This window comes from Lepisma saccharinum, chromosome 1 (genome assembly GCF_977018435.1).
Source record: "Lepisma saccharinum chromosome 1, izLepSacc3.1, whole genome shotgun sequence".
NCBI lineage: Eukaryota > Metazoa > Arthropoda > Insecta > Zygentoma > Lepismatidae > Lepisma > Lepisma saccharinum.
Genome location: NC_139229.1, coordinates 97908897 through 97980985, shown reverse-complemented (window position 1 = coordinate 97980985; position 72089 = coordinate 97908897). Strand labels below are relative to the sequence as shown.

The 72089-nt window shown below is 37.9% G+C and overlaps 1 protein-coding gene and 1 non-coding gene across 3 annotated transcripts; both read left to right on the top strand.

Moving 5' to 3' along the window:
- The first annotated feature begins 16184 nt into the window (after positions 1–16184).
- On the top strand, positions 16185–65962 carry flr (actin-interacting protein 1 flr). 2 transcript variants are annotated; one of them, XM_083134951.1, is made up of 15 exons: positions 16185–16342; positions 20505–20626; positions 21064–21154; positions 26249–26396; positions 28365–28545; positions 30835–30990; positions 32255–32383; positions 36398–36502; positions 44420–44522; positions 45302–45516; positions 46742–46861; positions 47829–47987; positions 57212–57362; positions 61295–61404; positions 64634–65962. In XM_083134951.1, the coding sequence occupies exons 1-14, from the start codon at positions 16327–16329 to the stop codon at positions 61402–61404; spliced, it is 1806 nt and encodes a 601-aa protein (XP_082991077.1). In that variant the 5' UTR covers positions 16185–16326; the 3' UTR covers positions 64634–65962. The 2 variants fall into 2 exon arrangements, with proteins under 2 accessions (XP_082991077.1, XP_082991070.1); XM_083134944.1 differs by having other exon boundaries at positions 64579–65962.
- TRNAI-AAU (transfer RNA isoleucine (anticodon AAU)) lies at positions 53534–53604 on the top strand. The gene has a single exon. It is a non-coding gene; the product is annotated as a tRNA-Ile (tRNA).
- Positions 65963–72089: the final 6127 nt, after the last annotated feature.

Genomic DNA, 72089 nt, shown 5'->3' with positions numbered 1-72089 from the left:
GAAAGGTACCGGGCCGGGGAATACCCAAGCTAATTCATTTCAGAAGTTATCGTTACTGATCGACTCTCTGGCGTCTCGTAGACGCCGCGCGAGCAACGGAGGGTTAAGGGCCCAGTTATATAATATGAAAGCATTAAGTTCTGACTAGCTTCCAATATTCTGCTTTTCGAGTTAACTTATTTTATTTCGCGCATTCTGATGGATTACTAACGTTATCTGAAATAAGAAAAAGTAAAGGTAAAGTGCTCCCCTGTGCTTTGCACCACGCCATGAAGGCGTTACCTGAAATATATCTATTTAGTGTCAAATATCATAAAAACCTTTATCCACAATCAAATTAACGAATGCTGGTCTCTGAATGCACATGGAGATGCATGTTGTTACAATTTATGCCCCCGCCCCATGTTTTTTCCGAATATTTATGAGATTAATTCCAATGTTTTTAGACTTTCAAAATACATAACGCTCGATGGACATCCAATTTGTCAGATATGCTCACACAAATTATAAAAATTGAAAAAAATTGAACCAGGGTGCTAGCACGCCAAGGGTCCCAGCCTGAGCATGGATGTTCTTTGCGAGTATCCCTTCATTAGCCAAAAGTGGCAGAAAAGCGAGGTAAAATAATCCAAATTAATGAATCAATCAAAACTGAACCAACAATTCTCTAAACACTAAAGCAGAAATCAAATTTTGCAAGTTGAAATTTCACTTGACCATAGAATTCATTCAGAAACACTGACAATTTATAACAATTGAAATTAAGAAGTTAGTGTAACTACAGTAATGTTTCGTTATTGTTTGGCAATAATTGAACTCATGTGTGACTGTTGATACATTATTTTTAAGTTGTTGCTTGTCAACGGTTTGTTTATATGTCTGAAGAAAAAATAATATAAATACAAAATATTCAAAATGGTAGTTGTCCATTCACGGCATACCTCTGAACAGTAAAGACTAGTGTTGTATTGGCACATACCGAAACAAGACATTTTTTAAAATCATTGTTCTCACCACGCATCCACGACACGTCATGTTTCTAACTTTCGTTGCAAACACAGACAGTTCGAAACACTGGATACCCAATGAACATGAACAAAACACAATCACGACGCGTGATGATATACGAAGGTGTACGCGCCAAAGACTATTGTCCGTCGGGGAATTAATTTTCAACATAGAACATGAATTTCCGCTATGAAACATTCCCACATCACACAAAACACCTTCCAGATGTTAGACAATGCTACAGGAACTTATTACCGTAAGTAGTTTCTTCTGGAAAAATGAAGAAATCTGTCCGGGGAATATCAGGTTAGTACCGGGTTAAGCATTACACAAATATAGTAATGTAAAATTTTTGCATATTTTCTTAGTGCATGAGGACAGTAATCTTGCTTTTTTACAAAGTTTTTTTTGCGATAGTTTGTATTTCTCAAGTGTAGAATTGTTAGCATAATGAAGCAGACGTTGTTTACATTTCATAAAACCCAGTAAATTAACAAAGAAATGTACAATGAAATGGCGCGTTACTGTCATTACAATCACGTTACTTCCAAGATTTATATCTAGTTAATGAGCTATTTTGCGATATCGTGAAACTGAGCTTTCAAATCCATGTTAAATTCTCACCCAGATTTTAAGTCAGTATTGCCATCCAATTCTGGTTAATTCAACTTGAATTTGGCTTCAAATTTGTCTAACTAACGCTCTTGGGTGGGTTTGTGGTGGGGAGTGTTACAAGGGTGGGGAGGGTAGGGCTATTGCTCGTACGTACAGTCGCGGACACTCCTGTAATGATCTCATTGAAAGTCAATGAAATTGTCACGAAGTGTCCGAGACTGTATATGGAATTTGAAATTCTTGTAATGGTTAAGAACATGGGGGATGGTTGGCAGGGGGGGAAGGGCTGGAGTCCAGCAATAATCGATAGTAACACTCTGTGTGTATGTACATGTAGGTACATATAGCTTAACGCTATATGTATTAATATGCAACTATGTATGTACATGTATATGCACACACACAGTGGTACCAATCCCAATAACTTTTTGGGTTCAACACCTTAAAAACATATAAACTTTGTGTTGAGGTACCCAACTTTGTGTTGAGGTATCTTTGGGGTGCGTTGCACCCACAGTTGGTGCCATTGTGTTTCTTTGAGGCCTAGAGAGCCATGATTGGGTAGGGTGGGTGGGCCAATAAATCACATAAAAATAAGAATCTGGTATATTCTGTGATTTGATTCTGTGAAGTTTTAGGAAACTTCCTCAAGCAGTCTATCACTTTTGTAAATTTTTTTAGGGCAAGGAATTGTCAAGTTACATCTCATTGGTTGGAAAATAGTCACTCGAGTGTGGAGGAAGATTGGTTAGCCTGAACTTCGGCATTGGGAATACAGTACAGGGTGTTCCAAAAGTAAGCGGCGCAACTTCAGAAATATGTTCCTCATATGAAAACAATGAAAATAGTTTATATAAACATAGGTCCGGAAATGCTTGCTTTCCGAGACTTTCACAACACGTGTTCATCGGAATGCCTTTATCTCCCACCAGTGCCTTTATCTTCCACCAGCCATGTCAAACTTGCGGCCCGCAGTGTTCCTTGAAGCGGCCCGGCTTGGCCGTACGTACAGGACGATTTGTCAGTCCACTTTTCCTTATTTCATAAAACAATCCTCAACTCATTCGAACTTCACCAGCTATTCTTGCATTCATTATGGGGAAGTTAATGTTTAGCAAACTGATTGACAGGTTAGCAGTGGCGTAGCGTTATAGTACGCCCATACGCCCGGCGTTCCCTGATTTAAAATTTCAAAAAAGCGTAAATGCTGTAAATATAATGCAAAACTTGACTAATTTCATATATGTTTGACCTTCATTACATTATAATAGCTCTTTTTCGCGATCCGCTTGCAACGCTCCACCAGAGCGTATAGAAGAGATAGTGTGCGCACTCCCTGAGTTGCCGTGGTCCACCGCCTAGATGGCAGTGGTGACGTTCGAGGGGGCGCGGAAGATGCTCGCGTTGCTTACATAACTAACTACATAAGAAACAAAAATGCATGTTACTTACGTTTGGAGAAAAGCTCAGCAGCTGGATAGTTTGGAGAATTTCCGATATGATTTTGCTGTCTTCGAGGCACTTAATTTCTTTCTTATCTCCTTGGTGCGGAAGAAAAATCGACATTTCAGATAGTGAAATACGAGTTTAGGTAGCGTACGCAGCACATGATCTTCACAGCGTCCTAATTGCGAAGTTTTTACAGCAATTATATTTAAATTGTCCAAACACTCAAAAAATATATCACCCTATAAACTATTAGCACATGATATTTTTTCTGCAACAAATTCTTCCACTCGTAACAGCACATCATAAACACTTTTCGATGCATAGGTAAGGTATTTACAGCCGTCGCCCGAACCATAGTCTTGGATTAACGTAAGTGAGGCAGGTACATTAGTTGGTTCCCCGTGCAGAAAAGTTGTACACAGTTTACAATCCGTCACTTTGGAAATATCCTGCCAAATGATACACCAAGTATTCTTTACCAACACTTTGTTCATTTAAGTTCGGTATGTTGTTTCACCAGTCCGGTATTTGAATTTCGTCTTCAACAATGGAAATTTTTTCCCTTATTTTATTTTCAGCTTCCTTCTTCACCGAAATATTTTTATTTTCGGTTGCTCTTGCCAGAGTTCGCATTTGATTAACAAAAGACGTCGGAGGAGATTCAGTCCTGTATTCACAGTTTCCGCCCGAAAATAAAGCAAGTTTTGCTGGTACGTAAATTGATTGCAGCATATGTAAGTGCAGAAAATCCACAGTGGAGGGATGATCATCACAAGTGAACGACCGCAATATACCAAAATGGCGTTCTAGGGGATCTTGATTAAATTTTCCTGTCAAAACGTACTTGTAATTGTTCTTCCACAAATATTCGGACACTTCTAAAGTACTTTCTATAGCCACTCTTAAGGACTCTAGAGTTTTTTCTGAAGCAAAGGAATTTCGATTATCTCTCAAGACAACATTCCATTTTATTAAAGTTGTATGTGCTTCTGATCCTTTATATAGTGCCTGTGCAGCAGTGAATGAATTTAATGTGTCAACCAGGCAGTTTAGGTCCCTTGTGAAATTTTCCGTTGTTTCACTGCCTTCTAACCCCTCTGCATTAATACTCCGATAAAATTTTATTCCATTAGCCACAGATCTGCTGAACAGCTGCATTGCGAGTCTTACATTCATTCGTTGGAATGAATTAGGATCCAAATGAGCAGAGGTCACTTTGTAGCAAGCTTTCATACCGGAAAGTTCAGTAGATGAATCATGTTCATACACTTTTCTGTAAAATGAATAATCAACAATATCACCATTATAGTACACCTGCACTTTATCATGGAAGTTATTCCTTATGCATTTAAATATATGTGGTGCGTCTGAAAATGCCCAAAGCTTTCTACTAGAGTCAGCTGGATTGGATATAGAGCACTTAAGATTGTTTCTTTTTCCGGAAATTCCTAAGCATTTCCATAACTTTTTGTTAGATTGGCCCCCTGCTTTTTCCAAATGTATGATTACCTGGATAAGTATTTTTGTGAGAATGTCACCAGGGGTGGCATTCCTGCTAGCATATACTGCTCTGGGTTGAATCCAATTATACAGAAAAGGAACAAACATAAAAACTAGAGCATGATTTGCTAATTGATTCTTGCTTTCGTCTGGAGTAAGATTTCCCAAATCAACAAAGCCGTCTATTTTTAAGGAATTCGAGTTAAACTGAATTGCTTCCCTAAGTTTAACTTCATCAAAAATCAGCATTCCGCTACGCTCATTCTCATTCTTTTCACTAAAAAAATGTGTTACAGCGTCGATGGCATGGGAATTTATGCCGTAAGGACATTTAAGACCCTTCACCAATTTTCTCAAGTGAGCTTCAGAAGGCAAAGGTAGCAAATCGTGATGCAAACAGTGTCTATACCCCTTGGGGGACTTAATTTTTGATAGAAGAGAATCCAGTATAAACTCAGAACTGTATCTCATTCCTGTCTTACTTTTCAGTTGCCATTTCTTTAAGATTGTATCAATTACAATTTTTTGATTTTTTCTAAGAGACGCGAACTGTTTTGACTGTATGACCGTTGTCTTTAATTTAGCATCTTTAACGCCTTTTTCAAGCAGATTTATTTTAGCCTGTGCGACCTTTAGTTTATTCTGCGTTCTAATTAAATTGCGTTTCTGATTCTTAAGTTTTTTCTTTAGCAATGCTATTGTATTGCTAGCATCCGCAGTGTGAAGCAAATCATCCTCTACTGATAAGCTTAATGATACATTGCGACGAGTACTTACTTTATTATCATCTCTCAGCAAGAATTGCCTTTTCATGGGAGATTTTCGCTTCTTAACTGTCTTAGAGAGGTATTTGGGCAGATTAGGAAATATATGAGGAACTGCTTCTGGTTTTAATTTCCACCTTTGTCGTGGAATTTCTACTGTATCGCCATCCACTATGAACGAATCCACTTTCACTAAAAGGTCAGTGGAAAATGAATATCACACACATAGCAATTATGACTTAGTTTTTTATCTTTTCTAGGGATGGCAGTCTCCCATTTTGAGAGACCATTACTGTCTTTAGGTGGCCTAAAAAATGTCTACTGCCTGAAGAACAGCGGTCATATCCAGATCTCCACCCGGGTACAAAACACGTAGGCATCTTGTAGTTTTCGCTCGCTGCTGTCTCAAACACAATAATAATGCGTTGAACACAACACAAACTAGTCACAACGGATCAATCACAAATCTAACGACACTAAACTCAATAACGTAACAACGTTGTCATTAATAAAAGTACACAATGTTATTCTAGCACAACAAAACACAACGCTCTACGTAAAGCGCGGCCGCATTGCAAGCAGAAGACGCTCGCAAGCGAAGGTGCTGCCAGTGTTTCGCCAGGGCACCGCTCTATTCACTTGGCTTACGGGAAGAAAACGAAGTGCACACACTTTCTCTTCTATACGCTCTGGCTCCACTAGAGTACGCGTCAAATCTCCTGCATATGACGATAGCCAATAGCAGTGCACTGCAGCGGTGCCATGTCGTAATCTCACACGGAAAAGAGACAGCGTGGTTGAGCGAAACGCATTGTCAAGGAGAGCACGGCAACGCCGCACATCTGTGATTCGCTGGTGCTGTTCAGCCGTTCAAGGCCATATGCAGGAGATTTGACGCGCACTCTAACAACAATCTTCTAGCATTTTTTCAATGCCTTTCCTGGCCGGACGCCGGGCAGGTTTGGCGTAAAGGACTCTATATTCCTTGCTGCCTTTCTGGAGGGAAAGCTTGGATCTCTACAGCACGCGCACAATGCTCTCTTGAACGCCGGCGTAAGGAGCAGAGAGCTACGTGATTGGTTCTAGGGCTCATGTGACCCTTCCTAGGACGCAGACGACAGAAGCAGAATTCCTACTCGTTTCTCGCTCGTGCTGTGTGATGCTACAATACGCAATATTGACTGACATAACTTTACCAAACTCAAATATACCACTTCTTAATGGCCACAGCATTGTATAATTTGTCGCACAAACAGCGATGTGCATTAAAAACTAAGAGATCAACACAGTTTCTGTCAAATAAGTTGGTGAAGTCCTCGTGATAGAAGTTCAGTCTGTGGCTGTTATACCACTTAACCCGCAAAACTATTATTTATTATTATTATTATTTCATTAGTATCTAACTGCTTAATATTGCCCTTCCTTCGGACTTGGCGATCCCACCCGAAATGCCAACGCTACGCCACTGCAGGCTAGTCCTTAAGTATTTACTGGTTAGGGGAGGGGAACATGCTTACTTTCTGTCGCCAGCCAGTGAGTTGTTTCTTCATTGTGAATGGTTTGCTTTGAAGAAAAGTCAGTTTCCGGAAACCCTGTCGCTTACTGTTTGGCACACACAGGAGATGTACTATAGACTAAGCCTTGTGGAAGTAGAAAAGGACTATAAAAGAGGAATGTATATTTTTCAAGTGAAATTGGAGATTGCCTATTTTTGTTAAGTGAACAATGAATAGTATAAATTTTGTGCCATGATAATGTTAATGCATTCAGAAACATTTCTTTATCACGAAATACAGTTGCCGACTTCCGTGGCACAGAGAGGTTAGCTCGACGGGTCCCATGTTCGACTCCCGATTTAGCATGGGTGTTATTTGTGTCCCTTCATCAATTGCATCACATCATTACTCATCGTCATTGTTGCGATTAGCCAAAAGTGGAGAGAAATTATGACTTAGCAGGTGGTAAGCGAACTGAAAGCGAAAATTGGTGGTTTTGTTGCATTTTCATTCGCAATAGATGAAAGTATGGGAGTAGCTCAGGTATTATCATTCATGTGGATGAATGTGACAGAGGAACTGCTTGACGTGATTCCTCTCCTCGTGGGCGCGCCGAAAGGGGGGTTATGGGGGTCAGACACCACCCTTGGGACATCATGTTATAAAAGAACAATTTTTCCCCACAAATTTTACAATGAAAAATTTATCATCCTTGTATCATTTTCAAATAAGAGGAAACACTATAGAACGGCACAGCAGCAATTATCAATTGTTGCACTCTTCTTTACGACTTTCAATTCATGCTTGAGAATAAGAACCACACTTTTATCTTCTTCATAGTTCTCATTTGATCAGTGACGTGCGGTGACGTCTACACTTGGGGTAGCAGTCAGTGGCGTGCTCAAGGGGGGGGTCACACCCCTCCTCCCTTTAGGGCCAGTATTCCTACAAAAAAGAAGAATGTCAGTAACAGGAAAAGATTGCAAAATTATGAATGAGTACTAGAAAAAAGTACACGTAACCCCCACCCACATTCGAAAATAAAAAAAACTGTTTGATTTGACTCTAAGCCAGAGATCCTGGGTTCGAATCTCGGATTGACCATTTGTGTTCTTTGTGTGTGTCCCTTCATCAATTTTGTCGTACCAAAGGTGGCGGAAAAGCGAAGTAAAATAAACCAAATTGAGCAATCAATCAATGATTTGATTTCATTTTTGTTACTTAGCGTCGCTTTTTTGTCACATTTGGTTAATTGCGAAGACGATACGATGAAATTGATGAAGGGACAAGCACAGGGAACGCCCATGCCCGGGTCGGGGTTCGAACCCGGAACTCCTGGTGTCGTAGCGCGCTGTGATAACCACTCCCCCACGCTTGGTTGATTTGGTGACAGGTAACAAAACACAACACACTTTTTTGTAGTTTCTTCAATGATATTCATTTGACTTTTTGAGTTCTGCGATACATTTTTCATTCCAAATTATTTCATTATTCACTGCAACACATAGGACAAGAATGCGCACTCATCACGGGTTCGAATCCTGGCCTGGATTGTTCATATGAGGTCCCTTCACCAATTTCATCATATCATCACTCAATCCTCATTTTCGCGATAACCAAATGTGGCAGAAACGCGAAGTAAAATAAACCAAACCAACAACAATATGAACACGCGTTCTCTTGCCCAAATAAATACATCCGTATTTATGACTGTTAGAGACCAAGAGTAGTATATTTAAATAAAACACTACTAAAACGAGAGTCAGAGAGAGCCTGAGCACATATTTGTAATTTAATCACTATATATTCCATATTTGAAAAAGAAAAAAAGAAAGAAAGCATAACATTATTGTCTGCACATAACACGTTCCCATACATACATACACACATATTGTACAACGTGTAAAAGGTTGTGTAAATACAGAGAATATAAGTACTGCAGAAAATTTTACCCTGTGTTCCTTAGAGGATTTACAAAAAAAATATGAGAAACCAATCCCCTATCTGCCCTATAGGAGATAGACTGGAGGACCTGAAAGCCTGGGCTTTCAACCATTGCAGCGGGGGGCGAGGGGACAAGAAAGGTAGAGGTAGAATTCTTCCTTTTCCTTGGGCCGGCCGTTTCTACCTGGAAACTGGTCAGGCGGAAGAAGAGCGAGCTAGGGTATCATGCCAGCTTTGCCCACGGAGAACACCGATGGACGAGAAGAGCGTGGAAAAGAAAGTGTTGCGTATGAGCTGTGGTGGCTTTAACAAGACAATAAATATTGTGATTTGAATATAATTCGAGATGTGAGATTGATTGATCTATCTCTGCTAGACTAGCTACTCCTCAGTGCACGTCACTGCATTTGATTGAACCCCTCACCAATAGAAAATTCTTCGGTGCGCCTATATCTTTCCGTGACACAACAACAGAAAAAGTTATTTTAAGTAAGTGGGGGCAATTTTACAAGAGTGCAGTCTATCTTTATCTAAGTTAGTCATATATATATATATATATATATATATATATATATATATATAATTTATACATGTAAGTCAGTGGCGGCTGGCCAAGTGCAACAAGTGCAGATGTTTTCACCTAATTTTCAAATTAATATTGTCATTTTTCATTTGCTTGTTAAATTAAACTATTTCTCAGCAGAACGTACGCGATAATACTCAAATTACGCCGCTCTGCGCTACGCACGTGAGTTCGTCGAAGAGCAAACCTCGCCAGGGTGCGGAAGACTTAGCCGGTTGTCATGGCAACGGTGACGTCACCTAGCGTTGGCCTTGAACATGGTGTCGCCCTCTACGTGAATCAGTTCTCTCGTCGGAGAAAACATCGCATCCAGTGCTTGTGGCAAAATCTTCGCGTTCTCGCGAGATCTTGTTCCGCGTGTGTGTTTCGCGTTTCCTATCGTGTGTTGTGTTCATGTGTTGAGCTGTGGTTTCTACAATGAACCCAGTAAATGACTTAGTGTGTAATTTGTTGCAGACACCATTTTCCAGATGGACGGATGAAGACAAAAAAGACGTTTTAAATGGGGGGGGGGGGCACTGGCACTTACTATTTGTTTTCATTGCCTATAAATATACTTCTTCACCTGTTATTTTAGGCACGAGCCGCTACTGATGTAAGTAATTTTCCAACTTGTCAGGATTGAACCTGATTTAAGCCAATACTCGTCCAAAGTAAAAATACTACTTGATGAATTTGAAAACAGATTTCAAGACTTCAAAATGTCTTCCTTGTTCACTGCTCCCTTTTGTTTCGATGCTGCGTACACAAATCCCGACCTTCAAATGGAACTTATTGAAATACAATGCGACTCAATATTGAAAGAGAACTATTACGAGGTGGGTGTTCCAAAATTTTCAAAAATATCCCACAGTAGTATCCTCGAGTAAGCCATTTTGTTGCTGAAATTTTAGCGATTTTTGACAGCACTTACATTTGTGACCAGCTGTTCTCCATTATTAAGATTAATAAAATAGGCCAAGAATCAATAATGAATGACAAACATTTGTTGTCTGTATTAAGAGTTTCATGCTCACAAAAGATAATGCGAACAATGAGTAGCTAGTTTCTAAAAAAAAGTGTCAAATATCGGGGAAACGATACTAGACTTGTCCATAGACGGTTCATTTTTAAAAATTAATAAATTTATATTTGAAACAAACATGTAAAATTGTGTCACTGACTACAAAAAAATATTTCAATCTTATTTTATTTCAATAAAATATATAAAAAGGTAAAGTGCTCCCCTGTGCATAGCACCATGCCATGAAGGCATATAGGGGTATAATTAAAATATTTTTCATTACAATTACAAATACATGTAATCATTTAGTTCTAAGCAGGGTGGTTTGTGAAAGGGGATGAGTGGAATTCCGGTATTTTGGAACCCCCCCTTCGAGTTGCTAATTTTTGGAACTTGGGGAGGGCTCTCTATATAATTTGTAAAATACATCGATTTTGCAATAATAATCACTGCAATCCGTTCTTCGAGGGAAGTCCCTTAGTTTTGGACTTCAAGGGAATGAGGTTCCAGATATGCGGCCCGGAGAATTGTGACGTTATCGTTATGCGGCCCTACTTACGATTTGAGTTTGACACGGCTGGTCTATGACATAAAAATTACGCATTGTTAATTATCATGTAAGTTTTAATGTAGAATTTTATGAGATATGGAAGGTACCTATATTTTCACTTTTCCAAAATAGAGGCCTCGCAAGCAGGGGCGGCTCCAGGAGGGTGCGAAGGGGTGCTTGCGCACCCCTTAATTTTCTTTCGCGCCCTTTTTTGAAAACCAGTTTTCATCCGAAAACAACTAACTCTTGCAGTGTTAACTTACGTTACGACTTATTTAACCATGTCATACTGAGCGCAGCAGTAGGCTATATTAGGTCTTGAAGTGACAAGTGAGGCCGCTATAATTGTATACAACAGGCAAGTAACATGAAGATTTTGCACATAGGAGATGTACTACGCAGAACAGGCAAGTAATTTGACCCTAATCTGAAATAGATACAGCATTTACTTTCATGTGGTTGTTGTCAAAGCAAGCAAAAATGAAGCAAGTCACAATCTCCTTGGCATATTTTCAAATAAGCCATTAAAAGTTTATTAGCGTCTAATGTATTTATGAAGACATGACTCAGGTTTTCTTTATTTTCAACACCGCACTCATAAATGATTAATTCTTGCGCCGCCATTGCTCACAGGAATAGTTCACACAGGGCTTGGCTCTCTCTAACGGCGGCCCTGTCTCCACACGCTAACAAAGTAACTCAGAACCAGGGACGTAGCTAGGTTGATCAGTTTGGGGGGGCCCAAAACTTAAGATCTTTTTCTATCAAACCATTAAAAACTAACAAACTATTATAATATCATATATAAGCCTACATATACGCGTATATATAACATTATATTCTCCTGTAGCCCCCTAAAATTTACGAATATAGACTCGCGAAATCCACGGCCATTATTCTGGAATCTAAATGCACAATTAACGCATTAACTTAATGGCATCTAGACAGTCTTTAAAAATCCATGTATTTTCTCTTATGTCAGATTTGAGATTTGTAAATTGAGAAGTAGACAAAAACCTCTTCCGTGGGTTTACATATAAAAGGGTGTTGAAATCAAGTGTACAAGTATGAAAACGGTGCGAAAATGAAATGTTTGTGTAATGCGTTCAAGATAGGCATCCCCTGTATATTGTTTATACCAGAATCGAATCCGGCGCCCTTTAGTGCAAGGCGACACCGTTAATCACTATCCCATGGGACATGCCCGAGTCTTTTGTGGCGTCGTACTGTACACATTGGAGAATGAAATTTTATGCACACATCTAATTTCTTAAAATTAATCTTCTTTGTGCGTGCGAAACTGATTATATGATGGCAATAGAAATAACAAAATTCCTGCGCGCTAAAACTATTGCGCTCTCGTCTTTGGTACGACAGGTTCCAGCACGGAGTTGTCAGCCCAAATTGAAATGAAAATTAGAAAATGTCGTCTTGAATTTGCAGGTACAGAGTTCACCTCCAAGGGCAAAAGATTTTCGCTCCCACTAGGATAGGCAAATAACAGAAAATGCTTGATAAGTAATTTGGCTCTCCATATTTCATGATATTATTATGTAAGTAAGACTTTCATGCGTAAAATATTAATTAATCAATGTAGCGCTGCATTACTTCGGCAGGACAGACCATGATTCCTTACGAGTCACCATGATCCCTTGGGACGCATTTGGCGCATGCGCAGTAGTGTAAACAAAGATGGCGGCATGTAGTGTATCTGTTGCTGTGGAATCGCGGTGTATAATGAAATTTCTCGTGAAGTAGAAGGTGAAACCTGCTGAAATTTGGCGTAGATTGCAAGCACAGTATGGTGAACAAACACTGTCACGGGCAAGAGTGTACGAATGGTGTCAGTGAAGGGCGGGAGTTGGTAGGAAATGAACCGCACGGACACGTTCGCCTAACTACAGTCACTCCGGTGAATATCGGTGTTCAGCAAGTTATCCATGTGGATTTTTTGGAGAAGGGTGCCACAATTAATACCCAGTATTACTCAACACTGCTTCACGGTGCTGTACGTGGGGCCGTTCGGAAGAAAAGACCTGGAATGTTGTCGAAACATGTCATTCTTCTCCATGACAATGCCAGGGCACACACGACCCATTTGACTCAAACAACACTGGCCAAGTTGCACTGGGAGGTTTTACCCCACAGTCCTTACAGCCCAGATGTAGCCCCCAATGATTTCCACTTGTTTGGGGCTCTTAAAAAGCATTTGGGCGGGACGCGCTTCCAGACAGATGAGGAACTCAAGAACGCTGTCCTGCAGTGGTTACGACACCAACCTATTTCTTTCTACGCCATAGGCATCAAGGAACTTCCAGAACGACGGAAACGGTGTCTGGATGTTCAGGGGAAGACTTTGAAAAACTGACATAGTTTGGTGCTTCTATGCATTTGTATGTATATTTCCTGTCTATAAATAAGTCTTGGTCAACCTTGAACGACCCTTGTAACTTCGGATTGATTATATTTGTATGTGTAGCCAACTTTTCCGCCTAAGAAGCAGCCACAGCGTCTGTATTTGTTGGGCCAGGGTTGCTAAAGATCCAAGAATTTTAAATAAATTCAATTCCCGTTCAGGAGAGAAAATCAGCAAGCGTAAATGGGTTCTGGACCGTAAGGAACCTTTTCATCTGTAAAGTTTTCAATTCGGTCCAGGAATATTTTTTCCAGATGAATTTAAATTCGGTCCAGGACCTTTACTTCCTGATGAATTTAAATACGGTCAACGAACATTGTTTTCCGGATCAGTGTAAATAGGGTCGAAGTTCCGTATTGAAATGAAACAATTCGCAACTTGGTACGAATTTAAGTTATGTGAGAAAAAAGGTTCCGGTCCTGTTACGGGACCCTATAGAACAGGGCCTCCCCGATGGCGTCGTTGCCTTGTAATCAAGGGGTCCCGGGTTCGATACACGGTGGAGGCACATAGTGGTTCGGATCCCACTTTTTACTGTAGGTCCAGTCCCGATTAGTCTTACTGTGCATAAAGTGGACTTAAAACCCCAAATCAACCAACAAACCCTATGGAACAAATTAGAATGTATGCTTTCCTTGATCTTTAACAATCCCAGGGTTGTTAATGGTCCAGGAATTGTAAATAAATTCATTTCACATCCGGGAGAGAAAATCAAATAGTGTAAATGGGTTCTAGGCCTCAATTCGGTCCAGGAACCTTTTTTCCATATGAATTTAAATCCTGTGTAGGATTTCTTTTTCCGGTTGATTTTAAATACTGTGCAGGAAGGTTGATTACGACTGAATTTAAATACGGTGCAGGAAACCTTTTTCCGGTTGAATTTTAATGCGGTCTAGGAACATTTTTTAATGGAACAATACACTTCTTGGACCGAATTTATATTGTGCGAGAAAAAAGCTTCCTGCAACGGAACCCAATAAAACCCATTAGAATTTATGGGTTCCTGAACCTTTGAGAACCCTGGTGGAGGCTAAATGAAGAAAAATCACAAAAAGTCTCAATATTTGTGATGAATGTAAAATTTTCAGCAAATGTAGAACAGTTTGCCGGGGCCACGTGAACGTTTCGGGGTGCCAGTGCCCCCCCGTGCCCCTCCCTAACGACGTCCCTGCTCAGAACAGAAGGGATATTTCGCCGATTTCTATGGCGAAGTGTTCAGTCATTGTAACGCACTATGAAGCCAGGAGTCCCAAGTTCGAGCACTCAGTCATTGATATAGCATTTGTGTTTATCTCGCCAATCATTTCAAAAGTTCATCCTCGTAGTTGTAATTTTAAAACCCATTTAAGCCCACTAGTTCGTTTCCGCACGATTATAAATAGAAGTGAGAAAAATATACAGTATGGAAAAGGTTATTTTTTTGCGGGCAATAAAATTAAAACATTCTAACACCATTAAGCCTTGTTTCCATGATTATGAAAAAAAAATATGCTGACCAAGGCAGTAATTTATTTTATTAAAAACATTATCTTTTTATCTGGCTTTAAATTCTAGTTTAACGTTATAATTAGAAAGAATACGTCAAATCAGACGCGTAACATACATGCGGTCGGGGCCCTAAACCTAAGGGGGCCCAAAAAAATTGAACATTATTTGTCGTGTTTCTCACGTGAAACATTTACGCAAAAACTTTGTGGATGAGAGCCTCGCATCCTAATCTCGCGGGAGGGGGGGGAGAGTTTTCGTTTTAACAACAAACATAAACAATTAGTTTGGGATTCGAATATACTTGACTGGAATAATATCGAAAACATACAAAAGGAACTGACAACATCTCTTAGGACACTGAACCCAGCAATCCCGCAGAACACAAAAATTAGACCGACTTGTTATTTCTTCTCCATTTCTCATCGCCTTTCGTTAGCAACCACGAAGTATATAAATATATTAATAAAAGACGTAATAGCATTTATATGTGAATTTTATACAGGAAACTATTATGTTCTTAATGTCTCTTAATTTTTGCCGCACCTACCTTCCGCAAATCATTGTTCTTAGCATCAGTAGTACATTAAAATCTTTAATTTGCAATAGCATTTTGAATGAAAGACAGTCGACTTAATATATTGTATATTTTATAATATAATTTCATTATTTAATAATTGACATATATTTAATGACATTATATATATATATATATATATATATATATATATTGTGTGTGTGTGTTTGTGTCTGTCTTTCTGCTCCTCTCCCCCCCACCAATCTACAGTGATTTCGCACCTTGTAGGCAATCGTTGTAATCTGCATCGTTGTTTCCACTAATGTTCTTGACGCTGTGTGAAAGTAATGATGAAGAAATCTTCTATGTTTTTTTATATATGTACATCATGTTCAAAATTTAACCCAAAAATAAAAAAGATCGGGCTCAAATGGGTTAAACAAAGAGAGACGTAAAATAATCGAAATAGAAAGAAAAGAGGAATGCTCGTAATGTAAAATATACAACAAACGCTATAGTACATATGCCAACAACTGAATAATATTTTAACAACAAAATTTCTAGCGGCGCTCTTCAAATTTTCGCAACTTAATAAACAAATAATTTACACCAAAACTTATCCTTGGACGTTAAATATTAATGTGAAATGTACTCTATATTTTATAACGTGATCGAACATAAACATTTGTAGATTTACATGGCGCCAACATGCAAATATGAAAGTTAACTCAGAATCTAGTTTATGGTTTGCCCCAAGGCAGCGTTACGCACTGTTTACATTCATATTCAAGTTGCGAGCCAGGATATCGTTCTTTCTGTGCGTACACTAGTCCCATCTAGTGAGAGCGAAATTCTACTCGTTTTCCAAATAAGGGAAGGAGGTTCAGCGTATGTATAGGAGGTTTCCTCCAGTGAATGTGGAGTGGGCGTTGAACTACCGACAGTGAATTTTTGATAGTGAAAAAAAGAATTGTGTATTGAAATAATATCCTAACAATGTCGTATTCTAGTAGTAAGTATGCATGATGGAATTTCTGTCTAATTTGTAACGACTACAGAAAATTATCAGTTGTTTAAAAACAATTTGTAAGTGAAAATGCAAGTGCCGGTAACTTGAGCAATTAAGGTTCAAGAACCTATCTTATTCATGCAAATCGAACATGTAATAGCATGTGACTGAAATTTTTTCACAGCCAATTGAGAAATATATATTCTACAAACATAACTTCTCTAGGTGTGGTTTCATATCTACATTGAACTACATATTAAAATAACTGGTTGGGTTGATTGCATCGGCAACCGGAAACTGGCATGTGCTTCCATCAAAGTTGTCACGAATGTCAGATCATCTGAAAAGATCTACAATTGCGATTTTTTGTGCCGAAATTGCAGAATTTGATGACTTTTTGGATTCGAATTAACGACACTTAGAAAGTCGTGTATGAAATTAGTGATATTACAATTGGATATAGTATTATTCAATTTATTGGCTTCGGGCCAAAATTCCTTTAATTTTGTTTCCTTAAATAATTAACATTATGAAGTCAGCATCTCAGGTGTAATGGATAAAATTGGGCATGGCCGATACAGAGAACATGCATGCTAATTCTCGGACAAACTTCTGTGTTTACATTCTATACAGTTAATTTACGCAATTGTGCAAGATTAACACAAAACGAGTAAAAGTAATTGAATTACAGTGCACCAAACTCGCCTCATCTTTTTACACTACTACATTTTGCTAGAATAAGAAAGTAGATTTCATGGGTGTTTCTTTGTGTGTGTCTTTTAATTTCTCATTCATCCCATGATTAACAAAAAACGCAGCAAAGCAGTGTAAAATGTTTGTAAACACTATTTTGCTGTAACAGATTGTTACATACGAAAAATACACTGTGCACACCATAGTTGGAAAGCAAGGTAATGCAAGGAACGTATTACATTTTTTGGTAATTATATTATGGAAATTATATAGATCAGATCATGATCATAATGTGTTAATTTTTAAAAGCAAACAAATCTGTACTCTTCATTACTTACACTTCCTTGTCTGATTGAGAATTGAGCAATTTGTTCACCAGGACAAAATCAGTATTCCACTGTAAGCCAGTTTTATATTTCTCAGTTTTGAATTGAAATTGTCACCTTGACAAAGAGGTGGGATGTGGATAAGCATTTTTGTTACCTTGGATATACCTTCCTGTCAGTTGTCTTTTGTTGGGCAATATGATTTGGAAACTCATTGTTCCTAAAATGCATTGTCTGTTTGGGGAAACATGGTCGCCATTTCTAAACCAGATGAGATAACAATGAAATGAGTTTTGAACCATAAATACACAATTGATATCATATACATAAAATTAAATGTGGAGCGAATTTACAATACCGGAAGTATCTTCAATTGCTTTCAAATTCAGCATGCTCACTAATTTTGGCCTCGTAATCATGAATCTGCAGTTAAAATTTGGCGGTCACGTCTAGAAATTGCAAAATAAGTCTAAAAAAGTGGGTCCGTGAACGGAGTAAACACCCTTGATTTATGAAGAAAACAACTATTTTTTGCAATGATTAGAGTTTCAAAACTATGATTATGATGACTGTAACGGTTCCGATTGTTTTATGATTTCTCCTAGCACAAAGACTAATTATCGTAGAATTTTGGAAATCATTGTCACACGAAATTTGAGCCTTCCTTAAAGTAATGAACACTGTTTGGACTCGAAAAAATGTTATTTATGATGAAAAAAACAACTTGAAAATTACCTTACACACTTCTCATGGACAAGATATTCTCCGTTGACAAGCAACAATATATATATAGTAGAAGCGTGGGAATGAATGTAGATGTAAATCGGAGCCTTAGTAGAATGCATTTAGGGACTTTATGTTAATGCTAAGGGAACCAAACCTAACCTGCCTAACCTAACCACGAAAGCATATATTGAACAAAACCTTAAGTAATCGCTAAAACTCCGCAGTCTGTGTTAACAGACGTACATTGAAATTGAACCATGTAAAAATTGCAATCATAGCATGATGAAATCGTAATAAAACAAAAGGAACTTGGGCCTTTCCACCTTTATGCAAGATGCAATTTTCTCACATGCAAATAAACACTCTCACTTATTGCACAACACTTGAGCAACATTGATAGCAAGACCGTTGTGCGGAAAGGAAGACGTCTTCATATTGTTTCCATGTTAGTGTATGGAGAATCATAGTGGTAATTGAAAAGGTTATTTTTCAATTTCTAGACATGACCGCCAATTTTTAACTGCAGATTCGTGATTATGAGGCCAAAATTAGTGTGTGTGCCAAATTTGAAAGCAATTGGAGATACTTCCGGTGTTGTCAATTCATACCTTAAATTTTGTATAATTGACCAAGCAGCCAGTGGTGAAACCAAGGTCTTTCGCAAATGGGGATCAGGGACACTTGGTTCCTCTGAGATATGTGGAAATACTTTATGTACTTTGAATGGTGAAATTGTAGTGTGAAAACAGCAGTAGACAGCAGATTAAGTGGTCGCTGATATATGATGCTTCTTGAGAATTTTCTTAACTGGGGGAAAGCACCCCCCCCCCCCCACACACACACAGTTTAAGCACTGCTGCCTCCCTGAGAAAAAATCCTGTGGGCAGCCTTCAGTGGAACACTTCGTGTGGAATGGCCTATTTATTATTTATCTTCCATAATAGAATTTATCAAAAACAACAATAATCTTAACTTTTAACATGCACTTGATCTCATGAAATACGATGCATATAGTAAACTAAATGGCGTTATTTGAAATTAGTGTAAAATATGACATGAATTGGACCAAAATTAAATTTTGCAGTAAGGTATTCTCAACAACCAGGGGAAATAATTGCTTTCCTAAAAAAAAAATTGAAGTGGCCACGGTGGCTCAGTCGGTAACGTGTCTGACTACCATGCTCAATGTCCCGGGTTCGATCCCTGGCCGGTTCAAATCTGGGAACTTTTCTAACGTTGGAAGCAGCCCCGGCGTCCACTCAGCGTCGAATAACATGGGTACCTGGGGGGTAAAGGCGGTCCGGGGTGTGATGCTGATCACATCACCCCCACTCCTCACCGGATCAAGTAAGTGTGGGGCATTACCTCCACACCCCCTCTATGCCTTCATGGCGTGGTGCTAAGCACAGGGGAGCACTTTATTTTTTATTTTTTTTAAAAAAATTGAATGTGAAAAGTTTATTCTGGAAAACACCAGATTTAATTGTTATGTCACTCAGTGTGACCACTGTTAACGACTTGGTTGGACGTTATCTTTGATTTTCAGCATCCTCCAACCTAACAAGTCAAACAATTATTGTGCTGTGAATTGTTGGTGAGGATTCAATGCATCTGAAAAGAAATATATTGTTTAAGTGCAAACTGCAAGTTATAATCTGTAACATTTTCAATTTTGCATTTTATCCTTTTGAAAGGCAAATTGGGGCTGGTGACCGATTGTACCTCCTCAAAAATTCCAACTTTTTTCTTTCCAATCTGCACACTTCGATGCTTTAAGATGCCTGAAAGTGATTTTAACATGAGGAAACCAGAAATAAGCGAAATATCTATTCTCGAAATGTGACCACGGTGCATCAAATTCTTCGCATTCCGGACAACTTTCGCCACTTATTTGAAGAAATTTTCGTCATACATGCAAGAAGTAGACTGCAAATATTGAAAGAAACTCGTAATTACCATCACCATGGAAAAAATATAAAAAGATGTGTATTTTTTAAAATAACGTCTGTTACACCTCACACATTTCTTGTTCTTGGCAACTCACGAATTTTTCATGCAGGCTCCCTATTGAAGGAATCGTGATTTTAAAATATCGTATACCAATATTACATGTTTGGTAGCACACTTTCCACTCGCGATGTTCACTTCAACAATATTTATGCTAAGAGAACCAAACCTAACAACGTAGGCGTTCCTTGTGTGCATGACATCATAAATCATACCACATAGAATCACCAATTTCTCACTTATAATGCGTTTCTGCATGCTAAAATCAATAAGAAACGTTCATATGAATAACAATTTTTCCAACCCACTAAAAATTTTCAATTTTCTCGCGGGGTTACAGAGGGTCACCATCTCCGGCAAATTTTGGTACAACGTGTACTTCATGTCATTAAACATACTTTCTTATTTTGCAGAATACATTTTTGCCACCTTACCAAGAACTCAGAGGGGACAACCCATAGTGCTTGGAGGTGATCCCAAAGGAAAGAACTTTCTCTACACTAATGGGAATAGTGTAATCATCAGAAATATTGAGGTATGAAATGTCCAAATTCAGTTTATCGAAATATAGATTTTCAAAAGTATCTGTCTCTAAAATAGTAAAATGAATGGTTCAATTTTTGCAATATTGTAATGTCATGACAAATAAACCATTTGCCTGAACATTGATTTTGACTTCATTTTTGGTAAGTATGTGAAGTAGATATATTTTAATATTGTGACTGAAACATAAAACTTGTAATGAAGTGACTTAAATGTGACAAATTGAAACCAAATGCTTTTCTGCCAATCAACCTGCAAGTTAATTTTTTTTTCCGTGAACCAAGAAAGAAGCATGGTACACAATTTCCATCTGGGAAGTAATGGATTGTGTATGCCTGAAGTAGGTAAATTTTATTCAAGCATTATAAGTTGTACGTATTGAAATGTGGCATCTGTTTGTTGTTACTAGTTTGTCTATTTTCTTTTCAGAATCCAGCTATATCAGATATATACACTGAACACTCCTGTGCTGTGAATGTAGCAAAATACTCTCCCAGTGGATTCTACATTGCATCTGGAGGTAGCAATTCCTTTTGTTTGTGCAAATTTATATACTGTACAAAGTGCATGTAATAGACATTGGGGTGAATGACAACTTTATTTATTTATTCCACTGCTCTTGGATGGCATGCCGAAGTGAGCCCACCCATCACATGATGTATGTGTGTTTCTTGACACTTGCTTATCTTAGTGCTCCTACTACACAGCAACTGAACATTCACCTTATATCAATATGTGAGCCCCCTTTCACTGTTAGTAGAAGTGGGCCCAGGTTTGATCCTTGGTGGGAATTCCCATGGGTAGTTTCCATGGCACGTGAAAATTTTCATCTGGTGCCTGAATTTTTTAATTCGATTGAAAAAAATATTCTAATATTTCATCTCTGTTATGTAAATTTCTATTACTTATTTTTAATAACTAGTACAATATGTGTTTTATGGGTAAAGGTGGCCATTAGGTGGCGTGCATTAGGGATGGCCAAACGGATCCGGATCCGAAAAATCCGGATCCACGGATCCGGATCCAAAGATTCCGGATCCGGGTCTGAAAGTTTCGGATCTGAGAGTTCCGGATCTGGGTCTGAAAGTTTCGGATCTGGATCCGGATCCGAAAGTTCCGGATCTGGATCTGGATCCGAGAGTTCCGGATCCGGGTCTGAAAGTTTCGGATCTGGATCCGGATCCGAAAGTTCCTGATCTGGATCCGGATCCGAGAGTTTCGTATCTCAATCCCATTATAATATTACCACACCTTAAAAGGTATTATGATCTTCGATTACAAAGCAATTTTCGTTAGTCCTACAAGAATTTTTTTCAAGTGTTGTTCCTAAAATACTTTGCTACGCATCGGCTAACACACTCGTGCACACATGTCAGAGGTGATTTTGTAAATGCCATTGAAACGAATATGTATTCATTCGAATGTATTGGAAATGAAAACACGCATAAATGTGAGACATTCCATTCCAGGATGAAACCTTCAACACATATAACAAGATAGAAATGTTATACAAAAATTATACAATCGTTCTACAGTTACAGTTCTACATATTAAAATAAAACATTATAATATATGCAGTGTTAAATAATTACAAAGTGTAAGACTAACAAGGGAGGTTATTTAAGTATCCCCCTCCGATTTCCATGAAACTTGGCAGGTGTATAGTGGGGCCCAATGGAAGAAATACGTGTGTTTTTGTTTCAGCTAAAAAACAGTTTTAGGGGGCAAAACCCCCTCAAATGTCAAGATGAGGACAAATTGAAGTGAAGATCTGACCCCTGTGTCCCCCTCCGATTTCCATGATACTTGGCAGGTGTGTGTATAAACGGGCCCAAATGAAGAAATACGTGTTTTTTTTTTTTGTTTCAGCTAAAAAAACGGTTTTAGTGGGCAAAACCCCCTCAAATGTCAAGATGAGGACAAATTGAAGTGAGGATCTGACCCCTGTGTCCCTCCGATTTCCATGAAACTTGGCAGGTGTATAGTGGGGCCCAAAGGAAGAATTACGTGTTTTTTTGTTTCAGCTAAAAAACTGGTTTAGGGGGCAAAACCCAATCAAATGTCAAGATGAGGACAAATTGAAGTGAGGATCTGACCCCTGTGTCCCCCTCCGATTTCCATGATACTTGGCAGGTGTGTGTATAAACGGGCCCAAATGAATAAATACGTTTTTTTTTTGTTTCGGCTAAAAAACTGTTTTATGGGGCAACCCCCCCCCCTCAAATGTCAATATGAGGACAAATTTAAGTGGGCATTTGACTTATGTGTCCCCCTCCGATTTCCATGAAACTTGGCAGGTGTAAGTATAAACGGGCCCAAATGAAGAAATACGTGTTTTCTTGTTTCGGCAAAAAAATTGTTCTAGGGCGCAACCTCCTCTCAAATGTCAAGATGAGGACAAATTGAAGTGGGGATCTGACCCCTGTGTTCCCCTCCGATTCTCATGAAATTTGACATTTGTATAGAGAGGCCGTATGTCCCCTGTTTCTTCCTATGCCATATTTACGTGGTTTCGGGGTCAGATCTCCACTTCAATTTCTCCTCATCTTGACATTTGAGGGGGGGGGTGAATGAGAACACACATAAATGTGAGACATTCCATTCCAGGATGAAACCTTTAACACATATAACAAGATAGAAATGTTATACAAAAATTATACAATTGTTCTACAGTTACAGTTCTACAAATTAAAATAAAAAAGTTCTGGATCTAGATTTCGGATCCGGATCTGGCCATCCCTACTATACACCTGCCACGTTTCATGGAAATCGGAGGGGAACACAGGGGTCAGATCCCCACTTCAATTTGTCCTCATCTTGACATTTGAGAGGTGGTTGCCCCCTAGATTTTTTTTTTGCCGAAAAAAAAAAAATATTTTTTCATTTGGGCCCTGCAAGTTTCATGGAAATCGGAGGGGGAGACTTAGACCTCCCTTGTAAGTGTATTAATTAATTACAAATCGCGCACACACACACACACACACACTATATATATATATGTGTGTATGTATATTATATATATATATATATGTATATTAGCAGGTAACAATATGTTATGAGCACAATCTTACTTTCCAAAGAAGCGCATGTGGGATGGCAAAACGGATCCGGATCCAAAAGTACCGGATCCGGATCCAAAAGTTTTGGATCCGGATCCGAAAATCCTGGATCCGGATCCGAAAAATTTTAGGATCCGGAACCATCCGGATTTCGGATCCGCCAGGATCCTGTGACGGTTGATATACTTATATAAATATCATCCCGCCACAGTCACTCTCTTCTCTTTATTTACGAGAGTGAGATATGTTATGCGCCGAAACAATTCATGGATCGTTACGTAATGTATTAAGTTGCGCAGTTTTTCGATAGAGGCCGTTTGCTGCCTCGAGTCGTCACTCGCGCATGCGTAATAGACTCGTCGTTTGACCAGCGGTCGGAGCTGGGAGAGCGAACAGTCACGATAGAGATCTCTTACACGCGTTGCCCAGGACAGACCAGGATTACTCGCCAGCCGGAGCGGAGAGACGAACAGGTATATACAGTAGTTCGCGAAACAGGAGCCCGACCTTTTCTTCCCCTTTGTGGCGTATATGGCATGGCATTGTAGCTAACGTTATACGTTTGAGCAGCCCATTTCGTCCTAATCATCAGGACTTTTTGCCATTACGTAACGGGGAAGGAAGAAGGTCGATATGGGGCTTTTGTCAAATTCATTGTATTAACATGCATACACGAATTGTGTAGTAACCGATTAATCCTTCTAAATTGTTGAGCCACTTATTTTTGAATTGGTTATTACAAAGAAATCAAGTAGTATTAAATCATATTTTTTTTTGTGTGTGTGTCTCTCCACTCCGTAACCGGCTGGAACATTGCGAGTACCCCCTTTATTTGATAACCTGATCAATGACTTGTTTCGGCAACATCTCGAATACCTTTTCCATAATTGTTGAGACGTATTTCATGACAGGGTGTAGGTATTTATATTTAATTGTTTTAATATTTGATGAAGATTTGGGAAGGGATTGAATGCATATATATATATATACAAACTAAATTTTGGGGAGAGATCATTGTTATTTATTGTAAGTTGTTTAAATTGGAACTATAAATAAGAAAGGATAAAGTAGGGAATAAGCGAAGGTGAAAGTAGTACTTGGAGGTTCGTTTAATTCCAATTTGTAAACATTTATAGACTCAGGGAATTTTCATTGAACTGTTACGTTTTGCATAATTTAAAATATTAAAAATATTGTTCTGATAAAGTCACTGTTACCCTTTTTACAAAAACTAATCTGTCTATGAATAAAAGTTTGTTTAAAATGGAATATTAATTTTGATCAATTCAAAAAATAGATTAAGTGATTATTCTTTTGCAAAAGGACTAGACGTAGCGTAATGTAGTGGATTGGAGAGAATTTATCTGGGTTGTTTAGGGGCGTACGTAATTTTTTTGAGAAGGGGAACTAGACGATTCCCCCAGTTCTCAAGAAGTTTACGTTAACCCAGATTACATGCACTCGGCGATTTAAGTTGTTTTTGTGTCCTGGAGGAAATCAAAAAACGAATCGATCCACGAAGTTCAGGGTCCGACACTGGGCCGGGCGAATTAACAATTTACAGTAGCCGTTTCTACAACGTTGTACGTTTCAATATTGCCTTTTTGAAAATTTTGGGTATCGGGTAGCCACGGTACGTGCAAATTGAAGCGTAATTAAATAAATAAATAGTATTCGCCACAATCCGGATCTGGCCATCCCTAGCGTGCATCACCCCCAGCTTGGCCGAGATAAAGAAAGTTTGGGGCACTAACCCCACACCCCCTATTTACCTTCATGGCATGGTGTAAAGCATAGGGGAGCACTTTACATTTTTTTTCTTTACTACCAGGACAGTGCTGACATTTAAATGCCTGTGCTCTCAGGTAAGGAGTTAATAAGAAAAAACCTGCATTTTTATCATGTATGTATGGAAACAAGTAGTGAACAGAAACATTTGAAATGATCAAAACCTATACCAGTTCAGGTATCTGATTGGATTCGTTCAAAGTATATCGGCTTCCTCCCGGGTAATTCCTCATTACGGCTTTTTTGTACAGAATGTTTTTAATGAAGTCTCCCAATTTCTGTTGAAAATTTAATTTCACGGACATTGAATGTTATCCTGAAATATGTATTTCATTATGATTAATCAAAGAGTTGAAAATAAACAAAACTGAAAGAAAATAAATATTTCCAATGTGTTATCATTTTACATAAGTAATGTGTAGCAATAGTTTTGGTGTGTGGCACTTTGCTGTTTGAGAATTTTATGCTTAAATATATAATGTTGCCTTTAACTATATATGTACGTTATCTAAATGTATCCGTTTGGCAGTTATGTTTTATGTTAGAGTACATGCCTGACAAAGCTACCAGACAGGTGGCGAAATCGATCACAAACAAAAACTGCACAGAAAAATGAACTGTACCATGATTAGAATGAACTACGTATACATGCAAATGTGTGCACACACATTATTTCATTTAAAAAAAATGGTGTAAAGTTTAAAAGTCATGCAACCCTGCATACATTCAATTTTGTATTTTGAGTAACTTTTGTTTTTTGTACACAGATCAGTCTGGAAAAATAAGGATATGGGATACAGTAAACAAAGAACATTTGTTGAAAAATGAATTCCAGCCAATTGGTGGCCCAATCAAGGATATATCATGGTCCCCAGACAGTCAACGAATGGTGGTAGTTGGAGAAGGTAGAGAAAGGTAAATTATAGAATATATTACGATATATAGTGGAACCTCAATTTTACCTTTTTTCGGGGAAAAGTTGAAAGTACTTGAGGTTGGGGAAAATTGTGTAACATTTTGCTTTATTCAAACCATGAAGAGGACCTCCCTGATGGCGCAGTGGTAGCGTAATTGCGTTGTAATCAAGGGGTTCCAGGTTTGATACCCGCTGGAGGCATGTAGTGGTTCGGATCCCACTTTAAACTGTAGGTCCGGTCAGCCTTACTATGCATAAATTGGACCTAAAACACCAAATCAATCAATCAAACCAAGAGGAGTTGATGTAAAATTGAGGTTTCTGTATATTTAGATATATATATAATCTGGAACATAGTGTAATTTAATTCCTTCCATGGCTTGATTATTATTATTATTATTATTATTTGTAAGAATTTCAGAAGTTGATAGTACATAACATTCATTTTTAATGTTAACATTATCAGTATTTTCTTGTATGTACACATTGCTTGCATTGCATTACAAGCATAAGAAAACAGTTTTTCATTGTGACATTGTTATAACTGGATCTTTAGTCAAAATGAAAATAAATGTCTGATGAAGGGAGTGTGTGTTCTCCTGAAACGTCACAACGAAAAACTGTTTTCTTATGCTTGTAATAACCGTAAACTACAGGAAAATAATTATCAGTATGTTCCTTGACTAATGTGACTGATTGGGTTGACAAGATTAAAGTATATAGATTGAAGATATAATAATTTTATGTAGAGAAATGTGTTTCTCTCATCTCTATGAAAATGGTTTTTCACTTTTCTTGTCCAATGAAAGAGAGAGAGAGAGAGAGAGAGTGGAGTGATTTGCAGTCACGAAATGGCATTAATTTGGAAAGAAAAGTAAAATAAAATAAATAAATAAATAGCATGCGTAACACAGGAAGAAACATCGCAATGTGCATAGAAAATGAGTAGCCCCATCTAGTTCGCTGCATTTTTTTGACACTAGGTGTAGTGTTCAACTTTGGAAGATTTAACAAATGAATGTGTGCTGCTTTCTAATGTTCATTTGATTGTGACAGTAGAAAACTTCTTATGTGACGTGCCAGCAACATATTTGTTAAAAACCCTAAAAAACATACAAACAGCACGATAAAAAACACTTTACCAGTTCTTCCGAGGTTTTGATTCCATCTCGGAATAATCATCAGGGCTGGTCGAGGGGCGACTGAAGGGATGCGGTTGAAGTTCTGCTCACAGATCTTTTAGCAGGCACAGTGAGTAGTGCCAGCGGAACTTCAACCACGTCCCTTCCGTCGCCCTCGACCAGCCCTGATGATGATTCCGAGATGGAATCAAAAGCTCAAAACAACTGCTAAAGTGTTTTTTATTGTGTTGTTTGTGTGTTTTTTAGTGTTATTAACAAAAAGTTCATTTGATTCGTTAGCATGTACCAAGTGACCATTTACCACACTGTACACTGCTCCAGAACATAGTGCAAACAGTGCAGACACTGAACCAACAAAGTAGATGACTTGGTGTTGCTCTTGGTAACCAGCTCTGGGACATGGTTCAGTTAGTTAAAATCAAGTTTCAGCTTGGTCCTCAAAAGGGTTTTTTGCAGCTTGCTTTGTATCCTAGTTTAAGACAAAGCAACAACGAAGCAGTGTGCCTTTAGTTCAAATGGTTGTTGACAATGTTGCTGAGGAGCCATTGTGCCAAATATAAATAAAAAAATCAGTACAAAATGTGCATCTCATATTTGATCCAAGATAAAAATTCTGTTCTAATAGAACCTTTTATAACCTTCACCAATGTGAAATGAAGGGATATAAATACCTTGAGTTTCTTTGATTTCAGAAAACTAGAATGTAAGATAGAGTGCATCATTTAGCTTTTGAATTTTGTATAATTTATCTGACACCTTTCAAAGACTGTAACGTAATTTGTGCAAAATGGTGCTTCCTTAGTTGCAAGTTTTTCAATTTTCTAGATTTGGGCATGTGTTCATGGCAGACACTGGAACGTCAGTGGGAGAAATTTCTGGTCAATCCAAGTCGATCAATTCATGTGATTTCCGTCCAGCTAGGCCTTTCCGTATTGTCACTGGAAGTGAGGACAACACCATCGGTGTCTTTGAAGGACCACCATTCAAATTTAAGATGACAAAACAAGTAAGTATTTGATGTGTTTTACTTAGTAGTTATTTACTTGGTATACTAGAGTAAGTACACTATACTAGAGTAGTACACTTTGCAACTTGTTAGTTAGCCACCCTGAATGCATTATTATGGCAACGTAGCAGTTGAGCATCAACTAAGAGTACCCAATTAGAGATAGGTCCATTCACCACATGTAAAGCAACGTGGGGAAAGATGAAAAGATTCTCTCCGGCTATCGACCAGGTGAGTTGTGGAAAAGATTCCAAGCTCTCTAGAGCTAACGTCAATCTCATTGTAAGGAAACCTCGAAGACTTACTTCAATGTGGGGAAAGATTTGCATTATTGCGCATTCTGTGAAATGTACAAACTGCATATATATTGGTATATTAAATAGCACTATTGCACTTAAAAAGATACACTCTGTATGCTTATTGACTGAAAACCAAAATTCCAATACAAATAGATCCTGTAAAGGAAATGTGTCTTTTGTTCTGCGGAACTAAACTTATAAAAACTAAACCTCATAATTACCAGTAAATTGTTATTTAAAGACTCCTCATGCCATGTACTGGCAATGGCATTATGTTCGAATGCACCACTTAACACAAAAGCAGCATAGAAGCTATTTTTCCTGTTAATAATATGTACACTTTTCTGTACAATTGCATGACATTTAAATGTTAATGAAATTTATAATATTAATACTCATAATTAGGGCTCGGAAGTTGAAGACCTAAAAATTGCCAAAAAAAAAGACCCAAAAATTTCAAAAAGGACCTAAAAACAGAAAAAAGGACGTATAAATGTGATCCAAATTAATTAATAACTTCAGTTTTAATTATATATTTAATGAAAAAAAAATTTAAAAAATGGTTGTATGGAACACACAGTGCGAGAAAACTATATGAATGAAATGCATCTTCTTTCAGTCCAAAAATGTTTTTCTCTCATTTCAGGGATGGTTCAAATATATTTATTTATATATTTTTTCTTTTCTTATTTCTTTACTACAGAAAGGATGTTTAAGAGGTCATGAACTGATGATGATTCGAATTGAGAATGGGCATAAAAATGTAGTCGAAAGAAGATAAAGTTCCAACAAAAAGCCATTAAGACCTAAAGAAAAAGGACCAATAAGCCAAAAAAATGCCGAAAAAGGCAAAAAAGAACAAATAAAACCCACCTTTTTGTGGCCTACAATGACCCAAAATGAACATATATTATGTTGGGCCTCGTCTTCGGACACTAGGAAAAAAAATGTTTTTGCCTCAACTTCCGAGCCCTACTCATAATAGTTAAAATTTTATCAAGGAAGTTAGGTTTGATTTAAGGAATTTTCTGATGACTTAATACTAGCAGTTCAAAAGTTACATCGTCAGTGTTACAACATTCAAGGCTGTTATCTTTGACTACCTTTACCCAGCCAACGAGGGTTTGGTCGCTGGCAAACCATGCAAGGTCAATATTAATATAGCAGTTTATCAATAAAATTGATGGTATTTATACCATTCTGGCCTATAATTGCTAGCGTAATGCATGTAGTGGAATCTGTTTTTACTTTTTTTCAAGGGAGAAGATGGAACACTTAAACTGTGATAGATTTTACGGTAAATGTTTACTATCCTTCGGAGACCTATAACTTCCGAGTTTCGTCAATTTTTGACATTTGTACTTACCTATCTGCTTCGCGGATCATTTTTTAACGTGTATTCACGTTTTTTTGATCAATTTTTTTTACAAAAAAAGGTGTTTTTGTAACTGAAGAACGTACGTTTCCGCAAATGGTTTGTGGGGCTGTGTGCCAATGGTTCGTGGGGCTATGCGAGAATGGTGTGTGGGGCTACGCATATTTTTTTCGAAACCAATTTTTAACTATTGTAACCTATTGTAACCCTACCTAACCTAACCTTACCGGAAATGGTTCGTGGGGCTATGCGTCAATGGTTCAATTTCCGCTATGAAACATTCCCACATCACACAAAACACCTTCCAGATATTAGACAATACTACAGGAACTTATTACGGTAAGTAGTTTCTTCTGTAGAAATGAAGAAATCTGTCCGAAGGATAGTAAACTAGTACCAAAATGTAAAATGCAGTAACCTAAAATTGTTTGAAATTTCCATTGTACTTGTTTTGATTAATGATTTATCTATTCCAAGCAGTGATGCATTGTATTTCTAACTGTAATGTATAATTACTAAAATTTTCAGTATGAAGCGTTAGTAACTGTACTTTTTATTGAAAAACCGTTGTTTAATTGAACATTGTTTACAAAAGAATATATTTTTGTCCTTAAGGAGCATCAGAGATTTGTGCAAGCAGTAAGGTTCTCCCCGACAGGAAATCTTTTTGCTTCTGGAGGATTTGATGGGAAAGTGTTTGTGTATGATGGAACGTCTGCTGACTTCATTGGTGAATTGGGTTCACCTGCCCATAAAGGTGGAGTATACGCAGTAAGTATTCTATATTGTCTACCTCTTTATTTAGTTGTTACATAATAAGGAAGTTTTAGGTGTACGGTATTTCTTCTATATCTAAGGTGTACTTTTTCCTGTGTTATCAATGATAAATATTTAAGTGCACCTTTGATCCGAGTATATATGTGTGTAAATATAGAACAGCATTAGTGTAATTCGGAGTCGAGTATCTGCCAATTTCAATAAGTGAAGGTTTTTATTATTATTTATTTGTTCTACCAAAATACCGGCATCGATCAAGATCATCCTTAATGAGTTTTTCTTTCCTTTAAATTTGTTTTGTTACAACAATGGACATTTCAAAACAAGCAGTCACTCTATTTTTAGCAGTGAACTAAGAAGAGAAAACGAGGAAAGAATGTTAAATTCTTGTGCTCTTTGCAATAGAGAAGTGGTTGTAAGTGAGTCAGTTTTTGTAAAATGCACATACGAGAACATTAAAATGTGTTGAAGGATTTGGAAACCGTGAAGCTGATGACAATGGTAGTATTTTTAAGGGTAAATGTAATGCTACTTAACTGTTCTTATAAAATACCGGTATGTACATCTGTGCACCTTAAATTAGTAGTATTTTTCCCTTTTCTCGAAGCAATAATTTAAACGCAGGGTCATGAAATTAGGCAGGTGGCAGAAGTTTGCTCTGTTGCCATATCTGAGCACAACCCTATGTGTTCGTAGGTTTAAGAGAATGAAAGATCTGGTTGTAGGGTTGGTCTTTGTAATCCATGTGATACAAACTGACAGTATTTGCTCGAAAGGTCAAGGATGGCACAAAAGTGCCCCGGAGAGAGGTCGGTCTGATGCTCGAACTAGGCAACGCAGCCCTGTTGACATTGCCACACACTGCATGGGAAGCAGCAACTTTTGTCCCACTCATGCTTTCCTTTTTTTATGCATGGCACCAGCGCAATTCTACCCAGGTGCCTATTTTCATGACCATGTGTGTAGGTTCACCTTACGATGGCATCTTAGATTAAATAAAATACAGTGTATTGTAAATACAATGAAGGGTATGTATGATGGTCCCCATTCCCTTCCGCAGGGTTTAATTTTTGTGTAGGTCCAGCACTACTCTTGATATTTTTACACTGAGTAATTAAAAATGTATTGAAAATTGTAAAAATTGCATAGGTTGTCTTCACTTTTTTAAAAAGTAATTATGCACTTCACTTATGCACACATTATTACACAGAAAAAGGTAACATAAAAAATCAGTACTAATTGTCATATTTTTCATTAGGTTGCGTGGAGCCCAGATGGAAAACAGCTTCTAACTGCATCAGGAGATAAAACATGTAAATTATGGGATGTTGAAACAAAGTCTGTCGTTTCCGAATTCCTCATGGGCACTCAAGTAGAAGATCAGCAGGTAATGTCTTGTCCAGTTTCCTTCTGTGTGTTATTGTCACAAACAATGTCCTTAAACATATTGCATGGTTAGCACCATGTTTAAACAAAATGTCACTCTCCTTGTTATTGATAGCGATGTTATGTCTGCAAATTTGGCTCTGGTAATTTTACCTTGAATGCATGCAATAATACATAATGCTTCCTGTAGCATTTATGATTGTAGTTTGATGCATGATATCTTTAAGCTGATAAAGATGTAATTATTTTGATCTGTAGCTGACCTCTGCTGTGGAGTGAGTGGTTAGTACATCAGGGATCCCAGGTTCCAATCCCAGCATATATGTTCTTCGTGAGTGTCACTCATCTTCATTATGATTAGCCACAAGTGGTAGAAAAGGGATGCTAAATAACAAAAAATCCAATGAAATCAACAAAAGAGTGGCTTGTACGAGGGCGATTCAATAATTATTGTCCCCGGCATACTTAAAGTATATAAATTGCAATGAATGATGGGGATATTGTAGCCTAATGTCTTAGATGCCTATATGCAAAATTTCAGAACCGTAGGCGCTATAGTAAATTTGTTTTTCTCGTTTTGGGTGTGAGAGGTGGAACTTAGTTTGAAAAATGGAGAAAACCGAACAACGAGCTGTCATCAAGTACCTCCAGAAAAAGGGGCTAAGCCCAAAGGAGATTCATGAGGACATGGTCAGTGTGTTGGGTGATGGGGCTCCTACCTACCAGGTGGTAAAAAACTGGTGCCGCGATTTCCGTTGCGGCAGGGAAAGCTGTCAACAGGCCCCTGGTGCTGGTCCTCCAACAACAGCATCCACCCCAGAAAACATTGATGCTGTGCATGACATGATTATGGCTGACAGAAGAATCACGGTGCAACAGTTAGCAGACATCATGCACATCTCTGTAGCCTCAGTGGAAACCATTGTGCATGAACACTTGGGATTCAGAAAGGTGTCAGCGCGATGGGTCCCCAAAATGTTATCCCGTGAACAACAGAAAGACAGAGTTCAATGTTGAAGGGCTGGTTTGGAGCTGATGGGGCAGACCTGAAGCAGTTCTGTGATAGATTTGTGACAGTGGATGAGACATGGCTCCACCACTATGATCCCGAGTCCAAACGACAGAGTATGGAGTGGCGGCACAGCAATTCACCTCCCCCCCCCCCCCCCCCCGCAAATTCAGGGTGCAAGCATCAGCACGCAAGGTTATGGCCACAATTTTTTGGGATGCGAAGGGTGTGCTCCTTATTGACTACCTGGTGGGACACACTGTTACTGGGGACTATTATGCAGCCCTAATCCCTAAGTTACGCGAAGCAATCAAGGAGAAACGGCGTGGGATGTTGCGGCGAAAAGTGCTGTTTCACCACGATAATGCTCCAGCACACAGAAGCCATGTTACTGGTGCCCAATCCATGCTGCTGGTTTCCATGTGTTGGAACACCCTCCCTACTCACCCGACCTCGCCCCTAGTGACTTTCATTTGTTCCCGAAGTTGAAGGAGCACCTCAAGGGGACGCATTTTCCCTCAAATGCTGCTGTTATGGACGCTGCGGAAGAATGGCTCATGGCTCAGCCACAGACATTCTTTGAAACTGGCATAGTGGCTTTACAGCATAGGTGGAAGAAGTGCATTACTGTGAAGGGAGACTTTGTGGAAAAATAATACTGCTTATATGTCAGGGACAATAATTATTGAACCACCCTCGTATGTTGTGCGCTGAACAAAACATGTGTTCACCTTTCCTGTCAAAGGGCAGAAATATGAGAAAAACAACTTCCATAAAAATAAAGTTCATGAACTTTTAAAGTTTTATTTTTATGTGTGGTTTTCCCTTATGTTCTTCCTCTCTGACAAATATGTTGGAATATTTATTGTACGTCTGTACTTTTGAGCAGTGAAGTGCGGTGACGACGTCACTTGGGGTAGCAATCAGTGGCGTGCCCAAGGGGGTTTGGTGTAGGTCATACCCCTCCCAAAGAAACTTCAAAAACAGGAAAAGATTTCAAAATGATGAATAGGTACTTTAAAAAGTGCACAAACTCCCACCCCCTTTTGAAAATGAAAAATTATTTGATTTGACTACTAAGCCAGAGATCTCGGGTTCGAATCTCTGCTTGGCCCTAGGTGTTCTTTGAGTGTGTCCCTTCATCAATTTTATCTTATTATCTTCGCGAATAGCCAAAAGTGGCGGAAAAGCGGAGTAAAATAAACCTAATCAAGCAATCAAGCAATGATTTGATTTTTGTTACTTAGTGTCGCTTCTTTGTCACATTTCGTTAATTGCGAAGATGATATGATAAAATGAATGAAGGTACAAACACAAATAACATCTATGCCCAGGTCGGGGTTCGAACTCTGAACTCTTGGTGTCGTAGAGTGCTGTGATAACCACTCCCCCACTGTTGGTTGAATTGTTTGTCGATTTGGTGTTTTATGCACAGAAAGGCTAATTGGAACTGAACCTACAGTTTCTACGTAGTGAGATCCGAACCAATATGTGCCTCCACTGCGTACCGATCCGGGACCACTAGCACTCACCCGCGGAGGTCGGCCGAGAACAAAGATGAGTGGAAATACATAGGTATCGGTAAAACAAACTTCATTTTTCCACAGTGGTAATTTTCAATTGGATTTTTGAAACATCATCTTTGTATATGATTAAGTTTTTTTTTCTTCCAAATATTTTGCATTGCTCGATTTCCTTAATTTCTCCATCCCACAATCTCCTTACTGAAGGATCCGGGCTCGAGCCCTGGCGTGTGCATGAGTGTTTCTTTGTATCCATCCTTCACCTGTTTAATTTAATCAATTTTCATCGTCATGGCAGAAGTTAGGTAAATTGATGGAAGAGCAATGCTTTTAAAAAAAATCCCTCTCAGTGCATCTGCAGGCCACTGTGAAATCAGGAGTCTAGAGTTCTATCTTTACTATTGTCCCTCATGCCGTCCTTAAGCTCATTAGTTACTTATTGCGATTAAATCCATACAGCTAGAAAAAGTGATGGGAAGTGGCAAAAATTCAACATATTATAGGAGATAAACTGGTAACATTGTACACTTTTTTGTAGTTTCTTCAATAATATTCATTTGGCTTTTTGAGCTCTGGGATACATTTTTCATTCCAAATTATTTCATGCATAGTACAACACATAGGAACAAGAATGTGCGCTCATCACGGGTTTAAATCCCGGCCTGGATTGTTCTTTGTGAGGTCACTTCATCAATTTCATTACATCATCATCATCACTCATCCTGATTTTCGCGATAACCAAATGGGTCAGAAAAGCGAAGTAAAATAAACCAAACCAACAACAACAATATGAAACTCTTGCCCAAATAAATACATCCGTATTTACGACTGTTTAGTTTACCCATTTTTTTTAATGGAAGCCAAGATATTAGTATATTTAAATAAAACACTACTAAAACAAGAGCGAGAGGGAGCCTGAGCAAATATTTTTTTATTTAATTATTATATATTCCATATTTGGAAAAAATGAAAGCATAACATTATTGTCTGCACATAATATGTTTCAATTTCATAAATAATAAAACTACATCCCATATTATACATATTGTACAACGTGAAAAAAGTTGTGGTGTAAATACAGAGAACATAAGTACTGCTGACTATTTTCCCCTGAGTTCTTTAGAGGATTTACAAAGAAATCGAAGGGAAGCCAATCCCCTATCTGTCCTATAGGAGATGGACCAGGGGACCTGAAAGCACGTGCTTTCAACCATTGCACCGGGTGTCAAGGGAGGTAGAGACAGAAATCTTTCCTTTCCCTTTGGGCGGTCATTTCTACCTGGAATTGTGCGGAGGAAGAGCAAGCTAGGCCAGAGTGTTTCATATGAACTGTGGTTTTAACAAGACAATACATATTGTGATTTTAAAATAATTAGTGTGTGAGATTGATTGATCTATCTCTGCTAGACTAGCTACTCCTCAGTGCATGTCACTGCTTTTGAGTGTATTACTCACTTTTTTTTTATGTTTTTTTTTTTCGCAGGTATCCTGTTTATGGCAAGGAAAGTTCGTGCTGACTGTATCTCTTAGTGGTTTTATCAATTATCTGGATGTTGACAATCCTTCCAAACCCATTAGGATAGTGAAGGTAGGAGAGTTTTTCATGATTCTATTACATGTATAAACAGGGTATTGGCCAAAGCAGTTTCAACTCAATTGAAAATGGGATAGGCATATAGAATAACTCCACACCCCCTATACACCTTCATGGCATGGTGGAGAGCACAGGGGAGCACTTTACTTTTACTTTATGTTTCATATAATGATTTGCCTTGCATATATTAGGTGTGACTGTAATGTGGATTGTGTGTAAGTTTTTTATAAGAACCTGTGCAAATTCAATGCCATTATGAGTACATTTTAGTGTATTGCTTACCTTAAAAATTGTGTAAAAGCTGACAAGATAAAGAACCAAATATTGCACACACACATTAAACACTAAAACAATGTTTCACGTGACATTTGTGCATTAGGTTAAATCGGGGACAAATGGAGACTGGTCAAAAGACACAAGCTCCAATGAGAAGAGAGAAGGTTGTTTTGGAAGCCAACTCATAATATCCGTAGTTTGGTGGTCAGAGACCTGCACAAAACCTGGAAAAGAAACAGTCTGTGAGGAGGCGTACCTACAATAATATGCAACACGCACGTCAAGGCCAGGTGTTCGACATCGTGCAAGCAAGCTTCTCGTCACAGTTGTGCACAGGCATCGATGCCTGCCAGTTTTTTCTATTACCTGGGTTTTAAGAAGACCCGTGAGACTCGGTGTAGTTCTTGCAGGTAGACGCAAGCACTACTGTCAGTGTTGCCAATGGCCATTATATTTCACTGCGCATGGAAATATTTGAATCTGCTAGGTGCAGGTGCCTTGAGGTTGTATAACCAAGGGGTGGGTGAAGTGGGCGACCACACTGGGCCTCGTGCATGTAATAACGTAGTAAATGGAAGTGAGAAAGATAGAAAAGGCTAATTTTTGTGGGCAATAAAATTAAAACCTTTCTTTTTTATCTGGCTTTATATTGTTCATTTTATGTCACTTTTCTGGTCTTGAAATCGTAAATCTTCTCTCTGTTTCATTTTTACGTTGTTTGTTTGTTGAAATGTGTAAATAGCATTGCCTGCTATTTGCACCCGTATGAAGATACAAGCTAGCAATTATATTTTGCATCATATTACTATCAATGCGGTCTGTAGAACTATATTCATATAGATGCATGTGCGACTTACTCACATAGTATAAATTATCAGTGCAATAGAAAAAGAAAAAATCTTTTATAATATACCTAAAAGTAGTTATGTTGGTGAGTATATGATTTCCGTGAAACTATGTTTCGGGATGTAACTACTACCTTCATCAGGTACATGGGCTATGCCAATTTAATTATACGATTGGCTGCATCAAACAATACATGGATCAAGAGGTATAGTAAAAATGGATTAAAGGTTACAATGTGATGTAAGGCAGCTGAACATGTGTAGGTGCCTTATTCCTACCATTACGTTAAAATCCTGATGCAAAAATCTGTAAAAACAGTCTAAAACAGATTTTCTAAAACAGTGGTTTCCAACTTCAAAAGGTCCGAGGGCCAAAATTATATCCAATAGTTGATTGGCGGGCCGCATTTTTGAGGGGTGGGAGGGGGGCGGGGGATTAAAAATTACAAAAATTGTAAGTACTGAACTGAGAATGTAGTACTTACTTTCACATGACCTAAATTTCTAAAATGAGGCATTAAAAACAATGGAATTACAAATCAAAATTGTATAATTACAATTTATTTTACAGAAACCCAATACTTATGGATGAATTGAAAGAAATGAAAAACACACCATACAAATAAGAATCCTTCATAGTAAGTGTTCAATGTGAAAATTGAGGCTGATCTGCTTCTTTTATTAAAGTTAGAATGTTCACTTCAATTTCTGTATTTGAAAGTCTCAGAAGGTGAAGCAGTGAAGAATCTACCAATCGACTTCTGTAGCGGTTCTTCATGAACTTCATTAAAGAAAAAAACCCTTTCACACGTGTATGTGCTGCCGAACATCCATGTCATTCTTTGTCCAAAACTACGAAGGTTTGGAAAGCGTTCGTTTGAAAGGTATTTGAAAAACTCTGGCCCCTTTTCTTGGCTAGTTTGAAGGAACACATCGCCTTGCAAATCACACAATTCAAGTTGGAGAGAAGCTTCTTGTTCTTCGATGTTAACGCCAAGAGGATTGCTAAATAGCTGGATGCTGCTTTAAGTTCTTCAAAATCTTTAATCTGGAGTCAAACTCATCCATTATTTCTTTAATATTTGCACTGAATTAAAAAATGTCCAGTGTTTCTTCATCATCTGCTAGCCGCCGACAGCTTGGAAAATGGACCAGGTTATTCCTCTCCAAAGTAACGTTGAAAATCTTCAGTTTATTACGAAACCCATCTATGTTTCCCATTAAATCTGACACCAGCTGGTTTCTTTCCTGCAGTTTCAAGTTCAGTTCGTTCAGATCTGTGATATCTGTTATAAACGCCAGTTGTTTAAGGAAGTCCATACTCTGAAACTGTTCCTTCAGTAAAAATAAAACGTATTTTAATAAAAAATACATAAAATTAATGTATTTTGCAAACTGGCATCGCGGGCAGCAAAAAAGGCATCGTGGGTCGCATGCGGCCCACGGGCCGCCAGTTGGAAACCCCTGTTCTAAAACACGTTAAAAACACTTTTCCAGAAGTGACTCAGTGAATGCAGTACAGCTGTCGGAGGCCTCTCATGGAATCCATTTTTACCATACCTCTTGATCCATGTCTTGTTTGACGCAGCCAATGGTATAATTAAATTTGCATAGCCCATGTACCTGCTGAAGGGAGTAGTTACATCCCGAAATGTAGTTTCATGGAAATCATATACTCACCAACGTAAGTACCGGGTGTCCCAGAAGTCTTTCCCTGATTACAAACTTTATTCATATACGCTATAATGCAATGTAGAGATGTGCAAGTGGTGCCAAAATGTTGGAAAACTAACCAAGTTTATTTGTTACAGGTTTCAGTAATAAAAGATATTTTCTTCTTATATTGTACTGATAATCTGTAGAACTAGATAACTATACCTTTGTGCAACCTATCTTGACAGTGACTTCAGCTGGGACCGCACTGCAACTTGATGTATCACTCCGCGCCAAGCATGGAAAATTTTCTCTGTCACATTTGCATCTCCGAGTCTGCAGAGAAAGCATGAGGAGCAGAATGTTTTTGCGTGCAGCTGATCTTCATGCAGAGAAATGTCAATGCTTGGGGCTAACGAAATACGAACACAAAAAGATAAACAAATTACAAAGTTAAAAATATATTTGGACTGAGAAACTAACAAACTGTTAATGTTTTGAAAACATGTAGTAGACGAAGTACTGACATAAAGTAAACATTGTTTTTACGAGTCTCTCACGAAAGCCACCCTTGATGTAATTTTTTCTCGAAGAATTGTTTGGTACAATCTCATTGCGAACAGAATGATACGGATTATCCATTATCCATGACAATTATGCTATTTGGTTGCAGTTTGGGTAGAATGTCGATAAACTATATCTCAAAGCACTGTCTCAACGTCTTTTCTCAAACGAAACAATAGACAGACACTTTCCACAAAACCATCTTCTCTTCCTACATACACAACAACGAACCTTCCATTTTTCGCCTGGGGCTGAACTATGAGCCTAGATGGAAAGCATACCAATGTGACAGGAGGCACATATCTCGATATACATTTCGGGGGAGGGATACTACCAAGTGTCTCAATAATAATAATAATAATAATATAATTACAATAATTATATTAAATTAAAATAATATTAATTGAATATATAAATAAATTAATATTGGATTGTTGTTATTACATGAATAGGTAAAAAATAGTAAAATAATAGATATATAACATCTATTCAGTATGTAATTTATGTGTAGTTATGATCGCCAAAATTTGTGTAAAAGCAACAGCCCTGGCAAGGACATGTCATATAGACATAGAATTGAATATTTATTGAATAACAAAAGAAAGTACTTGGATCGTATTGTAATAGGCAAAAATAATTGTACTGTGATCGCTTTTAATTGCCTATTGGAATTGACGAAAAGTAAATTTGGTGATTAATATTTCTTGCATATTATCATATGTAGTAGTGTGTATAAATCTTTGGAAGCCGTATGAGCCAAATTCCTTGCCTTTCAATAAGTTCAGCGGGGTATAACCATCGATTGTACAACAAATGCTAAACAATTATATTTTGAATATTTAATTTTAATACTTGCTAAGTCTTTCGGAAGGTGGGGGTCCGAATCCCATGGATCCCCTAAATACATGCTTTCAATGTCCATGTGCTTATGGATCAGGATCTCAATCAATTGCGGCAGCCACTTTTCCCACTGTTGGAAATTTAGCTTTCCCATTGCCCCTAAACGTTTTTGTGACAATTGAAATCGGCATTTCAACACAAGTATGTCGCAAATACGAATACGTGTACACATATCCCCTCCATATGACTATTCAAAGTTTTCCCTTTACAATGCGATTTAAAGTAACACGCAAGCGAAACTCTTGCTCGGATCTCGCTCGCTAAGGACGCGTGATAACCAGCAGACAAAGATAGACTCGTCCTTAACCTCACTTTGACCTGCAAACACCTCCGAGATTCTTGTCAACAAACCCACACATAATTTTTTTAGCTTTGACTTGCAGCAAAACAATCGTACCGGATACTCTTCATTTCAACAGGTTTTTCAGAATCAAACATCTGCAATACATTTCTATGTACTATATACGATGCAATGTGCTTCAAGTAAGGAACTATATTTTTGTGTTCAATCCAAATCAGCTTTGTACAGTTTATTAAGTTTAGGTATCATGCTCATTTTAATAGTTATTAATTATACATTATTATGCAAGAATCCTCGCATTGTGACAGTTTGAAATCCCTTCCCTTGTATCTTAATCTCTTGAATTTCATTCCCTTGTTTTTCTTTTTTCCGAGTGCAGACAGTGAAAGTATGAATGCTGTAAGTTTGCAATCCTGTTAATGTCAAGTTAGGTTGCACCTGATTATAGCAATAACATGAGCGAACGACAATTTGTTGAAAGAGATGACAATATTCAAAAGCCTTTTATAATGCAAATTCTGATTTCATGTTCCATTTTATGGACCATCGTGCCTTAGTGTTCAGGGGGGGGATCTTGAGCAACTAATTCGGATATTGATTTGGCAAAATTACACCAGGGAGAAAATCTGTTTGATTGATTCATTCATTTATTTGGTCAATTTATGCACAATAAGGCTAATCGGGACTGGACCTATAGTTTAAAGTGGGATCCGAACCACCTTGTGCCTCTACCAGGTATTGAACCCGGGACCCTTTGATTACAAAGTGACGACACTACCACTGTGCCATAGGGGAGCACCCCACAAAAAAGTATAATGTAATGTAAAGTTCCAAAATATTTACGATGGCACTTTTTGCTCCTAATCACCGACACTGCTGACATCTGTAAAGGAGTACAAACAGATGTCAGCAGGGGCGGGGCCGAGATTGTGCAGTTGCCCCCCTCACTTTTTGCCACTTGCACCATGCTAACCTCATGTACCAAGGGAAATTTAACTGTCCCCCCCCCCCCACTTTTGCACCTTGGCCCCCTAGTTTTGGAACCCTATTGCCGCCACTGGGTGTGAGTGATACAAATGTATAATACCAAGGAATAAATGTCTGCAATTTCAAATTGATAAAAGTGATGAACATTTTAAGTGCTCTCTGACCAGTTTAGAATCTAAAAGTTGGTAACTGTGACTGTGTGACTCATGTATCTGGAGACTGTGCATAACTGGAATGAGCGTTTGCTGAAGATAAGCGAGCTTCGTCTTGCAAGGCCTTCCAGTTACCCGTGAGCTTTCGATACTTGATGGGTCAAAGCCCAGGTCTATAGTATGACTCGCCCGCTCGCCAGCCAGGCGGGCCTAGTAAGCAATTCTGGCCAATTTGTAGCACTCTGTTGGTGGTATCCTACATAATCTGATGTTGGTGCATTCTCTTCTTTGTGTATTTTTGTCTTATGAGAAATGAAGGTTTCCTGTTCTGTTATTATTCAGTTTGTTAGTAATGATGATTTATGATGTTCTTAACATTCCTTTTAATTGTATTTTGATTGATTGATTGATTGATTTGGTGTTGTAAGTCCACTTTGTGCACAGTAAGGCTAATCGGGACTAGACCTACAGTTTAAAGTGGGATCCGAACCACTATATGCCTCCACCAGGTATCGAACCTGGGACACCTTGCTTACAAGGCGACGACGCTACCACTACGCCATTGGGGAGGCACTAATTGTATTTTTGCCATTTACTGCTAAACTGCGATTTTTGCTTCTGAGGCTGACATAAGTGACTGCATGTGGACCCCAAAGACTTATTCTTAATGTATACAGGCACTAATTCAAAGTTGATAATATATGCAGATTAGCAGTAGGTTTGTGCTAAAATGCAGCAAACCTATGCAACCCTACATACAGAAATCTACTAGATAAGAAACAAAAACAAATTTGTTTTTCTCACTTGTATAAGGTTTCTATTCATTTTGAAACTATATAATAGCAGTCTACTAGATTTTTGCTTGAAAATGTTCATAATTTTGCTTAGGATAATCATTTAAACACAAAATCATGGTCTCCACAACAAATGAAGATTTTACATTTTGCTCGATTTCCAGGCTATTTATACTTGGCGAAAGTGTTACTTGATATTCTTATGAACTCTGGAATAGTGTCAGCATGCGTCATATCAAATTTCAGCTAATACTTTCCAGCACCAGTACCACAGGAACTTATTCTATAACATGCTAAAACTTCATATTACAATCTTAACCACGTGAAACTAGATTTCAGTTTTCAATGCTATGTAATTATTGAATGTTACCACTTAACAATGTATATTTTTTAAAAGTTTATTAGAGATGTAAGGGGTGACTCTTTCAAGACACCCAAATACTATCCTTCCTTTCACATAGTACAACCTGGACTGCATTTTGCAGACTAAACAGTTTTGGTATCTGTACTCACATCCAGTATGTGGGCTTCATGTGTCGTGCATGTACAAGACGTATTCGGAAAGTAAGTACCAAAAGGGTGTAAAAAATAAAGTAAAATAGTTTCGTACCTTTTTTTATTTTCATTGCATTCTACAGACCTTAAACTACTTTTCTACGTAGTTTCTACCATTGTTCAAGCATTTATCGTAGCGTGGCACTAGTTTTTGTACCCCATCATTATAGAATGTTCCCGCCTGTGACGAAAGCCATCCATGCACTGCTGCTTCGACGTCGTCATCCTCGTTGAAACGCTGACCAGCAAGAAACTTCTTCTTCAGATGAAGAAAGAGATGGTAGTCACTTGGTGCCAAGTCAGGGCTGTTGGCGGATGAACAAATTGTTCCCAGCCGAATGACGTGATGACATTTTGAGTTTGTTGTGCTGTATGCGGACGAGCATTGTCGTGAAGCAACACAATGCGTTCGCTAAGCATTCCGCGTCCTTTGTTTTGAATTGCACGACGCAGCCGAATTAATCTGTCACAGCAGGCATCTTTGTTGGTGGTCTGTCCTCTAGGCAAGAACTCAACCATTCTTGCATTGAGAAAACAAATCACAGACCGGACTTCACAGTCGGCGGGCCGATTGATTTTCTTGAACATTTCAAACCTTCCGAAAACTACGAAGAAAAAGAATGACCTGCTCCCACACGTGACTGTAGCTAACTAATGGATGAAGGACGTCAGCGAGAACTCACACGGTCGCGACTGCATCGCTTCAGCGGCAATATTTGCAAATGGTACTTACTTTACGAATACGCCTCGTACATTTGATTGTCCCTTCATCAATCTCATCTCATCACCATTCGTCCTCATATTTGTAATTAGCCAAAAGTGGCAGAAACGCAAATTAAAATAAATATTTTTTTCATTCATCAAAGTTTATTACTTGTTTTCAGGGCCATAATAAACCGATCACAGTTTTGGCACTAAGTCCTGACCAAAAGATGATATACACAGGGTCCCATGATGGATTTATAACTTCATGGAGTGCAGAGACAGGTAAAATATAATTTTAATTTATCTTGAAGCTTGAATATTAGGTGTAGGAGAAAAATGAACATGATCATACAAAAGTAGGATAAGAGATTGTATGGGAAAACAAATTAAAACATATTAAAATTACCTTTCTAGTTTTTAAACTGAAGTTAATCACTACAAAGTTATAACAAGTGTCCAAGTTGAAACTTCAAGCAAGGTTATACAGTTGAGGAAATTAATTTTTATAATTTATTTTGTGTAGTTTCCTGTTTTTCGTTAATGATGTTTGCACATTGCTGACAATTGGTCATCTCGCGTGAAAATCGGTACAGATATGCTTGTATCAGCCAAAACCAGTAAAATGCAGATTAGTCTGTCTCATCCTTTCTGTATTTGTTTCATAATTTTCAGAAAAACTTGGAATAATTTGTAAAATCTGTAGGAAGTTGTAGTGAAATGACTATGCATGTTGTTATGGTTGTATTTTTGTAGAACCTCAATGTTTCGGATAATATATCTTGGTTGTGGAAGGTGTATGTTAAAATTATACTAGAACCATGACCAATTGACTCAGGAAAATGGAAAAATGTTTGAAAGTTTGAGTTATAGAGATAATACGTTTTTCAGGGGATGAATCTGAAAAAACTTAAAATGCAGTAAAATGTAAAATCGAGGAAAATTCTATAACAGTTTGCTTTGCCTAGTTACATCACAACCAATGAACTGGTTTTTATATAAAATGCCATTAGTAACATTTAACTCCAATGAAGTTACCATTTACTATCCTGTCCTGTTTCTAGGAGAAAACGACAGAGTGCAAGGTGCTGGCCATGGGAACCAGATTAATGGCATGAAGGCTGTTGATGATTCCCTTTTCACCTGTGGAATTGACGACAGCGTCAAAGAAATTAGTATTTCCTCAAATGCCTACACATCCACAGATATCAAGCTAGGGTCACAACCTAGAGGAATGGATGTGAAGGGGGATATTATTGTCACGGCTTCAGTAAAAGAAGTAAGTGTGTGTGCGTGTGTGTGTGTTTCACTTCAAGAGGTTCCCCTATGTGGATGAAAGATGCTTCTGTATATTAGAGATGTACATTACTGTTCATTAATTTGAGAGTAAGCTGATGTCTTTCAGTAAATGAAGGAAAATAAATAATTGTTTTGTACAAAAAAATGTTACAGAAATTTACCATTTTAAGTTGTGAAGATGCATATTTATTTCATTTTACATATTCAGATACTCCAGATTCCATCCTGGACATGGGTGTTCTCTGCAAGCGTCCCTTCATCATATCATCTTTCATCCTCATCCTCACGATAAGCCAAAAGTGCCAGAGAGGCGAAGTAAAATTAACCAAATCAATCAGTTATAAACATTATTGGTCATCCACAAATAGAAAAGATAATACTCTAGGTTTCTTTCAACTCAAACCATTGCTTACACATTTTTCGTCTCAGATATATTGTACACAGAATTCCAGTAATTAAACCCAACTTTTGAATTGTGCCAAGACAATGTGTGATAAAAAATAAAGTATTACAGACTTTGCTTTATTCATGTTGCTGGTGCATTTGTTTTTTAAACAATATTTCATCTGTTTCAAACAGCCTTCATGAGATTTGTATAACAGAGATGCCAAATCTGGTGCTAACTGGTCACAGATAATTTTCTTTTTTCTTCTTCCACGTTTTTTTTTCATAGTATTGTGATATTTAAATGTTTTGGGCTAATATAAAATGGAATATAAATACAGTATTGTTAAATTTGTAGTTCACGTACTGAAGTGGCACATTTCTTTTCTGTTATTATTTTTCTAGTATGATTAATGTCATCCTGGATACAATAATCCTGAATGTTTATTGGGTTATCTCAGTAATTAAATGTTGGATGATTCTTTTTATGTTCAATATAAAAAATTGTTTTGAAGTCCATTTTATGCTCAGATTAGCTAATTGGGTATAGACCTAACAATTTAATACAGGATCCAAACCACTGTGAAATGTACCTTCTCCAGGGATCACACCTGGAACCCTTTGATTACAGGTTCTGTAGCAATTTATCTCACTAAAACAAAAAAAAACATTGAAGGTAATCAGAATCATAAGTAACTTAACATATTTGAAAAATGTGTGGAAAAACTTGGGAGGACCCTGTTGATAGTGTACATACTATTGTTTTGTACAGATTGTATCGGTGGTTCTCCCATAGAAGTGACTTTCATGAAATTTTTCAGATCACAGTGTTGCAAGATGGGAGAAAGGCATCTTCAATTCCAGTCGACTATGAACCAACAAGTGTCGCATTGAATAGCGAGCATCCTGATGTTGCTGTGGGAGGTTCAGTGGACAATAAGGTAAGCATTATGTGTGGGTCATGCAGCAGCACTTTTTCTTAAGTATATTGAAGCTTTAGCCAGAGTGGATTTACAGTCTTGAAGCAATTAATTACTTACTGTGTTACCTCATTAACTTTTGACAGATGTTTTTTTTAGAATCTGGTCATCCAATAAAGAAGCCTGGAATTAAGTACAGCTAGTTAATGTATAATATTCATGCATTGAAACAATCTACACTGCATATAGTTTGGAAAAGGTAGCAGTTTCTGAAATATAGAAATGAGAAGCCTTTTTTCATTAACAAGGAGAAATTATTATACAAAAAGATAATTTTAGCTGTGTAAGGTAAAAAATGTAAAGTTCCACGTGCATATTGCACCGTGCCATAAAAGAACATTTAGGGGATGAGGAGGTAGAGGCCTGCACATTCTTGATCTTGGCAATTTTGAAGATGGTGTGATCAGCACTATGCTCTGGCCCACTCCCCCCATAGTACCTATTTATTTTAGGCTGGGTGAGCTCCAGAGCCACTTTATGCAGGGACAAGGCCTAAAAATTTCTGACCTTAGATCACCCACTCTTGGAATCAAACCGGAGTCTCCAGTGTGGCAGTCAGACACACTGCTGACTACCCCCACTGTGGTCCCAGCTGTGTATGGAATAAAAATTAAATAAAAAACTATTTCAGAAATTGAGATTACTGTAAATTATTATTATTCTTTCCGTACAGAGAATTTGAAGTAACCATGGAAGCACTAGATATCCTCTTTCCAAATCTTGGTGGTCATGGATTGTAAAGGAAGACACTGAAATGTCAAGTTCTCTCTACATGCTGGAAACTGTTTTCATACAGGCTAACAACCCTAATCCCCCGTTGGGCTGGTTTTTTCTTTTGTCGTCATGTGATTTGTCTTTATGTGAGTTGACCTACATTCGTAGTGACTGATTCCAATATAATATTAATAATAGTAATTATTATTCGCAGGTTCACATATACATGCTGGCAGGTGCTTCCCTAAGTCCGAAAACAACGTTGGATCACCTTGGTCCTGTTACTGACTGCACCTATTCTCCGAATGGTCAGTATTTGGTGGCATGTGATGCCAATAGGAAAGTTATATTGTACAAAGTACCTGAATATGAGGTAAGCAGTCATTTGTACCTTTAACTTACAGGCATTTGGAGTAAGGGGCACTGCTGAATGTAAGAAATTGCTTCTCTGCTTGGGTGTTGTTAACCACTAACTGATTCACTGAGCACATTGTTTGCTGAACTCGTGATCTTGCCACTGACGGCACAGAGTCAAGTTCTGCATGGCTGTTCCTTTGTGTGTTATCAATTTCATCTAATCATCATTCATCTTCAATAATATGAACAGCATAGAGGGGCAGAAAATCAATATAAAATACAAAAAATATAAATAACTATTAATACGAGGCGCATCCAGAAAGTAAGTTTCCCTATTTTTTTTAAAAAAAAACAACACAGTTTCAGGAAACCATTCATTGGCAACAGGTACAGCAAAGGTTCAGCTATTTTTCAACATAGCAACCACCAGAATTGAGACACTTGTCGTATCGTGGTATCAACTTTTGGATCCCACTGTCGTAGAACTCTGCCGCCTGTGAATGGAACCAGCGTGTGACAGACGTCTTCAGCTCTTCGTCGTTGCCAAAATGCTCACCGGAGGACGGGAATTTCTTGAGGTGCAAGAAAACGTGAAAATCGCTGGGAGCCAGATCAGGACTGTAAGGTGGATGATCAAACAACCCCCAGCCAAATTCCGTCAAAACAGCTGCTGTGCGCCGAGCCGTATGTGGATGAGCATTGTCATGGAGGAGCACAACACCTGCAGTAAGCATGCCACGCCTCTTGTTTTGAATGGCACGTCGCAATTTCCTTAGTGTTTCACAGTAATGGTCAGCGTTCACCGTTTCACCTCTGGGGAGGAAGTCAATGAGCAAAATGCCCTTCCTGTCCCAAAACACGGTGCACATTATTTTCTGTACCCACTGCTGCCTCGCTACTGGCATGCGGCGGGAGAAGGAATACGAGCTTCCACTTCGGACCACTGCTGCCTCGCTACTGGCGCCGGGTGGGATCTGTCCGCCTGGCATATGATTGATACGTCTTAGCTCTGCTGTGCATGCGCAATTTACACGGCTCATTATGTTTATTTTCACGGGAAAAAATAGGGAAACTTACTTTCTGGATGCGCCTTGTATAATGGTTACATTCCTTACAAATAACCTATTCCTTGCTGGTGTATACAAAAACTTGAATCAGCCACTTTTGCAGTTGCTTTTAAGATTGTAAAAATATAAATCATACAAAATTCTTAAAACAACCACACACAAAATTGTTGAGTAAGAGGAAAAATCAAAAATGAAATTGTATTCAGCTGCTTATAAAAAAAATCCTAACAACAATATATAAACTATTCTTGAAGCTTTCCTTGTGATGAATAATGAAGAGGTTTTCTTCAATCTGTAAATTGTTGAACAGCATAACATACGGCACCAGTGTACTGTAGTAAAAAAATAAACATCAAAGAGATGTAAAAAGTAGACTTGTAACATTCATGAGGAATGAAATATAATAAATAATTCTTTTGAAATATGTAGGTATTTTGGGTAACAGTTATGTTAATGTATAAGTGCCTGTTATCAGAAATAGTGATTATTATTTGCAGTAACATTGAATAGTCTGTATCAGGTTTAGAAAAAATACAGGGTTCCCAGTCGCAATGGCATCTAAAAATGTTCACCTGGCACTGAATTTTCAAATCCAGTTCTATTTTTTTTTTCTAATAACAGGGTGGCTACTCACTGGGAATTCTGCGTGAATTACTTGTTCTGGGAATTCTGCTTGAATTTTTCTCCGTAGAGGTGAAAAATTGAAACTCTTATTAATCCAAATCCCATTGAATTTGTACAAATTTATAAATGCCCTGAGGCAATTTTTTCACAGTTTAGTTTTTAATTTTATCGAGGAAGGAAAATAAGGCTGCTTGGAGAATAACACAGAATTCTTTCAATTATTTTAATTTCTTATTGTCCCTTGCAGAACATCTGACAAACGGAAGATAAGATATCTTGAGGTTGATTAGGTAAATTTGAGTTTGAAATTCTTACGCAATTAACAATTTTTCATGGATTCGTACGATCCTGTATCATTTGTGACTTGTGCTTGTAGATATATTTCAATTCTGAGTGTGTGAAATGGCACCTTAAATGGAATATTTTAAATGTTTATACCCTTTAATTGAATTAAATTAGAATTTTGGACACATTGCAATAACACAGACCGTTCATATTGTTAATATATTTGTTTGTGTGGGTGGTGAGAGGCGGTAATGGAGAAAACATCTGCTTGTACACTTGAATTTTGGAAAGTTCGTCTTGAAAACCGGGAATTATGCTTGAATTTTATCATGGTCCTAGAGTGGCCACCCTGAATAATTAAAGATCAGTTAAATAAAAGTCCTTACTTTTTTAAAAAAAAGAAATTAGTACAGTCTGTTTTTCTCATGTTTGTTTTCTGTATCATTGAATCAAAATAATAAACATTCCATTATAAATTTTTGCACTGTTGCTATCCAAATTTTAAAATCTGCAACGATATGGTAGAATGGTCCAATAAGAATGATATGATTTTGAAATGAATTGGCAACTATGCTTCAAATGTTATAACTGTCACTAGTTGTCATTTGTGTTTAGTATAATGTGACAATTCATCATGGCTAAATACACGCGTGTGGTTATTATCCAATTTTTTTTTTTTCAAAATAGACGTTCTTTTGTGAATACTCAACGTGCACTTTGCGAAAACTATGGTCCACATAATCACCCTTCTGTGCTTGCCATTCGTCGAATCATTGAAACATTTGAAAAGGATTTTACTCTTCATGGTGCAAAAATACCAACAAGAGGTCGAAATGCAAGAACATTGCTGCTGTAAGAGGTTCCAAATTTATCGATTCCTCATTGTGCTCAAGAATTAGGGCTTAGAAGAACGACAACTTGGCATACTTTGCGAAAAGGCTTGGGTTATCTCCTTTAGATTGCTTTTTGTGGGTTATTTGAAATCCATAGTCTATGCAAACAGACCATGAACCCTTGATGCATTAAGATTGAACATCGAACTCTGAGTTCATGACATTAGGCCCGAGTTATTGCACAAAGTCATTGAAAATTGGGTTCATCAAATTCACTCGTGTGCACGAAGTCGAGGTGGACACTTAAATGATGTGTTATTCAAAACATAATGTAATAAACTATGCTTCAAAATTATATAAAAAGTTAGGTTGTATCTGAAATAGTTTATATTTTATTTCATTGTAAAATCATATCATTCTTATTGGAAAACCTATACAAGTGCAATATTGCATAGTTACTATTTATGCTGTTACTTGTAGGAAGGCCACTCCAGTGCAAGAATTAGTTATTTTAATCCAATCTGGTATTAATTAATAAATTAAATCAAGGGCATATGCTGACAAAAGCAGTTTTTATTTCAGTGAAAGAAACACTTAACACATGACGTTTAACCCTATATCAGGATCTTCCTCAAACTCTTCAATCTAAAAGGTCTGAGGAAGACCGTGATATAGAGTTGAAACATCACGTGTTAAGTGTTTTTTTTTACCGAAATAAATACTGCTTTGGTCAGCATATTCATTGTTTTTGATTAAAATGCACATTATGTAGTCACAAAAACCAATTTTTCTCACACAGCTTTGAATTTTGCATATGCAAATTTCCAGGGCAAGTAATCTTCACAAAGTGTAGTGTGGCATTAGATCAAATATTTTCTGATATCGGTACCAATGTTAGCTCAACTCCAACATATGCATTGGAAGAAAACATTAAAATAGGCAAATTATATACTGCCCGGGGTACAGCGGACAGGATATTTAAATCCTATCTTGAAGGGTTAAAGCTTTCGCTTTTCACTCATGTTAGTGTGGATACATTTTGTCTAGTGTGGATACATTTTGTCTAGTGTGGATACATTTTGTCTTAATTGCAGATTAATTTTTAAATGTAACAAAATTGACAAGCATGATTAACAAGTGCATTTATAAACTCATATTTTTCATTTAAACTTTAGGTACTAAAAATCTTGCCTATAGGAGTGAAGAAAGATCGGTTTCTATTAATGGACCACTAGCACTTAGTTTCGGACTTTGACAATGTATTAAGTGCTTTGATCTTGTATACTCAATTCAAGATTCACTCACCTACTGGGCATTCTACAACTAAGTTTCCTTTGTACAGTTGGCTTTTATGCTGTAGAAGTGTTACCAACCCACATTCTGATTTGTTTGCCTCCCATCTATAGCATTGAAGAGAGATCTGTTACTAGTAATATAGAATGGACCACCAGCACAGGTTCTTCAAGGACCAATTGAAATTTTATATGAGATCAGTAGAATATCAGTTATCAGTATCGGTAAATTTTATATCTGTACTTTATCTGTATCAGTCCATCCCTAATTCAGTATCTTCATTTTTTTTGTATAATTTTTTTTAATATTTTAGAATCTTCAATGCGAAATGAAAAGATTGATGATTCTTGCTACATAAATTTAAGTGGCTTTGTTTTGACTATGTCAAAAGCAAATTTACGTAATTAGAGTATATTCAAATTATTAGGAGGGTCATATTTTTTTAATTGCTTGTTTCTAATATAATGATGGCGATGCATTGGATTTTGTAAAAACATGCAGTGTAGAATTATTTTTATTTGAAATCAGTGTAGAATGCATATTTTTTATTTGAAATATTGTGCACATGGTGCATGTGTCCTTCAGCTGCATTTTTCTTTCCCATAAAAGTTACTTGGTGCAAAATTAACTCTCCTACTAGGTGCACTACAATTAATTATCCGCTGTACAGCTTTTATGCTGTGGAAGTGTTACCAACTCCCATTTTGATTTGGTTACCTTTAATACATGAACTGAATGTTCACACTAATGGTTTTTGGTCTTGCATGATGGTCTTATCTTTAATCAGGTGTGATTGCCTTATGAATGACTAATGTATGTGGATTTTGATGGATTGTTTGTATTGTTCATGTTTTTGTTACTGTAGAAGACTTGATTACTAATTGAGACCTTTTTCTCTTTGGCTTACCTTGTGCTTTGGTGGATGGTGAATAGAAAGTAAGTACTAACCTGATTTTTAGTATGTTACATGTTGCTTTCAAACCAAGTTTCCAAAGTGTGCTAAGTATGGACCAGCATGAATTTGTGTAATTCTGTTGGGATACAGTGCATGTTGAATGGTGAGCGACAAGGGGGAAGTATGGCATGATTATTTTTTAACTTTAATAACTAGTTGCAGGAAAACATGTTTATGTAAGAACAAGCATTTGTTGTTAAAAGAAAGTAAAAAGTTTTCTTTATGTGCAAATCAATAAATTGTGGTTTAGAGGAGAGTGTATAAAAATGCAAATAGATTCAGAAAGCAATAAATATACTACGTAGAAATTTTTAGCGAAAAATGCAGGCTCGAGCATGCCTTGATCTCGGGTTTGTGGCATCTCTACCACTGAGCTACCGAGCCAGCTTGGCCTCGCATGATTTTTTGCTATCGCTGTTTTACTTGCGTTGAATCGTCTCGGCCAGTACTACCGCAATGGGATCTGTTGCCTTTGAAACACAGAAGACACAGGCAAGGCCAGGTCGGCTCGGTAGCTCAGTGGTAGAGCAATGGCACAATATGCCAGAGACCCAGGTTTGAGTCCTGGTCGAGCCTGCATTTTTCGCTGAAAATTTCTACGTAGTACGTCTCCTGTGTGTGCCTAATCTTCAATAATAAATATGCTGCTTCTAAATTTACTTCTAAAAACTGACTATTATTAGGTCAGTCAAAAAGTAAATGCAATCATTTTTTTTTTTATTTTTCACAGCAACAATAGAAAACTTACAATGATATAATTTTCCAACGTTGTCCCCCTGCACTTCAATACACTTGGTCCAACATTCCACAAGCTTTCTGATACCCTGAGAAAAAAAGGTTTTCAGTTGAGCAGCAAACCACGTATGCACCTCTTCCTTCACCTGTTGATCTGTGTCGAATCGACGGCCTCTTAAAGCATCATTAAGTGGACCGAACAGATGGTAATCTGACGGGGAGAGATCGGGACTTTATGCAGGATGCTCTAACACCTCGAAGCCCAGATTCTGAAGAGTTTGAGCGGTGTTGGCAGCGGTATGGGGACGTGCGTTGTCATGCAATGAAAGAATGCCTTCCGACAATCGACCTCGTCGTTTGCTTCGAATTGCAGGCTTCAACTTGTTTAAACGCATATCACTGTATCGTTCACTGTTCATTGTTGTCCCCTTTTCCACATAATGTTCCATAATTACCTCTTCTGAGTCCCAAAAAAGTGTGAGCATCACTTTTCCTGCAGAGTGTTGACACTTGACTTTTTTTTTTCACTGGAGATTCAGGGTGTTTCCATTCCATGCTCTGGCGTTTGCTCTCAGGTTCGAAGTGATGGATCCATGTTTCATCTCCAGTGATGATTCGTTTCAAAAAGGTTTCACCTTCGTTAGCATGTCTGCTCAATAATTGCTGACAGATTCTCACACGATTTTGCTTGTTCTCGTCAGTGAGTTCTTTAGGGAGCCATCTCGCACAGACTTTATGAAAGTTGAGCCTGTTATTGATAATTTCATATGCAGAACCATGACTAATGTGCATACAGTTTGCCACTTTATCAACAGTCACTCGTCGGTTATTCAGAACCAGCTCACGGACTTGCTCAATGTTGTCATCAGTAGTGGATGTGGCTGGACAACATGCTCTTTCCTCATCCTTCACACTTGTTAGACCGCTTTTGAACTTTTCAATCCACTGGTAAACACTTCACAGCTGTAAAACATTGTCACCGTTTTGTGCTGAAAGTCTTCTATGGACTTCTATGTCACCTTCAGACCACAAAAAACGGATTACAGAACGCTGTTCTTTTGTGGTGCACGCGGACAGTGGCGCAGCCATGTTTACTTGGCACCACTGCAGAGCGAACTCAAGTGATGACACTGTAACTTACCACAGGCGAAGACAACGATACTATCTATCGGCTTGCGAGCGCAGAAAGCTGTACAGCCAACCTACGGAAGAAAAGAAAAACATTGCATTTACTTTTTGACTAACCTAATACAAGTACTGTAACATTCCTTTGGTGTCTGGCGTATGCTGCGTTAGAAACCAGTCGTATATTTTGAGATGCAGGTACCATTGATTATATAGAGCATACTACTGTCCAATATTTTAGAGCTCCCTCCTCCTCCCCCCCCCCCCCCACAGAGAGAGAGAGAGCATTTTGATTTTCTTTATTAAAAATAACGATTTACATGGTCACTATAAAAACAATTACTGTTCTATCATGCTGCTTATGATGATGTAGATTTCAGTTATTCTTTGTTTCTATATCAGTGAATAGAAAAAAAATTCACTTCATTGCATGTTGTGACCTTACTAGAATGAATGAATATGGCAATTTTTCAGCCTTCTAAGTATTCAACGAAAAATCCCCTTATCTAAAACCCTTTCCTTGATGTTAAAAAAAGGTGTGTAAAGATCCCCTTGATAAAAATTAAAAGTGCAGAATTGGAAAGGGGCCTGCACAGGACATACACAACACATTAAAGAAAGTAAGGATAGTCTTAAAGACTTTCTCAGAAACAGTGTAAAAGACCCGCTCTTCTCAAAAAGCTAAAAACATTCATGAATATGCCAAACACTTAAAATAGTATTACATACACGACACATTGCAGGGTCCAGCCCTTGCATTTAAAAAAAAAAAAAAAAAAAAGTGCTCTCCTGTGCATAGCACCACACCATGAAGGCGAAACACGGCCCTCCTTTAACTGTTTGAACCACCGAAATACGGTTGATTGTTCAAGGATATCTTCGCCGTATGCCTGTTGCAACATTTTGTATGCTTCCATGGCGGATTTGTGCAGACGGACGCAAAATTTGAAAGCTGCGTCGTACTGCTCCTCACAAACCGACTTCTGACGATTCATGTTTTGTTTGTGCAGTGTTGCCAGATGCATGCACATAATGTGCTTGCAATTTTATGTTGATTCCATGAGACACATTCTTCTCGTGCAAATTTGTTTCACCGCTGCATGTTCACTGTGTGATATAAAAAATATTCATTCCCACTCTTTTTTGACTAGCCCTCATATAACCGGAAATATGTTGTAACAAATATTTATTACAAGCACCAGTAGAACTACAATACTATGTTTCAACATAGCCCCCTTCCCCCCTCCCCCCCCTAGTTCAATGCACCTATGCCAGTGCTTGATAAGGGCACTGATTCCACAGGAAAAAAATCTTTTCTACGCATGCACGGGACTTCGTCGTCATTCTGGAACCTCGATCCACTTAGTCCATCTTTCAGTGGGGCCAAAGGTATGTAAATCAGAAGGTGCGAGAACGGGCAGATATGGAGTGTGGGGTAAACACTCAAACTTTAGGTCCTCGATGGTAGACAATGTGTCACTGGCATTGGGTGGACTCACATTGTCATGGAGCATAAGCACACCATTGGACACCAAACCACGTCGTCTCTGCAGAATGGCTGGTTCGTTTTTCGCGCAAAAGGTTGAAGTAGGTGGTACTGTTTACATTATGCTATCATCTGATAGTAATACACCGGTTGTCCCGTATCAAGTCCTCCACTTGAACAGTGTTGCTTTCTGTGACTGCAGTGACAGAATGACCTGGACGCGGAGAATCTTCAACACTGGTTATATGCCCTGTTTGAACTTCTCAGCCCACTTGTATACTTGTGATCGACTCATACAGTTGTCACCATACTGAACTGTCATGCGGCGATGAATTTCTATTGGTTTCACGCCTCCACTCAACAAAAATCTCACGACACTTCGCTGCTGCATCTTGGAGCACTCCTGTAAGGGTTGCCGCCATATTGTGTAACTGTTTCCCAGCATCCTGTGTGCGAGGCAGGTATGCCAGCCCCAGCCATGAATAGTTTACAGATGCCTTCACAAAATATCAAACAACAATCACGGTCTTATTTCAGATTTTTTATACTGCTTTTCTGGTTATTTATTGAATGCACCTTGCATAATGCAGTAAAATGTAAAACCGGGGAACAAGGTCGGGGTTTCACTGCATAAACTTTTTAGTGGTTAATGCATTTTTAAGCTGTGTATTTCAAAATTTACACAATTATTTGTAACTTGCAGCACTTAGTATTAGACTGCACCTAAAATTAAGTCTAGTACCTTCTATCCAATTGAGCATTCATTTTAGTTTAGCATCCTGTACATATTTCTTTTCACCTGATAATAAATATAATAATAATTTATTTTCATTGTAGCTTGCTCACAATAAAGAGTGGGGCTTCCATAATGCCAGAGTGAACACAGTCGCATGGTCACCAGACTCGCTGAGCGTCGCAAGTGGCAGCTTAGATACAACTATTATAATATGGAGTGTTCAGCAGCCTGCAAAACATACTATTATCAAAAGTAAGTGTATTTTTGTCATTGAATGCATGTTTTACTATGAAAAGGGGTGAGTTATAGTTTTGCAAAAGGTGCACATTTATTTATATTTTGCCAAAATGTATGTAAGTTTTGGAAAAAAGAGAACTGCAATTCTAGGTAATTGATTTCTCCTCATGTTGCAGTTGTCCAATTACTACATAGATAAAGGTTCATATTTTGGGAAATGATACACGGTAATAAATAAATACAGAGAATCTTAGTATTCACATTTTCTGCGAAGCTGTTTTTAGTTTGTTCCATTAATTTTTTGGCTACCATTCTCATTGTAACTTGTTGTACGAGGGTAATCTCAAAAGTAAGGTCTCCCATTCAAAGAAACTTGATTTGGCAGTTGGCAACACTGTTGTGTTGGTTGCTTCCCCCACTCCCAAACAAACCTGCCTGCACCTCGCTGAGACGCTCAGTCTTGGCTTGGCAGCCGTTTGTAATTGAGCTCCCGCTTGGTGCTACCGGAAAGTGCGAAGTTCGCGCAGTTATTTGGTTTTTGAACGCAAAAGGTGTTAAACCAATTGAAATTCATCGCCAATTGACGGAAGTGTATGGCGAGTCATGCATGGATGTCAAAAATGTTCGCAAGTGGTGTAGGGAGTTTGCAGCTGGTCGTACTGAAATTCCTGAATGAAGAAAGAAGTTGGAGACCATCAATTTCTGACGAGACAGTCACGAAGGTTGAGCAAACCATGGATGATCTCTTTATGTTGGTTCCCGAGGTTTCTCGAAGCACCATTCATAGGATTTTGGCGGAAAAGTTGCAATATCGGAAGGTGTGCGCACAATGGGTCCCGCGAATGCTCACTGAAGAATGCAAATGGCAACGAGTTGACTCTTCCCGCAGATTTCTTCGCTGCTATGCAGACTTAAAGGATTGCAACAGATGACGAAACCTGGGCATTCCACTTCACACCCGAGACCAAACAACAAACACAGTCTGCCAGTAAAGTCATAGCAACTGTGTTTTGTTATCGAAAGGGGGTATTGTTGGTCGACTTCATGGCTTCTGGGACCACAGTAAACGCTGACAGTTATTGTGAGACACTGAAAAAACTCAGACGGGCGATTCAGAACCAGAGAAGAGGAATGTTGAGCAAGGGCATAAGCATTCTCCACGACAATGCTCGCCCCCACGTCGCCCGTCAAACCGCCACTCTCCTGCAACAGTTTGGATGGAACGTCATCACCCACCCACCCTATAGTCTAGGCTTGGCACCCAGTGACTATCACCTGTTTCCAAACTTGAAAGAACATTTTGCCGGAACAAGCTTCAGCAATGATGACGAGATGAAGGATGAGGTTTAACGCTTCCTCAACGACATGGCGGTGAGCTGGTATGACATGGGCATACAAAAACTGCCGCAGCGCTTACAAAAATGCATCGACCGAAATGGAGATTATGTACAAAAATAGATAAATGTTCAAGCTTTAAAATGATGTAAACATTATTGACAATAAACGTTTCTTTGTATTTAAAAAAAATTGGAGACCTTACTTTTGAAATTACCCTCGTACTATTGCTTTGGACCCTTCTGTTGTTTTTTTGTTCCTCGATTGTCGCTAATTGCACTGTTGTCACCTGTCTGCCTGCACCCTTGTCATCTACCATTCCCCTGCCTCAATTGCTGTAGTAGGGGAATCCATGCATGGTGTGCATCAGTGGCGGTCCCTCCATGGAACAGAGGGAACAGTTTGTTCCCTTCTACTACTTATCGTGCTTTTGAGCTATTTAAATTATTTATATTAACATAATAACAACACTTCTTTCTCCTGAAATCAACGTTTCCAAAAGTAACGTTGAAGAAAATCTTTCACCGTGGCTGGACGTTTGTTTACGTCACCTACCCCCAACGCATCATGGTTCTCACTGTCTGACGCTGAGTATTTCCGACCACGCACAAAGGTAAACTATCCCCACAGCACCATGGAAGCTGAACACACTAGCTATTCCCTCAGAGAGATATTGCGGATTCGCTTTTCTTCCAGTTTTTGCTATGTGCTTAAGTTTAATCGCGTCATAAGTGATACTTTTGAGTGTAGAAAGTCTATAACTTCCTAATCTCGTTGAGAACTTGCGTCTGACATTCCTAACGAACTGGAAAAATCTTCTACAGTCTAAGCGTCTGCTAAATGCCTTGGCTAAACGCTGGGAAATAGCTTCCGAGGGAACAGCTCACATCCACCTGTTCCACCAACCAAGACCAAAGTTTCAAGGCGCACAAGCAGCAGGACAAGAAAGTGAATGTTGCGAGTGTTGTATGATCGACCGGCTGAGGATGAAAGCCTTTAGTTCATTGAACTTTGCAGAAAATACAACAAACCAACACACATCCTAACTGAATTAAAAACTAAAACAAAATCATACACAAGGCATTTTCAAACGAGTTACTACAACTCTGTAAAATCATTAACTGGATATTTTTCCACTGGCAAATAATATTGTTGTCCTTGTTTAATCCTGAGAAGGGAGTCTGGAACAGGTCGGGATTTGTCACATTAACAACTTCTACTAATGTAGCGAACGTCATGAAAAACTCAGCCATCTGTGTACCATTATTGCATTGAGGACATTTGAATTACAAGAATACTCAACTCTATGAAAAAACGTCAACTTAATCTACGAATAAAGAGATGAAACAGGCTCCGACAAAACATAAATTTTCGAGTGATCAGAGAAAAAAAATATATCAAATTTTTCTTTGTTGCGCATCAACAAGTTTATTTTTAATGTTTTCTTTATATTATATCACATTGGCTTTAAAATTATTCTTATTGTCATATAATTTTAACATGCCTCATGTTTGTCACTTCTAATAATTTGTAATACAGTATATGGATCCTATATTTATTTGGTTCATTTCAATAAGGGTTGAATTTTACTTTATCTATTGTATTATGTTAACACACCCATGTGGGGGGGGCAAGTGCAGGTGACCTGTTCTCCTGCCTGATTTATCACCGCACGCCACTGGTGTGCATACAGACAGTGACAGTGCACCTAACAGCAAACTAAAACAGCTTTGTGGAAAACGTGAGTACTAAGTTTCTCCGTAATTAGATAAAGGTTATTAAAGATGTCATTAATAAATGTGATTCAACTTCCATGTATTTCTTAATGTAGAAAATGCTCACTTTTTTACTTTAAAGCTTTCACTAATCAGAGCATACTTTTCTTGTTCTTTTACAATAATAAATCACTATTTTGTATGTCCAGTAGAAAATTGTCTTGATATAAACAAGACATCCTCTCCAACTCTGGTTTATAGGCTTGTATAATGTCATAATGCTTACTTTTAATGAATATGAATTATAATGCATCTTTTCTGTGAATAAATACATTTGAAATTAAAAACAGGAGGGCAACTTGTGAAAAAGTTATGCAAATTGTAGCTCAACCATGGATTGAATCAGGGACCCGGATTTCATCTGATTGAGGAGCACATAACTTTCACTACATGTATCTCCGGTGCACCATAAATTATTGTGTGCAGTTGTTTCTTATAAGTTAATATTTATTTGTGTAAGGAAGAGTAGATACAATACCCAAAAAATTGGGGGAATTCAGAGGTCCATACTAATTAATTTTTTGTTTAAAGTTCACTTTATGCACAGATATGCTAAATGGGACTGGGCCACTACATGCTTCCATGGAGTATGAAACCCAGGACCCCTTTATTACAAGGTGATGACATTAGAAGTACATGCTAATTAATCTTAAGATCTTTATAATCTGAATTGTAATTTAGAAATGGATATTAATCTTTGAATGGATTGATTGCAATCAGTAATTATTGTAGTATTAACTTGTGGAAGTGCTACTCAAATAATTAACCTGTTTTGAAGAATACTTCTGAACGGAATTACTATATCGAAGTTTCCTGTTTATTTGCTTCTTTTTACAGATGCCCATCCTCAGAGCCAAATTACAAGGCTAGTCTGGTTGGATAATACAACTTTGGTATCTGTTGGACAAGATTGCAACACTAAAATATGGAACATAACAACTGTCTAGGTAAAGTAAAATTGATTAAAAGTATACGCGGAAGCCTACTAGTGAAATCTTGATATTTCCTGTAGTTTTCTGTTAATATATCAAAGGTCTAAAAGTCTGTAGCTTCTATGATTTACATATAGATGTGGGCTTATGAGTTACTTATAATTACAGTATTACAGGGTGTGTGTATTAATGGAATGAGATACTATTATTCCTCTTTTTTTTTAGACAAAAAGCAACAAAATAGGATATTGACATAGATTAAGAGTTATGGAATAAATTATAGAAATATGTCTGTATTTAATTCAGGTACCTTTTTATATATACACCCAGTGATTGAATTGGGCCGGTATGAACCAGTATGTCATACCGATAATAAATGAAGATGCCCAAATGCATACCGGCAGTAAATTTTTAAAATTGCACTTATTTAGTGGAGCTGATCGCACAGGTAGCTACACAATGGCCAACAATGTACTTGCTCATTTCTCTCTCTCTCTTTTTCTTTCTTTCACATTTGAGTTGTACCATACAACACTGCACTCTTCCCCCACCTTACCGGTCCACATTGGAGTGCTCCTTGTGGATCATACATCATGAGAAATGCAACAAGTGCTGACAATAAACTTCGCTGTTTGCACAGGAGAATTACAATTATATCATTAACTGTTTGTCAAGAGTTGACTTGTATGACATATTCATTTTGCGTGTCAGTGCCATAAGTGAAAAATAAGTTTAGATTTGTGGCTAAGACTGACACCTTCCAAAATACGTGATACAACTGAAGTTGAACTTCAAGGTGCTAAAAACATAAGTACCTGTCAATTCATGCATGCATGGCACAAATAGGAGCAGAATTTGTGGTGATAAAAAAGAGAGAATGAGAATCAATGCATTTTTTAAGAAATCACACACAAAAAAGATTGTATTAAAAGACAGATCTGTGCATACGAGCATACCGGCAGTAATTTATTTCCAATTTGGCCACTGTATACACCATACTGGATCCTTTTTATAGGTAGGATTGAAACTAACATCATTTTATTTTAAAGAAAGAAGTGTGTGTGTCTGACTACTTGGATGCATGATCATTTATAAACATACCACAATGTTTTAAACAGTTTTTATGATGAACACAATAATAATACAATATGTGCAGTGGTTTCAAAGGTTTTAGGGATTCCATACAATGTAATATGTGTATTTTATTTATGCATTCATATTTATCCATCCATATTACAACATAAAATGTTTTTGCCGATGTTGAAATAGTAGTGATAAAAAATTAACTGATACAGATATCTGATTTAAGATTGCAAATGTTATATGAACAAAGAAATGTTTATTCACTTCCTTAACTAATGTATGTAATGTAACTGGGTGACTGCAATAGGTTTTGCCTTTGAAAAAGAAACTGCACTTTTCCTAATTTGTAAGACCAGTGCTTGAAGTGAGAGGGGGGATGGTATCCTCCCAGCTGCGTCACTGTCACCATGTTAAACTATAGAAACAACCTTCCATCTAACCCCAAGGCTCAACCAGACATCTGACCAGTCAACATTTTCCACTTCAAGCACTCTGTAACAAAATGGAAGAATGTGCAATCAATTGTAGATTGGTCAGAAATACTTAACATTACTTTGCACAAACCACCGTGGGTCTCCCGTGTGAAAGTCAGACACCCCACCAACTGGACTTTGTGTAATTCAGTTGCGGTCTAATTGAAAGATGGACAGACTTTAACGGCGACTTCGGAAAGAAATGGTTATTGCAAGTGTATGTATTCAATATTTTCAGAATAGATTGAAAAGGTAACCTGTAAACAATGCTTGTTTCGTTAATTCGTCCATGTTTTAATGGAGATGGAAATGAAGAGAGAAAACAATAACGCATTCATCATTGTTGTCATCATTGTTATTCCATTTTTCTCGAAAAATAATAACACATTTCATCATTGTTGTTCCTTTTCATAACACGTTTTCCTCGACACAGCGTCAAACGGCTGCACTGCGTACCGTGCTATGCTGCACGATATGGCAACACCGTGATGTGAGTTCCTTCAGCTCTCAATACCAAACTAATTTTGCAGCAGGTATATCATCGCTGTTCTTTCAGTTGGTATAAGAAAATTAAAAGACATTTGAAAACTTTGATACTCTTCTTATAGACTATAATATTGCACTTATATGATTAACTTTAGCTGCAATACTACCATAGCATTGGTGGTCTCATCTAATTCTCCAAGACCATTTCACCAACCAACGTGGCACAGTGATTAGCACAATGTGCTACAACTTCAGGGGTCCCGTGTTTGAATGCTGGCCTGGCCATGGGTATTCTTTGTAAATATCCCTTCATTAATTTTATCATATCATCACTCATCCTCTTTGTCGCGATTAGCCAAAAGTGGAAGAAAGCGACGTAAAATAACCTAATTCAATCAATCCAACAGCATTTCAGATCTTCTCATTGTTCCATATTATCGGATCTGGCCCCTTCCTCAAAAAATCCTGAGTACGGGCCTGGGCAGGACATGGCATGGCACCATTGCATTTCACCGGATAGAAAGCAAGCAAAGACAGTGACGTCTTCTGGCAAAGTTATGGGCACTGTCTTCTGGGATGCAGAGGGGTGCATTCTGGTTAAATTTCTTAAACCTGGGGTAACCATAAATGCTCGCCATTATATCCAAACACTCACAAGGTCCGTCATGCATTGCGGGATAAACATCCTGGAAAGAAAAGCACTGCTCAGCTCACCAGGAGGAAAATTGGGCGGGAACTTCTGCCTCGCTTTCCCTACAGTCCCAACATTACACCCTCCTCCTATCTATCTATATCATCTGTTCGGTTTTGTGAATAACAGTGCTACCAGACTACGGAGAACATGCAGCAGGAAAGCAGTGTGTCAGTGTCTGCGAGCAGCTGGAACAGAGTTCTATCATAAGGGTATTTTCAAGCTTCCAGAAAGGTGGGGAAAATGCATGCAAAGAAATGGAGACTTTGTTGAAAAGTAAAGTCTGTACATTATGATGTAGTATGTTTTTCTTTTATGGTTTTCTTTAAAAGAAAAGCAATCGTTTCATGAAAAATTGTTGCTTATTTCTTTCGCTATGCCCCTTGAATATTTACATTGGATGTTGTGGCATAAATAATTTAATAAAATCATTTGGATTTCTTATAATCTTTGCAGATTTGGTGCTAAGATAGTAGAACTGAAAATTGACTTTGGGAATAATTGGTTGCAGGGTAACTGCAAGCACTGAACTTCACACACCTGCAGAAGATTTGAAGATGTAGGTTTTATGATGCCAAATTGACGTATCCCAGAGTTTTCCATTATAAACTGCAAGTGCAACAGTTCGGACGTGGGTACCTATGTGCTGTGCCTTTTGAAACAAATATTCTATTGCTAATCAAACAATATCGGTCGATTCTCATCATGTGTTGGTAAATTATCAGCTCATATAAGTGATTGAATTATCAATAGGGTAGTGTAGATTTTCCCCATCACATTTATGCTTTTTACCTTCTGGCGATCATTGATTTTGTGGGTTTGTTGAAAAACCAGTTATTACTAATCATATAGGCTTGGAATTGTGGGATGGTACTGAGTGGTAAATAATTTGTCGTGAGTCAATCTTGTATGTTTTTTTGTGCATATACATATGTGTGTTGTCATTGGAATGGTAGAATGTGATACTGTGACATAACGGAAAAATAATACAATGTGTGGATCCCTCCAGAAATTAACAAGAAAGCCACAAATCGCTTGTCTATTTTGTAGGTAGGTAGAAATTACTAGACACAGATTATCTTCAAGTTAGTTTGCTATCCAAAGCAAGCAACCAGTCTCCATAGGTTTTATTGTATTAATTCCCGAGCTGTGATATTAAAAATGTCTAAAAACTTTATATATTTCCCAGGGCTGTTTCTCATTTCAGTAGATCAGTAATTTTTATTCAAATCATCATTATTCTTTATTCTGAATGACTGTTGCTCGTTGCAGTATATTCATGACTTCATACATCATTCTAGGTATGTATTGTAAGTGTATGCTACTTTTGAGTATAAATATTAAAATAATTTAGTATCTCTTGCATTAGTTACTATATAAAATATTATTGAGATCAGTTATTGAAATATAGGCACATTAACTATTTTCCCATGTCATATTTGTTCCTGCATTATAATTTGCATTTACCAGATGCATATTATTATTAGGTAAATGGCTAGCATTGAAATGTATGTAGTATTTGGGAATACTGGTGGTATTTATTGAAACATTTCTCCACAGTGGAGAAAAGAGTCATGAATTTTTCTACAAGAAAGATAAGCTATTTTGTACTTTGGTGACTTGTAGCAATCCCAGTTCTCTAAAGATAATGTAGAAGTGAGAGTCAGGATTTTTTTATATGTATATATATGTTAAATGTTCTCTCTCTGTATTTTGAAAAAAATATATATAATTTTATTTATAATTTAATATTCTATGCAATAACTATTGAGCTGTTCCATTAATTTGGAGATGTAAATGTATTGTTTGTGTGTGCTAATAAATGGCATGATTACAGAAACGCTTACTGTTTTTCACTGTTCACGAATCCTTACAATAATGGTTCAACACTATTTTTTTTAGTGGTTTCCATCAGTGATTAAAAACAGGATCTGTTGCACCAAAGTGAGAACACTAACCAAAGTTACAAAGGTGCTCCAATGACTAATTTCAAGCATCCCAAATCCCTGTGGCAACTTAGCAGGCAGAAGAAAGTGCGACCTATCGTATTGCTGTCAAAAGTGAGATCGCTGTGGCATTTTTTAAGTGCAGTGATACTGCCTCTGAAATAATAAACTGCTGCAAAGCTGCATTTCCCTGATGATGTTGGAACTTAAAAGACATGTTTGCACCATGACATTTACTCTACCGTCTCTTCAGTTCATTTGGCTTTAATTGATTCAGGACAAGTGTCGTATCGTAAATCCGCATGTTTGTGGTGGAGTTGAACATTGCTATGGATCTGTGGTTCAAGACTACCCCAAAAGGAAACTTCTTCCACTACAGATATTTCAGAGCTAGTGCCAGGCCCTTCAAAACCATAAGACCAGAAAACTTACTCTACAACAGAAGAGTGATACACACTCTTGGAAGGAGGAACATAGTGCTGCTGGAAGAATAGCTCTAGACTGTGCTATTAAGAAATGTAAACACAGTGGAACCTAGATTTTACGTTTGTCAGGGGACCAAACTGAAAAAAGCTTAAAATGCAGGAAAATTTTATAACATTTTGCTGTGTTGGGAACATCATGATTATACGTATAATGTAGAAAAATGTAAAATGGGGGTTCCACTATGAGAAACAAGAAAAAAAGTGCACTAGTCACTTTCAGTTCTGTAATTGAAATACTTTTCTTTTACAAAACTTACCATGCAGTTGTAAGAGCATTTTGTTTGATACGATATTATGAAATAATGTACTAGATGTCTAGAACATCAGAAATACTAAAAGTGTACATATGGTGTTACCTAAAACTAATACTTCTCCGAAACATAATTCCAGAATTCTCAAGGGCTATAAAAATACAATTTTGCTCTGAAGGGCATAGAAAAAAATGTTGGGCCTAGTCTTTGAGTGAAAAATGTGAGAACCGCTATATTAAGGCATGCACATTTTGTTTAACGGATACATGAAATATGAGAGAACATGCGGCAATCTTAATTTTTTTACTTTTTTTTTAAAGGTGTGAGGTGGGTTTTCCTACCATTTTTGTCATAAAATGTGAAATGAATTGGAAAATGCCAAATAAGCTCTTAAACATGAAATTTAGAGTCTACATATTTACCAATAAAACACTTTCTGAAGTCTGAATTAAAATGTGAATTATACAAAATCATGGAAAATTTATTAATTCTGCTCTAAAAATGTAAGAGAAAAAACTGCTCTACACAGAAATAAATTTTACAACCAGATAACTATATATATGTGTTATTAGATAGGAAATGTTGATTTTGTGTAATAAGTATAGTTTTCAAATCAAATTTGGGATTTTATTCACTATTTTTAACACGCACACCTCTTTTGGCCCCCAAAATATGCCCATTTTTGATACCGAAATCTTGAACTTTTCATTCACCTATGTAACCCTACTTATGACATTTAAAAGCCGGCCCCTGTGGTGGAGTGGTTAGCACATCATGCTAGGTCGCCAGGGGTCCCGGGTTCAAATCCCAGCTTTGGCATGGATGTTTGTGAGTGTCCATTCATCATATCATCACTCATCCCCATCTTCGCAAATTAGCCAAAAGTGGCACAAAAAGCGAAGTAAAATAATGCAAATCAATCAATTATGACATTTAAAGGAAAAGAGCTGTCAAGGATAAATTGGTCCTGATGTGAATAGTCACTTGCCCCTCCCAAGTGCCAAAGACCATTTTTTTGCCCAAATAATAATAATACTACTACTATCACAGCCAATCAGAGTTTGCGAGTGCTGTGTTACTTGGTAATTTTAGGTAACTGGTTAACCAAAATATACAAACTACCAGCAAGCAACACAGCTGCATAGTCAGTTTGATAAATTCGGAGCTGCTGTTACCATTTCAACAATGCAAATCTCAATCAAAACCCTTTTTAAACTTTTCTTCTGTGTGGAAAGAAAAGTACCTCCAAAACGACATATATTTTCCTAGAAATTCCTTTTTATTCTTTGCTGGTTATGTCCCTAATAGCATTTCGATTTTATTGAAAAAAAGAGTTTACCCCCTTGAAAATAGTTTGTAGTCTGTTCTTTCTCCATTTTCCAAAATAGAGAAGAGTGACATACACTCACCTTAATTAGTACTCCGTCAGTTTGTTTCTTTGTACAGCATATTTGTAAAAGATACAATTCAACCTACACGTGTATCAATATACGCTGTATAAAACACACCTTGCTACCAACTTCATTGACCCTGTACATCAGAACATCTTACAGACTGACCAATCTGATTACCAGTACTCCACCTGTGTATTATTTACTGGTCGTCCTGAAAGACTGGCTGTCCAGCACTTTGCATAGGTTTCGGCATTCCAGCCAAGTGTAGGTCGATACAGGTTGGGCCACACATTTTGGTGCTGGTTTAAGGATGGAAGTTATTGGATTTGCTGATCTTGTCCAAATCAAAAGCAATGTTCTCTCTTTGTGCACCTGAAATTTTATATACTCCCAGAAATTCAACAAAGAGTATCTCTTATAAAAAAAATTGATATACGAAACATAAATCTGGTTCCCAGTAACATATCATATGATGACTACGACAATAAGCAGCGTATTGTCCCAGCCAGATGGGCTCAGGTAACTTGACATGTGGACCCCCTCCAAAATGCAGATGACCATCTATAGGAAAATAGGATATGCAGTTTGTCGTAAACGTAGTGTAGTGTGTCAATTGTCTACAGTTATGAATCCAGTGGAAAAAATCAGTTGCTTAACCAGTCGATGCCTTATTGCTATACAATACACAATCAAACTTGGTAATTCATGATCTTTTACCACTAACATTAGTTACACGTGATATTTAAAATGTAACTTCCCACCAAATATTTTCAAAGGGACCCCAAGCTTTTTCATATTGAAATAAGAGCTGAAATAAATTTCCCACATTGTCCACACTTGTTACATTTTACATCAAAGGTTCCCAAAAACTCAGTAGGAGATTGAGTTCAGGGACATTTATCTTTACCCTAAGGGCCAGTACCCCCTGGTCTGTTACGCAGGGTGTATGAGTTAAATGTCACCATTATTTTGGAGGATTTTGTGAAGTTCATTTTTCTTACATATTGAAATCTTTTGCACTTTGTGTCGAACCAGTTCTGCTTTTTCAATTTGTTACGATTCTGTTATCTACAGTGTTCGAAGCAAAAATTCCTAGCTACGAATTTCCTTGTTCGAGTTTTGGAACAACTTGAAGAAGACAGTGCAGTTGGAGGGTGATGCTTATGCAAATTATCCTAGCTGTTGGGGATGTCCCTCCCTCCCACACACACTTCGAGCACTGATGATCTATTAATAAAACGGTTCTTGTGAGGTCCACTAACACCAATATTGAACACCATCTCCGTGTGGAAACATCTTTTTGGAGGCCCAGTCCTTCCAATCGGCATTTCATTGAGTGACAAATTTTCAGCGAATAGTGTCCCATCGCCACATATTTATCTCTCTCTCAAAATTGGAGTCTGCTGATATTTCTTAGTTGCAGATTACAATTGAACTTGTGATGCTATGTCACCACTGACAATCTAGAGGTCCAGTTCAACCTCCAAAATTGAAATGAAAGTTTGCTTGAGTATATTAATGTGAGCGGATCTTATATTGAATCTTGGCCTGACACAGCCAGGGGATGGCTTTTGGGTCTTAAGGCAATCCACCTCAAAGTCCAAAAGAGGAGTGTTTACTATTCTTTAAAACAATTTCCCCAAACAGTATTTCTTTAATTGAATTGGTTTTTGTTTTTTTTAAGTTTTTAAGTCCACTTTATGCACAGAGAGGCTAATCAGACTGGATCTACAGTTTCAAGTGGAATCCGAACCACTATGTTCCTCCACCAGCTTTCAAACCTGGGACTCCTTGGTTAAAAGGCAACGACTTTACCACTACACCATCGGGGGCACAGCATTTTTTTTAATATCTGTGCAATTATATCTAACCTGATATTTTTTAAAAAATGTTTCAAGCAAAAAATTCAAAGGATCACGAACAAATTATTTGGCTGCGTGAAGCTTCTCCCCTCCTCCAAAAGAGAATCCTGGCATCAGGCACGTATCCAGGAATTCCTTTTGGGGGGAACTCAACACCATTTTTTTAAGGGGTATAGTAAGAACCTTACAACAATTGTATGTTTAAGACCAGTGGTGGCAATTTGGTTCAAAAACGGGGGCAGAGGGTGGTGCAAGGTAAGTTTACTTTCTCTTGGTAGACAAGGCTTAACATTAAGAGGCCATAATGTTGAGGCAAAAAAAAGGGGAGCAACTATCCCTTAAATCGTCGCCACTGTACGGCTGTCATTTTAATCAGAACGTGAAATCGGAACATTTTTTACCACACGACTCCTCTGTTTCCATGCATTAACATTGTTAACATCATTAAGCCTTGTTTCCATGATTATGAAAAACTAAATATGCTGACCAAGGCAGTAATTTATTTTATTAAAAACATAAACTAAACGTAACGTTTCAACCTTCTAGCAAGGTCTTCTTCAGACTCTGTATCAAGTACAAAAGTTGTGTGCCGGAACCATCTCAGTATGTGTGTTTGTCCATTTCTTCTCATCAGGAATAAAAACAACATCTATGGTGTCTTTGAGTGTTTTTACGAAGCTGTTATACATGCACAGGATGGATAATCCACTCGACAACGCGAGATTCAAATTGTGGGCTGCAAACTGGGTGCAGACAGCTCTTGAATATTTCTCTCTGATTCGAGCCTGAACACCACTAACGTGCCTTGTTCTCCCATGTTTGCAGCTCTTATAAAAGCCAAAACACACCAAATTGTTCAGATTCAGACCTTAGCACTCACAAGTGTTCAAAAATGCCTGTCACAGCTTCCGCTGTCTTGTCATATATCGGCACGAAACAAAGGAAGTCTTCTCGAATACAGCTGGATCACGAAACAATTAATGCACAGTGAAAACCCTTCCATTCCCAACACATCTAATGTTTCGTCTCCCAGTATGATCAAATGCTTATTCATTTATCTCCAGTGACGTGCCCAAGGGAGGGTTGTTGAGGTCATAACCCAATTTGATCCAGTATTCCTTTTCTTTAAAAAAAGAAGAACGTCAAAGACAGGAAAAAAATGGCAAAATCAGGACTGACCACCAAAAATAGTATGCGTAACCCCTCTCCCTTCCGAAAATCCTGAGCATGCCACTATTTATCTCGGACACATTTTTAAAATCGACTCACCAGAAGTTTTTATCATTCCGTATTGGAGATTGAAGTAAGATGCGTTCTTCCTGCAGTTTTGGATATGATCCTTTAGGGTGCTGTTTCCCTGCCTTCACACCTAACCTTAACAAGGCCCTAATTTTCCATTCTTGTGACTTGGATTTTCAAGACTTAGGAAGGTTTCAGACCGAAGGGACAGGCGATACATGTCGATTGGAATGGGCCAATCAACAGCAACATTTCACACCGTAGCGACACAAAAGGCCGCACAAACCTAATTTCGAATTGTGAAATCCTCAGGTGACACGTTGTGAAATCTCCCATATTAGGCCACTGTCATTGTCACCTCGAAGAAGTAGCTCTTGTTGACCACAGAAGAAAAAAATTCTCCTCAACCGGTGGGAATGCTCCTCAGTTTTCTTCTTCTCTTCTATATTTTCTGTGCTTGTTCACTATACAGACAACACCTTACGATTTGATATACACAGGCAAGGGCAGCTGCTCATCAGGACGATACGGATGCTGCACTGCCGCGTGTAACCACAAGTGAACAAACATTACATTAACATTTATATATTAGGTTTTACATTGTCTGAATTGCAAATATTCCATTGCTTTTAGAACGTTGGTTAGTCGGTTCTGTATTCATTCTTCCGCGACAATTGCAAAGTTTGTACTAGGGATGGCCAAACGGATCCGGATCCATTCGGATCCGAATCCGAATCCAAAAGTTACGGATCTGGATCCGGATCAGAAAGTTCCGGATCCGGGTCTGAAA

Bases quoted from the DNA above. Each gene is read 5' to 3' on its own strand.
- flr (XM_083134951.1), top strand. The intron at 20,627-21,063 runs GTATGAAATGTC...TTTTCTTTTCAG, and splicing joins TAATCATCAGAAATATTGAG to AATCCAGCTATATCAGATAT. The intron at 28,546-30,834 runs GTAAGTATTTGA...TTTGTCCTTAAG, and splicing joins AATTTAAGATGACAAAACAA to GAGCATCAGAGATTTGTGCA.